The 72,089-nt window shown below is 36.3% G+C and overlaps 4 protein-coding genes across 4 annotated transcripts in view; 2 read left to right on the top strand and 2 right to left on the bottom strand.

The window, feature by feature from the left end:
* LOC121427200 (putative indole-3-acetic acid-amido synthetase GH3.10) overlaps window positions 1-6,756 on the bottom strand; it is a 10,395-nt gene extending 3,639 nt beyond the window's left edge. Inside the window, exons 1-4 of the mRNA XM_041623474.1 lie at window positions 6,555-6,756; window positions 3,981-5,006; window positions 3,280-3,418; window positions 1,696-1,863 (exon numbers count right to left, since the gene is read on the bottom strand). Of these exons, the coding sequence (XP_041479408.1) occupies window positions 1,696-1,863; window positions 3,280-3,418; window positions 3,981-5,006; window positions 6,555-6,672 (1,451 nt within the window). The 5' untranslated portion in view covers window positions 6,673-6,756. The remainder of the gene's footprint in view (window positions 1-1,695; window positions 1,864-3,279; window positions 3,419-3,980; window positions 5,007-6,554) is intronic.
* Window positions 6,757-20,549: 13,793 nt separating this feature from the next.
* Window positions 20,550-25,023, top strand: LOC121427181 (dopamine receptor 4-like). Its single transcript, XM_041623447.1, has one exon. The coding sequence runs from the start codon at window positions 20,578-20,580 to the stop codon at window positions 21,814-21,816; it is 1,239 nt and encodes a 412-aa protein (XP_041479381.1). The 5' UTR covers window positions 20,550-20,577; the 3' UTR covers window positions 21,817-25,023.
* A 2,329-nt stretch (window positions 25,024-27,352) lies between these two features.
* On the top strand, window positions 27,353-69,957 carry LOC121427682 (mesenchyme-specific cell surface glycoprotein-like). Its single transcript, XM_041624202.1, has 12 exons — window positions 27,353-27,443; window positions 43,216-43,446; window positions 45,991-46,209; window positions 47,051-47,246; window positions 48,822-48,963; window positions 49,702-49,816; window positions 50,301-50,474; window positions 66,408-66,470; window positions 67,093-67,340; window positions 67,812-68,029; window positions 68,404-68,522; window positions 69,844-69,957. The coding sequence occupies exons 2-12, from the start codon at window positions 43,248-43,250 to the stop codon at window positions 69,942-69,944; spliced, it is 1,794 nt and encodes a 597-aa protein (XP_041480136.1). The 5' UTR covers window positions 27,353-27,443; window positions 43,216-43,247; the 3' UTR covers window positions 69,945-69,957.
* On the bottom strand, window positions 50,468-58,580 carry LOC121427683 (monocarboxylate transporter 6-like). Its single transcript, XM_041624204.1, has 5 exons — window positions 58,026-58,580; window positions 55,313-55,456; window positions 53,383-53,745; window positions 52,238-52,750; window positions 50,468-51,286 (listed from the first exon to the last, which is right to left on the bottom strand). Exons 1-5 carry the CDS (start codon window positions 58,219-58,221, stop codon window positions 51,159-51,161), a joined length of 1,344 nt encoding a protein of 447 aa, XP_041480138.1. The 5' UTR covers window positions 58,222-58,580; the 3' UTR covers window positions 50,468-51,158.
* Window positions 69,958-72,089: the final 2,132 nt, after the last annotated feature.

Here is a 72,089-nt window from a genome sequence, read left to right as displayed (position 1 = left end):
TAAATTCGGCGCCCCCTAGGTCGAATGTCAACTCGGCGCCTCTGAGTAAAACATATATTCGGCGCCCCCATGTTGAACTTCAAATCGGCGCCCCTAGATAGAACATCAATTCGGCGCCTCATAGGGTCGTGTGGTCCAGTGGTTAGAGCATTGAACTCATAATCGTAAGGATGTGAGTTCGAATCCCCACTCTGCCATTATCTCCACTTTGGTAAAAAAGTCCTGAGAGTGATATCTATCATCCATGCGGTCAGCCACTGTGAATGATTATCTTCGACGTAAAATGTTTCCTAGGTAATTGGTTGTAAACTAATTATGTGGCTAGGAGTATATCAGGAAAACGCTGTCCTGCCGAGTTCCTACGGGAGTTACCCTAAACAGAAACAGACCGAAGATGAAATCGGCGCCCCTATGTCGAACTTCTATTTGGCGCCCCCTACGTCGAACATCAAGTCGGCGCCCCAAGGGCAAACGTCCATTCGCTGCCCCCTTTGGCGAACATCACGTCGGCGCCCCTAGGTAGAACATCAGTCCCACGCCCCCTAGGTTGAAGATCAAGTCGGCGACCCTATGTCCAACTACAATGCGACTCCCCCCATGTGGAACATAAATTCGGCGCCCCTCTAATAACTCAAATTCAGCGCCCTTAGATAGAAAATTAATTAAGCGCCCCTCTATGTCGGACTTAACTTCGGCGCCCCTAAGTAAAACATCAATTTGGCGCCCACTTTGTAGAATAGGAAGTCGGCCCCCTAGGTCGAACATCATATCAGTGCCCCCAGGTCGAATGTCAACTCTGCGCCTCTGAGTAAACATAAATTCGGCGCCCCCATGTTGAACACCAAATCGGCGCTCCTAGATAGAACATCAAGTCGGCGCCTCATAGGATCGTGTGGTCCAGTGGTTAGAGCATTGTACTTATAACCGTAAGGTTGTGCGTTCGAATCCCCACTCGGCCAAAAGGCCCGAGAGTGATATCTGTCATTTATAACTCAGCCACTGTGACTGATTAACCTAGACGTAAAAGGTTTCCTATAGGTATGGATTGTATACCAGCTCGGCGTCTATCAGCAAAACGCTGTCCTGCCGAGTTCCTACGAAAATTACCATAACAGGAACAGAAGATTAATTCGGCGTCCCTAAATAGAACGTCAATCCCGCGCCCACGAGGTTGAAGATCAACTATGAACTTTGTGTCAACATGTAGAGCTTATAATTTGTGTTTACATTTGCTGCAATTATTATCATTATCATATACAAATACGTTTTTTGGGGAAGGTCATCTAATAAAGAGTTTTCATTATAATATGATTTACTTGATAAGAGAAGGTACTTATTTAATACACGTAAGTAAAAAGGGTAATCAGTAATACGTTTATGCAACAATAAAATATGACATATTAGTATCATTGCAAGGCCTCTAAAAAGGAAGAAGATAGCAAGTGCTAGCGTTAAGAATTTTATGAGTTGTCAGTGTATTTATTTTGTTAAGAGATGACATCGAATTCGCTGAATGTATATACTTCATTATGTTCATTGATGTTATTGACAATAACCCCCCACTAAATAAAAGACAGATTCTCTCCATTGAAACGGTGATACCCAACAATAATAACCATAACTAGTTGAAACAAACTCATTTCATCAAAATATGGAAACAAATAATAATTGCCCCCCCTACCTACCCATGCCTACCTGTACATGAACTTGAAGTAGGGGCAATTCTCATAGAACCCGGTAATTTTGATGACGTCACCAAGTCGGTAACGGTATAGACACGACTGCGCCTGCGTGAGTACAATCTCATAGCATCCTCCTTCCACGACTTCATCAAGCAGATAAGTCTTTGGCTGACTTTGACCACTGTAGAATAAACAGAGGTTATCACCCTCATCTTGATAAGAGTGGAAATTACAGATCTAAAGTAAACTTTTGTGGTCGTGATTTAATTGGGATCAGAGGTTCTAGAAGAGGATATTGATATGAACCATTATTAAAGCACTATATACATGCAGGGACCAAGGAAGAAATAAAATATTGCAAGTCACTCTCGGTAGACTATATTGGGTTCATGTACGTCAATTATAGACAATAGGCGATCGAAAAAAAACTCGATAATATGCACATATGTTTTCAAGAGCGATGCAAGAGTGTAAACTGTAAAAATATATGAATCAGTATTTAACGCTTAATGTTTATAAGTATAATTTATTATTTGTAATTATTTCTCGATTTTTTTAGTAGATTTAACTTGTCTTGTTATTTTGGTTTAATATTCAAATTCACTTATTGCTAGCTTGCTTCGATTAGGTAAGTCTAACTCTAATTATGTATAGGCAAAATACTTATTACTTATAAAATCACGTTGAGTGTAGAGTTATATTTTTCAATTAACGTCTTAATAATACGTGAACATTCATGATAAAATTGGTAAATTATTGTCATATCTATTTGTGTGTGAAATTGTTTTGGATTAGGGTGTGCAGAATATTCTATTCTTTTGTTGAATCATAGAAAGAGCAGCATAAAATAGTTACTTATCAGAAAATTTTAGATTTCTTTTTAGGTTTTCGGAAAATGTTAATATATTTCTCACTGTTTTATTTGTTAAGATGAACCGATCGCGTATAAATATAAATGTCAAAACTTATCATGTACGGGTAAGTGAAAATGCCCAAAGTATAATATTTGGATAAAAGATGCCTAAGATAAAAATGATGCCACTGAAAGTGGAACGATGGGGGAGCGGAATTTCGAATCACTAAATCAACTCCCCCATTAAACAAATATTTCTGTGATTGTTTTACATAATTGAATTAAATTCTTGTAACGTAATTTACTTGAGTAAAATGGATGCAAGAGAAAATAAGTTAATTTTACTTAAAACTGACAAACTTAAAAATTCTTTAAAAATTAAGATAATTTTTGCCTCAATTTTATTGACTAATTTCAAATAACCCTTTTTTTTACAGTGTAGGGGAAGCTCCTATAAGTGATCTATTTTTCCTCTTGATGAAATAAATGTAGCCAAAATATGAAAAATAAAGAGGCTAATGTATAACTTCGGACCTAGCCATCTAGACCTCTCCTTTTCGGTAATCTTCTATGTTCCACCCTTTAAGATCATCTTTCTTTACATCCTCTCTTTGCATTTTTATGATCACTAAAAGTTTGATTAATAAAATGTACTTTTCCTAGATAACAGTCGAAACTCACAATTTGTAATCGAAAATTTGCCAACCAAAGTTGTTTGAAATGAAGGACATTTTTGTTACTCACATGTCCTCTTCCTTGATGAATTCTGCGACCGTGTCGGTGGGAAGGGGAAGATAAGCAATCTCCTTCATTCTCGATGGTCCTAAACACACACCAAAGAATCCCTCGGAACAGACGTAGCCTCCGCTAAGGAACGTCACTCCTAGAAAAAATGCCATATCGATGAGGGGAAATTATTAAGATATGAAAATGATTAAGACAGCATAAATATCGAGAAGAACCTGAAGATTACATGCTTGCTGATAGCATAAAGCTGAAGCAAAATTAAGAAGCTGACACCAAAACATCGAAAAGCAAATAATTCACTAGCGCTTCACGTAAAACTTTAGCAAATGCTTGACGATGCATAATGAATAAATCAAATGAATGGCAAGGACAATTCAAATAGAAAAGCAATCGCTTAACAAACAAAAGCAAAATGATAAAAACCCACAGAACCAATTCCTTGAGAAATAAAAATATAATAAAAATGATAATTGCAACAGCTGACTCTTACATCTTGCAGTTGTTAATTAGTTTGTTTTAAGATTATACTACGAATAAATGCATTCCTATTCATTACAAATATTACTCGCAGGTCAACCCATTAGAATAGATATAACATTCTTGCGGTTTTTGCAATTTTCTATGTGTGACGATTTTGATAATTTCCCTCATTTCTTCATAGCATGATTCAATATTTGCTTGGAAATGGGCCCCCTCACCTTGACCGTACTTTGTTTCAATTTTGGACCACATGTTCGTCCGATCAATTCCAATTACGACCTGGAGACGAGGCCAGATCCTCCTAAGAATACCAGAGAATCCTTTCTCAAATTCCCTTTTCAGTTCCTTTGCCCTCCCAGGGTCTCCTCTACCCAAATCAATCAGTAGTCGCTTGCGGTTGTCGATGGGTAGTTTAAGATCCGGGTTGATAGTTCCATTCTCCAGGTCTAGAAGGAGCTCTCTCCAACTGTTCTTTAATTGCTCGATTGCGTTCTCCAAGAAGGTTAGGAAGGTCATCTGAATCGCGCCAAGATCCTTTTCCCGCAAAGCAAAAAGCAGGTGAATGTAGTTTGCCTCGTAGATGGTTTGCAGCTTGAGACCAGGTCCTGGTGTGGTGAACATCCCGTAGAACACATCTGGTATATCCATGAGGGAGGCTATTGTTTCTATCGTAGCTCCGCTGTTGGCCTTGCTCACATGGGGGTGAACGTAGAGAAAGAGTCGTCTCTGGAAAGGTCCCAATGCTGGAACATTCTCCTGAAGAGATCTCTCGGAAACAGCTCCGATGGTCCTAAAAGCAGCTATTCTACTTACATACGGGATATGCTTTGATTTTCCAGTTGTTCCTGTTGTCCGCGCGTAGGATGTTGGTGCTTTCTTGGTAATGACGTTATTTTGTCCATCCATCATCCCTTCAACGTAAGGCCGATAGTGTTCATAGGTTGTCAACGGATGGACCTTGCGGAAGTCTTCAAGGGAACAGATGGCACGAAGGTTGAACTGCTTTCCATATTCTGTGTCGCCGTTCTCACCGATGATCTTCTGAAGCAGGTCTTCTTGAAACTTACGCGGTTTCTTCCATGACTCCAAGGCGTGCTTGAACACTGAGGGCCCGGTCAGCTTGAGTAATATCACAATAAAGAGAGAACAATTGAAGACCAGGAATGATAAGTGAGGGGATGGCCGGTGACTTAGAGCCCAAAAGTAGAGCAATGAGACGCTCATGGATAAGAGGCCACCGGTACCTTGACAGAAATAAAGCCAGAAAGATAAGTTTATGAAGAACGTACTGAAATTTGACAACATTACATTACGGTCACCATGGTGACGATAAGGATGATGATGAATTGTGTTTTTGCTATTGTACAAACTAGGGGAGCCTTTTTCATGAATACGTAAACCTCACCAGTGATTTTCATTCATCACAAGCTCCTGAAATCCTTGCATCTGATTGGCTCAGAGCAAATTAGTCAATGAAAAATATCTGAAGAGATGCTTCATGAAAAACATCCCCATGTCCATGCTTTACAAGGAGCTTGATTATTTTAATCCACACTCAACATTGGAAACCTAGAAGGGATATGCACGGACCAAAGCAAAGACAATATGCTGCACGTGTGTTTCTCATATTCACAGCACGTGGCATATGCACATAGTGCCGAAGACTTTCTATAGTTTTATGGATTTAACGGGTTAATCAAATCCTTTTCAACGCTACTGATTTTTCTTTCGCGGACGAAATGTCCTTATTTTTTTTAAAATGTGCCCCCATTTTGGAAAATCCTGGATCCGCCCCTGGGTTTGGAAATGCATGTTTCACACTGGTAGGTCTTTTACAGGTGCAATGTTGCACGATGGTGCTATGGAAATTTCAAAGTTGAACCTATCAAAATTGTAAAGGGTGCAAAGTTGAACCTGTCAAGGTGTATTCAGCGTGAAATGGTGCAAAGTTAACCCTGTCAAGGCATATCCAGTGCAGTGGCGTAATGAGCCACAAATTTTGAGGGGGCACGATAATTATGGCCCATCGCTTAAAATTAATAAGACATTGCGATTGAGCAAAGCGAGCAAGCAGAAGTTTCGACACTTTTATTGCAAAATTCCAAGTTTGTGATAGATTTTGACAAATAATAGAAAAATAATAGCAAATTTCACCCTTACCCCTTTCCTTTTCTCTTTTTTTTCTGGGTCGTGCAAATTTTTTGGGGTAGGTGGGGTGTGGGGGGAGTGGAGGCAAGAGCCCCCTTGCCCCCTACCTGTACGCCCATGACCCAGTGTGAAAAGGTGCAGAACTACCTTTCAAGGCACCTCCAGGGTAAAAAGCAATACACTTTGAAGGTAAAAGCATGCATGGAACCAGCTGTCTTACCAACAAATGTGTCATTACATTTGCCACAATCAAAATGACAATCAGTAAAGTCAAATTGAGTAAGGGTAGATTTTTTTTGCGAGAGTTGTACAAAGAACAAACAACACGAGTGATTCTAGACTCAATTAACAGCGCTATCTACTTTGGACAGTGTTGTACATTTTGTGATGTTTCAAGTTTCCGGAGTATTATACTCGTTAAGTTGATGTTCAGTCACGGTATTCAGGCTAACTGATTCTATCGATATTGCTCTTTCTCTAGTATTAAATTTCAAATCTGTATTGATGTGTTTTCAACGGAAGAAAATTAAGAAATTGCATATCATAATCATTTTAATCAGCACATTACATAAACTAGCGTGTACACAATTTCACCGCGATTATAGAATTGATTATCATTTCCAAATTGGTTGTTCAGCCCTTACCGAAAATAAGACATTTCCATACACCACTGGACAAAGCTGAAGTCAAAAGATACCAAGCAGTTGCATGGAGACATAGAGCTACCACTAAAATTTGCAGGTAAAGACTCCTAGATGCCATTTTCCTCTTTCAAAATTCCAATCATGTAGCGAATGTTTCATGTGTGAACTACAAATGCAACCGGGAGGTCAGGCAACCAGTAATACGAACCGTGTAAGGTTTACCTGTTGTCAGACATGAACAAACGTAAGGAGATCAGAGTTCACCATGCCTCGATCTCAACAAACGCTTTGAAAGATAGTAATCACGAAAACAAATATCACTATACGACACGATTAAGTGTTCAGGAAGATATTATTTGATTGATTTCAAGGTAAAATCACAATTATTGCATGGGTGGGGACAGTCATAAGCACAAAGGCTTGAAAGAGGAAAGCGCTCAAGAGAGAGTACTGCCCTGAATATACATCCATATAAGTCCATATTTGAAAATTATAGTAAGAGCAAGGCCAAAAAGAAAACACATCAAGCATGTCAAGAAACATTAGAAATACTAATCAAATGATAATAACACGCCCGTCATGTATCGATTAAGATTTTTTTGTTTTACATAGATACGTATAAATACAAAAACCTGTGGAAGTAGGCCTACATACATGCAGCATAATAATTTAAATGAGAATGAAAAAGAGACCCATATTCACAACATAATAGCAATTACATGAATTAGGAAAAATGATAGATTCAAATGATGAAATAATGAAATAAAAATATCTTAAATCGAAAGGTGCTAATGATGGAATGCTGTAACTCAAACTTAAATATATTCAATATAGAAGCATAACCTATGGTTAGGGGTATATCATTCCAGGTATCTGGACCAGTATGTCTTATTGACCTATAGGCGATCAACACAGATATTGATTATGTTTATTGATTATTGTCTTTCAATATCAATGAAGAAAAATTATGTGGAATACAGGATGCGTGTAAATTTCTACACACATACACATCCCCACACACCATCGTACGCACACACACATATCCCACCCTCACACACACCCACATTCACACACGCAGTGTATGTAGATACACCAATGCTTACCAAAAAACCCATCCTAAGACACCCACACACAACCAGCGTGCGTTTATCTTCATCACTTTAAAGCATCACTCACATTGGACATGTTGGAAGACGAAGGAAAAGGGGAAAGCCCCCCAAAATAAGTTTTATTTAGGCCAGTCGTGCTCATTAATTTACCATCATCTTATGTCAATACGTATGGACTATCCGAGATACTCATTGAAAAAAAAACAGATGCATAATATGCTTCGAGGGAAACTCTAATGAAGATAAATTCGAATATGTTTTATCAGGGCCCCGTAACACAAATGTTAGCGATTAATCGCTAAATGAAATGACCAATCAAGATCCTCGTTACATGCGCATTTAGCTAAGTAGACTGACTATGAACCAATCAGAATTCTTCTTTTAAATTAGCGATCAATCGCTAACCTATGTGTGACGGAACCCTGTTGACACTTTGTGAAATATTGATGTGACTTGGACCAAAATGCAGACTGATTCCCAATAACCTCTATCCAGTTATCTGTAATCTTGAAGTTGGCTTTTCAAATCCTCATCCTTAAAAACAATTTGGCGTACGATTACAAAGTTGTGTCTTATCGGGAAATGCAAAATATTAAATTATGATCACGATTGAAATATGGAGTTTTATTTAGGTATACTCACGGAAATGTAGGCTTTCTATATCTCAAGGAATTTTCAAGATTGCATAAAAACGCCTTAATTTTTATCCATACTTCGTAATCGTGTGTGGAGCACTTTAAAACAGAGGCGATACCAAGATATTTGATGTTTTTGTTCGATGGTGACGATGTGTGGGTGTGTGTGTGTGTGGGGGGGCGATGACCCCGCAGCGAATGTTTTAAATAAAGATATGGGTATTGCTTGGTGGCATTGAAAATTCAAAGGAGCAAACCATTTCATCTTCATTTTCTCACCTGTCCCCCACTCTTTTCCCACTCCTTAGAAAATGAGAAGTGTTGGGGTAGCAGTCCGGCCCTCTGTAACGCCGCTCATGTCTTTGAATGATCATCTACACGATAAGTGCAAACGTTGCTTTTATCCTAACATTTAAAATACCTAGTTAGACAACCATTTACCGGTTCATTTACACAGTGTCTATTTGAACAAGTATTTCTTTTAAAGGAGGTACGTTGAATGGATATTTTTTTAGCTAGGTTTTCAATCATTAGGAAAACACTTTCTTTCTGCTTCCTTTTTTAAGGTGGGGGGGGGGGGGTGGTGGTTGGCATCAGCTGCATAAACGAAACTTATGTCATTTTATCATGAGCCGTGGAAGAGTCGTGGTGGCTCCAAATATCGCCTTGTAAGCAGAGGGTCGTGCGTTCGAATCCCACCGCGATCTAGCGTCCTTTGGCAAGGCTTTAATCCACACTTTGACCCTCTAGACCGAAGACCATAAATGGGTTCCCGGTAGAATGCGAAATTTATTGTATGTTTAAATTTGCCGGCGCCATTAAGAAGCTGCGATGAATGTAAGGAATGCTCTTAAGGGAATGGACATTGCGGACTTTAAAGCGCTTTGAGCCATTATGGGGAAAAACACTACATAAAAACTAATATTATTATGATTACTGTTATTATTATTGTTCTAAACTGAGAATAACCCATGCTCTTTTATTTCAATCAAGAACCTTAGTTAATCTGAAAACCAAGACGTGTGCACGTAAAACATGTTCCGCTGATAAGCCTATACTCAACGTCTAGACTATGTTTATTCAGTTTCAACCGCCACTCAAATTTTTCAATGATTCTCGCTGGGGGCAAACATTTCTTATCAATCATGTCAATGAAACCACGAGCGGTGAAACGTACTTTCGTGGGGGGGGGGGGGGGCAAAGCAGAAAAAAGAAGTGCTTATTGGTCAAAATTGACATTTTGGTGAAAGGGATGAGATTATAATCTGTGTGAAGAAGCCGTATGTGTTGGAGTAATATGATTTATGATTGAAAAGATAAGATAGATATTTCGGTTTTACATTTCCGCGAGAAATTTTCAAATCTGAAGTTGTAAAACTCGCTTTTTGGTCAGTTATGGCGCTGATTACTGTTAAAAGGGCATTCTTGTAAGCAGTACGTAACTACGGGGGGGGGGGGGAGGGCCATGGAGGGGTACGCGCCCCCATATCGGGAGAGAAACACAGGGGAAAGAAGACATTATTGTTCATTATAAGGTTATGTTATATTATAATTATGCCATGTTATATGACATAAAAACTTTTTTTTCATAACTTGCTCAGGGCCTATGTCTTCATTGTTCCTGTTGCTCGCATAGTCTGTTTAACGAGATAATACTCCTGTTGTACTATAATCTCTCGTTTTCAAGTCAATATATACCAAATATATCTCCTCGCACTTCGAGTTATTATTGTTTTATGTAGTGACATATGCTTCTTTTTCATGACTACTTAAAGTGATTGCCCCATTTTAAGGTCTTAATATAAAAATTTCATGTCCGTACTTACATTTGTATTAGTAGATTGGTGAGATATGTCTCCTCTTTATGGATTTCTAAAATCAGTCCTTAAAATGTCCTCTTTTCTGATCTGAATATAAAAAATTATGAGCTCGCGCTTCGCGCTCGCATCATTTGGTTGGTGAAATATGCATGGTCTTAGGGAATTTCTACAAGCAAGTCTTAGAATACCCCTCTTTAGGTTTGAATTTCCTAAATTTTCAGTTCGCGCTCGCAATATTTGATTAGTGGGATGCCTTAAACCTTAAACTTTTGGACATCCCATGTCATAAGCATTGAAAAGTAAACATTACGAACAGTTTTTGTAATCATGAAAACGATGTGTATCTATCTAAAGAATTAACCCAAGGAACATAACGAGTAACTTAATATTGATGCGAATGCGAACCTGAAAACTGAACATTTACGCGTTTTTTTTTGTAACCAGGAACAGAATGAGCTCCTTAACAAAGAAAATTGATGCACGCACGAAATACGAGCCAAAAAATGGGTGATATTCCAACCTGAAAGCTATATAGACACTGATGCATTTTTGTAACCATGAACATGAATTGATGCGAGCACGAAGCACGAGGCGAAAAATTTGTGATTTTCAAACCTAAAGTGCATTATGTTTTACTTCTAAATGGGTATTTCTTTTTGAAAAAAAGGGTACGTTTCATTTTTGAGAAAATAGCATTTTCTATTTAAAAAAATGGGCATTTTTTCTTACGCGATTTTTAAAGCATTATTATTATTTTATTTATTCATTATTATTATTATCATTATTATTATTATTTTTTTTGGGGGGGGAGGGGCAAGTGCCCCCCTGCCCCCAGCGGTTCCGTCGCCCCTGAATGAGACGGTACATGGTCATGCTTCTGTAATTTTATCGAATATGATCATAACTATTCGCTTATAGATTTTTTTTAAACGTCGTGCGAAACCCTCTCTTACTAAGGCGCCATACGAACGTCGCTTGAACAAGAACAACTCAAGATTCTATAGATTTTTATGATGATCGTAGGAACGATTTGAGTTGTTCATAAAAGCATCTTATGGCGTTCGATAGAACGTCTTACAGGTTCGGCGCTCTTACGAACGACTCTTGACGTTTGCAAGGCAATCACACGACACTTTTAATGCGATACACAACATTTTATGCAGCTGCAGTAGAGTAAAATATTTTTACAAATGACTTTTTAGGAGTGCTTTGAGTTGCACGTACGTCCATCTTGCGAAAACAGAAAAAGTAAGATGGCCGTTTGCCGGAAAAAATAATACAATTTCGCGAGTTGCGTGACGTGAGTATAATAATGGACCGTAGCTTCCATGAGTATATCAACCCAGTGTACTATGTGTGAGTTAATGTGCAAGATAAAAACTGTCCATTGACAAAAAATATGTGCTGAGGAGCAGCGTCACCAGGGGGGGGGGCAGGGGCAACTGCCCCTGGGTAGTGAATTAAGTGGGAATATGGGAAAGGGGAAAAGGACAGGTTAAGAGCACGCATGATTTACTTTGATACAAATTGAATTGTAAATCACATCAAAGAATATCTCCTGATTATCTTATCGTTGCTATATACCGCATAAAAAAGAATTTGTATACTAATAATAACTTCTTCATGTGTAATGACCTTGGCGTGTTTTTATATTAAATCGACGATCTTTAAGGTGTAAAGGTTTTCTGACTAAGGCCAGGGTTACACCAAAACTTAATTCTTCCGAACAAATTCGGACCGATTCTAGCCGAATTGGACCTAATTCGGATGGTTTCGGTGGATTCGAATCCTTCCTGAATTTTCTCGCATGAATTCGCGGAGGGAAAACGGAATACTCCCGAAACCACCTGAATACGTGTATTATTTGGATGGATTCTCAGCTAATTCGGTTTCGGTGTAGCCAGTGGCAGGGGGCAGTGTCGGACCGCGACCCGGAGGAGACAAAGCATTGGGGGGGGGGGGGCACTGCATTGTCTGTGAACAATGCTGTGCCCCCCCCCCAATGCTTTGTCTCCTCCGGGTCGATCACGGTCCGTTAATGCCAGTGCATAAATACGGGGGACATGGGGGAGGGGGCATGGGGCACGTGCACCCCCACCCATCGGCGGACAAAAAAAAAACGGGGAAAAGGAGAAAAATAGGAAGAAAGGAAAAGAAGGAAGGAATTATCATTAATTAAAACGTTATATTTTATTATGATTATGTTATGTTTTATTGCATGAGAAGCATTTTTATCATAACGTTATGAAACGTAATTTGCTCAGGGCCTATGTCTTCATTGTTCCTATAGTGCTCGCATTGTCTGTTTTACGAGATATATAATCCTGTTGTACTAAAACCTCCCGTTTTCAAGTCAATATACACCAAATATTTTTTTTCTCGCACTTCGAGTTATTATTGTTTTGTAATGTTTATATAGTGACATATGCTTCTTTTTCATGACTACTTAAAGTGATTGCCCCATTTTAAGGTCTTAATAAAAAACATTTCCTGTCCGTGATTACGTTCGCATTAGTGGATTGGTGCGTTATGTCTGCTCTCCATGAATTCCTAAAATAAGTCCTTAAAATGTCCCTTTTTCTGATCTGAATATTAAAAAATTTCAGCTTGCGCTTCGCGCTCGCATCATTTGGTTAGTGGAATACGTAAGGTCTTAGTGAATTCCTACAAACAGACCTAATAATGCCCCTCTTCGGTTCTGAATTATCTAGATTTCCAGCTCGCGCTTCGTGCTCACAATACTTGATTAGTGAGATGCGTACATGATAATCATGATTAAAGTGACTACAAAAAAATGTTTCATGTGTTCAGATGTAATTCTAACAAAATCAGCAAGCGCTTGGCACTCGCATTGCATGACTGTGGTGAGATATGTATACTCTTAATGGATTCCTAAAATACAGTCCTTAAAATCTCCCTGTTTGGGGTCAGTATATACAAATATTTCAGCTCGCGCTTCGCGCTCGCATTAGGTGATCAGTGAGATACATATCCGATTAATGGCATTGTCCTTAAAATGTCTCTATTATGTCAGCATACCTGGCAACTGAGCGCGCGAAAGCCCTCACTAAGTGACTCAACATTTTTGCTGGTGCCCCCCATGCCGTGACCCATGGTACTCCACTGGGTATTAATAGCCCTAACTTTACTCGGATTGCTCAAGTTCTTATAGTGAATGTCATGACAGAGTGAATCCGGTCACTGGTCGATATAAGGCATACCACAATTACAAGGGCGGATACAGGATTTTCCAAGGGGGTGGTGGAACTTTGTTCAGAAAAGGTCTTCACTCCCGAATTATTTACGGAAAAAAATTGACAAGCAAAAAAAAAGGTCTTCAGTTTTACGCTAAAAAATATATTTTTCATGGCTCTCAAAGGAAGGGGAAGGGGAGGGGGCGGACTGGCAGGTGGGTATGCTTCTATCCGAATCCATTAATGCACTGTCGTTTTCGTTTTTTAACTGATGATCATCATCTCAATGACAGGATGTTCATTGAAAATTCCTCTCGAATCACCCACACTTCCTCCCTGTTCTGTCGGATGAAGATATTTCTTAAAATTCTAAGATTCTCATCTTTTTAACTGCGGGGACTTGCGCAGACAATGAAGACAAAAAATATCGAATTTCCCGTTTTATAATAGCTAGAATTTCTGTCAGGAAATAAAAAAAGATAAAGATAATATCAAGAGTATTCCATGGGCATGACTGGTGTGAAGATCGTCGCGATGTATTTGAAAAGCAGTGAAAGTGATAGTGATAAGAAAGACTCCCTCCTAAGAAGGCATTTGAATAGATAAGGTTCTTTTTAAAAAATGTCTCAAATATACCTAATATTTTGCCTTACTTTAGTAAAGCAAAGATCACACGCGAGTCAGAAAAGTGCAATTGCTTTTTAAGCGGAGATTTAAGTTCACACCACCCTTTATCATTTTTGTTCTGTTGAAGCAAGTTTGAAGAAACCATTCCTTTTGGCAATAAAAAACGCAATCGCCTTCTTGATAAATTGAAATGAAAAAGAAAGCCCACATATAGCTATAAAATAACAATAAATAAATTACTTTCACTTCAGCAGTTTGTGATTTTTTCCATTAATTACTAATGATACAGTAACAACAGTGAAACCGACCCTAAACCCGACCAATTCTGCGGCATTGGAAATAACGTATTATATACCTTTAAACAATCTGGAGTCGGTTCCACCGATAATATTAGTGCATTTTAGCAATTACTTCGCAGACTCCTTCCATAACGCTGATAATCTTTTGTTAAAAGCCCTTCATACCGAAGCAGCTTTTGTCGAAAATCGGTGAATCGAAACAGTATTTTCGCCGTCCTGGGCTTTGGACAACGTATTTGCAATCTTTTTGTCCGGTCCGAATCTTAAGACAATGTGTTGTCCCGGTCCATTAACTTAAAAAAGGACCTATTATCTGTCCTTTGTGACTCGCATTTTTCAAGGAAATAATGATAATAATATACAGTTCTTATATAGCGCAAATCACATTACGAATAACATGAATAATGTCTCTAAACGCTTCCAAAGGATTTGGATATTATTACCATCATTACCCCAGCTGGAACTTGGCAGCCGTAATTACTCAGATTACAGCGCACATGCATACATTTCAAGGAATAAATTCCTGCCAGGTACACATTTACCTCACCGTCTTGGTTGAGTGCAGCACGATGTGGATGAATTACTTGCTAAATGAAACTACGCCATGGATTTGAACCAACAACCATCTGTTTCAAATTCCTGAGAATAATCCACTAGGCCACAACGCCCCAAGCTCCAAGGAAGTGGTGCTTTGTAGACAGACTTTGCGAAGTTGATGGTAAAGGCATTTTGGACGACCCTTTCAACGGATTTAGAGGACGAGGAGTGGAGAGACAGTCATTTTTTTCAATGGTATTTTCACGAGATAAACTTTTGAACAAATCACGGCCACCCCCGCTCCGTGAACGCGGACTGTCGTCTCATGCCGACAGTAGCAATTGTCATTATTATTAACGTCATATTGATTAAGACTAAAGATCACATTAGAATCATCATTTATCTTCGATAGGAATTCTGCATTTTACAATCTTTGCTATTCAGTAGACCCTTCACCTTTCTTCATGTTGTTAAAATCAGTATATTCCATGCAGATGATGTACTTTTTAAAATTGAAATGATTTATTATAAATGCTATTTAATGTTTTTTTAATATTAATATGAATAATTGGATGAATGGATCTGGGGGGGGGGGGGGGGTTCATGAAAGGACTTGTCGGACGTTTTATCCGACAAGTCCCATTTTATCCGACAGTTACCATAGTAACAGTACTTCTCAGCCAATCATCATCAGAGAAAGATGTCAGATCTGACAACTTGTCGGATGAAAGTGTTAATGAAACACTCCCCCGACCTGAAGATAAGGTTGTGTAACTCTAATAAACACGACGTTTAAACCATGCGCATGCGCAATACATTACATAACATGTACGCAAAGGCGTGTCACAAATATAAACACCGTGTTTTAAAGATTTAGACAGCATTGAAGACTAGCAGTCAGTGAGATCTGTTCCGGGGATCAGTTGGCTCTCATCTGATGGGGAAGAGTCCGTCTTGAAGAGAGAGTAGTTTGAGAGCTTTATCAACATTTCAAAAATCGCACAGTGCCCGCTATCATCCGCTATATCATCAACTTCCACAGTCGTCTTAACGAAACAGAGAACTATCACTCAACATCATCGTCGTCACCGTCACCGCCGTCATCGTCGTCATCGCCATCATAATCGCATATTTGCCGTCTGTGTTCGGCATCACATTTTTTTGCAAAAGATATTTGTCACCACGAGAGGTAGGTTATTATCTTTGTGCTTTGTCTCCCTCATTTCATTACTTAATAGATATTAATTTCCTCCGCCACTCCTTGTCTATGCCTTTAATTTCCAACAAGATCAATTTGTTATATTTATATGTATTAACCCCTTTTTGTTAGTTCAGATATAGTAGGGGAAAGGGGAAGTTCACTCTGACAAAAATTTTATTGGCAAAAATGCAGGAAATATAATAAAAAAAAATACTGCCGAAGGTTTGAGAAAAATCCATAAAAGAATTAAAAAAATCATTAGAATTTCAATCATTTCATTTGTGACGTCATATGCAAACAGCTTTCCTACATATCGTATGGTAAAACAATTAAATAAAATGTCATTTTCTCAGAAATTGAAAAAGGTTTGTAGTGTAGCTTCACTGTGAGTTTGTAACAATAGACAAATCAATTCACACTCGTTCCTAAAAAAAGAAAACAAAAATAGGTCATCACGAACAGTTGAAAAATTAGAATTTCTGCATACCTTATCGGAGAGCTGCTCGTTTATGACGTCAAAATAGAAATCTTTAAATTCTAATAATGACTTTTTTCTTCAATGGATTTTCGTAAAACCTTCACCAATATCTAAAAAACATTTTTCTGGTATTTTTACAACAATCTTTTCTTCAGTTTGAACTCCCCTTTAAATTATTTAATTTTTAACTTGTATTAACTTGTGTATTGTCGCGCATGTCTCATAGTTTTGATGATCCCTTTGTTTTTTGTACTTAGTACAGCACTTAGGGACTGTTTCGTGTAAGTACATGACTTGTATGGTTACTCTCAACCTGACGAATAACTTTAATGTGGAAAGCGAAGTATTGAATCTGGATGTCCATACAAAATTTTTCTGCATAGACACAGGCAAAAAATCTTTTTATTTAGGCTCCGATCTTGATGAAAATTTCAGAGGTTTACTGGTCTTATTTTTTCTCTATCAATTTGCTGTTTGGGTAGACGATGTCTTTAAAGTGGTCAGGCTGAAATTTTGGATCGTCCTGTACTTGTTTCTGTGGTATGTAGCTCAATAAAGCTTTACTTTATTAAACAACTTCCAAGAAGAAATTGTGATATAGGTTTTCCCGGCCAAATTCGACAGGATATCATTCCATTGAATTATTTAGCATCCAAATTCCAGCAGATTGTGCTCCATCGTTTTTTCCCGTGCTTCCATTTCACAATTTTTGTATTTTTTTCTTAATCTTTGGAAAAAAATAAATTATCATTCAAATTAACTTTAATTTGATTCGGTTTGGCAATACATGTATGACTACCGCCATTCAGTTTCGCAAAGTATGAGTCGGAGAAGGAATTCTGTGTTGAATCACGGTTTCATTTTCACCTATAGGCAATCAACTTCGTTATAAAACAACGTATAAAGCAGCTTGTAAACACGGTTATAAATAAATACTAACTTCGACGCTAGGGAATGGGTGGGGGGGGGGGTAAAACATTAAGAAGATCGAAAAACGCTGTTCATTACATTTCAGCTCACATGCAGCTTGAATACCGAAATCAATGCATGTTCCTTGGATCACTTCGTATTTCCCATATTTGGACACCCTCTCCCTTTAAAAGAAATTTATAATGCTAAAGGAAAAATGACATCATATTTACCCAGTTCAAACACATCACCTGTAATAAACATGGAAATTAGAAGACACAAGCACATTGCATACGAGGTGAAAAACTTCTTAAAAAGTATGAAAGCGAATTTCAATTCGTGAAATTGAATACACATAGCTTCCTTCCGCGACACGTCTTAATTAGACTGATGTTTCGATGAATTTGAATGCTGGTACGAGGGTAATTAAATTGGAAAAAAAAATTACTTTTTATTTCAATTATAGTTTATCGCATGCTAAAGAAATCAGATTGAACAGAAAACCCCATATAATCCCCTAGTTACAACGAGAAGATATATTTTTAATATTTTCGACGTTTACTATGTAATTTTGAAATGTATCCCTTTATGCAAACCACAGGGGTCTGGAAACGATTTTTTTAACGAGAGAGTGCTGATTTTGAAAAAAAACGAGAAGCATAAAACACAAAATGGTTATCCCTAAAAATGTTGTTTTTGAAAAAAAATGACAAGCGAAAAAAGGAGGAAAAAATGAAGGAATTTTTTTCAAATTCATATTAATTTGAATTATTGTTACAAATACCCTGGTTTAGATGTGTGATGAGATTTTGAAGAGAATAAGAGAACCCCAAGCCGCATGCACCAACGCTAGGTTCGAGTTCTGGTATGGAAATCTAATTTTGATAGGAAATAATTGGAAGCAATCATAGAGTGTTTATCATACACTATTTCGTACAATTTTTTAATTGAAAATCAGGCTTGCTTGAAATTATATTCATGTCACTTTCCTGGTGTAGCTAACGCAAGAAACAGCGGCCCACACTATAGACGGACGGGCATTTTTATTAATTTTTTTTCAGATTCTGATTTTCGCATCACTCTACTTTCCTAAAAAAAATCGACATATACACAGCAAAACTGTTGTGTTAACCGGTGTACATAGAGGACCACACCAGTTATTTTACACCGGTGTTAAATTGGTGGTGTTAGTCTTAACACCTATAGGTGTTATTACAACACCTATAGGTGTTATTACAACACCTTCGGTTGTTACATTTACACTCTTTGGTGTTATGTTCAATCTTTAGGGTGTAATTTTAACACCTCAGGGTGTGGTCCTCTATTAACACCAATTGGTGTCCGTTTTAACACCACAGTTTTTACAGTGTATGTCGATTCACGGCGGTTTGCCCCGTAAGTTGGATGCCATTAGTGCCATTTATGATATTTTTTTTTCCAACTCTTAATCAGTGCATGTGTCATTTATTTTATTTATATACTTTATTTCATTTCCAGGAACAATGAAGATAGGCGATTGATTATGATGGATTTTGCAAAATTTTCCTTCAGTGTGTTTCTTTTGAATTTTGCTTTCTAAGCGTCAACACGCACCGCACCCATCGAAATCGAAATGACCAAACTTTGTAATAAAGATCTTTGATTGCATCCGAAACCACTGTGAATTGCCATTTAAACTGTGTTAATGCTTCTTTAAGGCCTGGTTACACCGCCCGAGCGTTGTTGGAACGGTCGTGGAGCGGTGGGGAGAGAGGGTCGAATTTCGCTCACAAAATTTTGGAAAAAATCGAAAACTTCAATCGAACCCCCCCAAAAAAAAACAATCGAAATGGTGAACGGTAGCGAGCGGTGATGATTTTTTTTTCTCTCCGCTCCACGACCGCTCCAACAACACTCGGGCGGTGTGACCAGGCCTTTACACAGGACTTTGAAGAGACAATTACAGATATATCAAAATAGAAATTTGAATAGGGAGATAGACAAATCAAACGATAGACATAATTATAGATAAATTTATAGATATAGGCCAATATATGAACAGTTAAAATGCCGTTTAAAATTGAATATATACATGTAGTAACGCTATTTCCTATGTGAACAGATAGATACACAGAAAAATAGATAAACAAATAGATGGATAGATAAGTAGACAGATATATACATAGATAAACAATCAGACAAAGACAGATACATATACAGATAGAAAGAAAGATATATATCATAAAAGATAGATAACCACGTCACAAATGAAGGAGTGAAGGCAAATGAAGGCGAGTGAAAGGGGATGATTTCAATACCCCTCCGAACAATATTTTAATGACAGAGTATTTCTAAAGCGCCAAATTCACATTGCTCAAGGCATGTTCATATGATGTTCACAAACTCGTTATCCAAACATGATGGTAGCGTTTCACGAAAAAAAAATTGTCAACGATTTTCACTGATAGATGTTATAAGCTACTACAAACCATTACACGTGATTGCCCGAGGGTCAATCTTTTCATGAGATGCTTCCAATGTGCATACGGTAACACCTCCATAATTTCCCTTAATTAAAGGTCAAGACCACCCCAGAAAAACACTGATTTGAATAAATAGAGAAAAAAATAAAGTGAGCATAGCGCAGAAAAGTTCATCAAAATCGGATGCTGAATAAGAAAGTTATTACATTTTAAAGTTTCGCTTATTTTTCACAAAACAGTGATATGCACAACTCGGTTACTCAGTTGATGTCCATCACTCACCATTTCTTTTGTTTTTTATTATTTGAATTATATAATTTTTCAGTTCTTACAGATATGACAACAATGCTTTTGATGATGAAACTGATGATGACTTGTAATGATTGAAAAAAACAAAAGATAAAGATTAAAAGTGATGATAATTTCAACGAAAAAGGAATGATAAAATATAACGGCTCCTAGCCAAAGGCTCGGAAATAAAGGTGATGTATACAGTTACATCCTGATCTGTGTATCTTAATTCATTTGTACAAATTAATCACAAGACAACCTATATCATGTTCATGTGGTTTTTTTTTCATCAAGATGTGTTCGACTTCATATAAATGATATTAAAATCAACGTTAGGGAAAATATTCAGGTGACTCTTCCATTATGCAAGGAGACTCAGGAATTCAGTTTCACTTTCATTTTTTTTTAAATAAAAACATTAATTTGCAGGATAGCCTCCGATGTGAAGGGAATACGTCAATATGAGGCACATCATGTGGATACCCGGGCTCATCCTTCTGAGCGGAATTAGTTCATTCGAGGCCAGTGGAAGAGACACCTTCACAACATTCAACGATTCCACACAAGGTGCAACAATGTTTCCCTCAACTGATGGCAACGTCTACCAATATGATCACAGTATACCCTCAGATTCTACCTTGTCGGATGGAACACTGACCTTAATAACAGAGATGATGACTACCATGGAAGCAGAATCTGCACTGATCGATACCATGGGCGATCGGGCCATTGGTTGGTCCTGGTACCCTGTCACGTGGTCATGGTGGACCATAATGCAGCTGGTTTCCGCCATTGCCGGTATCCTCGGTAACGGCCTTGTGATACTGGTCCTCTTCCAGCGGAGAAAGAAGAGTCGTTCAACGGATACCTTGGTGAGTGCACTGGCCGTAGCTGACTTCCTGACATCCGTTGTGATTCTCCCGGTTCCTCAAGCGGCCACATTTCCCTCTACATTCCTTGGCGAGTTCTACTGCAGGGTTCTGTCTTTGAACGGCCTGATGTGGTTCTTCGTCCTTGGTTCAATCTACACGTTAGTGGCCATTTCCATCGAACGATACATAGCTATTATCTATCCTATATATTTCAAACGTGCCGTCACTCGCCGCAGGATTTCCGTAGCCATTGTTCTCATCTGGGTCGTCACAATCCTCTGCAGCATATTTGTATATTTCATCTTCAAGGTGGATGGCACTTCCGGTCGTTGCGTCCTGAACCATCCCATCCCCGAGGGCTTCTACATATCGGGTGCCTTCTTGTTTGTAATCCGCCTGGTCTTTCCGACAACCACCATGTTGGTGACCCAGGTCATTATTGCCAGAAAGCTTTACCACCAATCGCTTCTCTTTAGGAAAGATGATGAATCGACGTTCCACACCAAAGCCAGACGTCGCGTCGTCAAAACCATGGCAATTGTCATTACGATCTACATCATCTGCTGGAGTCCAAGCCAAACAGCGTTTATTTTATTCAGTTTTGGCGTGTTACCACGGTCATTTCGAGGTACCAGTTGGTACTACATAACCAATACCATGGGGTTCTTTAACTCCTGTTTGAATCCTATTATCTATGCGGCACGCTTTAAAGAGTTTCGTGTGGCTGTGAAGCAGATGATAACCTGCCAGTCGGCCAACAGAGCCCCGATATTTGATCAGGAAACTCCGAGCACGCCCGGAAAGACTGACACGGCTCAACAAGCTTAGAGAAGTGGAAGAATACGCATCCGGACGATTTTAGCAGCGTATGTTGATACCAAAATACCCACTTGATATATACCCACTTTTTATTATATTACCTAACAAATTAATACACCGATGCGTATAATCTTTGAATCACATGTAATAAATTATATCACATTAATGAAATTATGGACTAACAAAAATAACAATTTTAATGCGATTTTTTTCAAATGACTTTTATTAGTATCAGTGTTAATTGTTTAAAATATACATGACATAAGCAATCTGTTTACTAATATGTTTACTAATCTAGACCTGTTAATGAACAAATTAACATTTTCATGGGGATGGAAGTGAAATCTAAAGTAACATCAAAATGTTATATTTTACCTCGTTGGCATGATTTTGTTTTTATAGTAGGCCAAATGCTTAATCGTTTTTCCTCGCATTTTGAAGAACTATTGCTGAAATCGATAACCACTGAAATAAGCAGATGCTTGATAAAAGTGTTCATCAGGTTTAACTTTCACACATGTTTTCGGTTAAGATCGCATTAACGTGACTACCAACGAACATAGAGGACGTCAACACTTTGTGCAGCCAGAGTTATTAATAGATAATGTTTTAATGTTTATTATTTCACTAATCTAATCTGTTTGCAGCTTTGCAGCTTGTGTTGCTGCCACGAACCTAATTAAAACAGGAAGGCAAAAGATATTCGTTCGACCCAATACATTCGATTTTTTTTCAATTTAAAATTGCTGATTGACAAAAGTGTATAAATATGATTGGAAATCTAACACTGATTCTACAAGTTCTAGGGATGGTAACTACTGAAATTCCTGTGCCCAAATTGGGAAGATATATCAATGACTTTGGAAATATTTTTTGACTGGTGGAAGAATTAAGGCTATTTTACTATTTCAGTAAATAAATTTGATCCCGTCATAGTTATCTTCTTAAATGGTGATTTGTTTTTAAAACGAACTGGCTACAATACCATTTTCTGGTCAGATATGGAATGTCAGATATATATCCTATCCAATGGTAGTAAACATTCAACCCTCTAATTTCACGCTTATTTTACCACACGAGTCTATGGAGAAATTTTTGCGCGCGTGGCACCTTGATATCAAAAGGAAATGCGAGCTCAAACAAAGGCAAACGTTAAGCAAACTGCAAATACGGTTTTCTTCAGTTGGATAAAAACCTTGCTCCTACTTTCTACTTGTCTAGCATTCGCCTTTGGATTCAACAATAACAGGCGCCCGCCATTGTTGGCTAAGAAATAGGTTTTGTTCTCAATTAATGTATTAAGTTGTGGAATGGAAAAAAAACCCTCTTATGCACAATGCTAGCTTAATTTTCTTAAGTGCAATAAAGTACAGTACAGTAAAGTATTTAAAATATTTCAACAGTCTTCTGTGTAATGATTTTGTGCGTGATAGAAAATATTATTTGAAGCATGAAAATAAGATTTATGATCTTATGTTTACATAATGTCTTTACAAAGTATACAAAAACATATACGGCAAAGCTTTCACTGTATGTATAATTTTTCACATATGAGCTTGCTTATCTAATGTATATATTGACAATTAAATTTAACACGTTTCTTATTATTCTTATGTAAATACATATTCTATTCTATATACAACATTTAATAAGCAAAAATAAATTTGTTTAGGAAATGAATTAGATTTTTTTAACAAGTTTTCTCAAATTCTACAAAAAAGTAGTATGTTTACGCTTATATTATGTCAATAGTGAAAAATGCGTGATAAAGTGAGTAATACAGAACATCGAAATATACAGTATATGATCTAATATTACAAAAGGAATTCGGTGTGTACATAAAATCATTATTGGGTAATATTTTTACAAAGCGTCCTTATATATATTAAGATTTTATACATGTACATATTATATTAAGACGTTAAAAATAGAAAAACACCTTACTTGTTGTGACGTTTCGCTAATTATCAACATGACCAACGCTCACTGCTTCAGTATTTTATCTATGTTATCTATAATGTATTATTTATCGAATTATCGATGTTCATTAACAATTTTTACTGGTTCAGTGATTTGTCTATCGTATGATTATTCGTCGAATTAACAGTGTTTACTCCTTCAGTAATTTGTCTATAATTTATGTGATCTTTATATCGCATTATTATTCGTCGAATTAAAAATGTTCACTGCTTCATTGATTTGTCTATATATATGATCTTTATATCGTATTATTATTCGTCGAATTAGTACTGCTTCAGTAGTTTGTCTATATATGATCTTTATATTATTCGTCGAATAAAAAATGTTTACTGCTTCAGTGATTTGTCTATATATGATCTTTATATCGAATTATTATTCGTCGAATTAACAAAGTTCATTGCTTCAGTGACTTGTCAATATAATGATCTATATATCGCATTATTATTATTAGTCGAATTAACGAATGTTTACTGCTTCAGTAATTTGTTTATATGATCTTTATATCGTATTATTCGTGGAATTAACAATGTTTACCGCTTCAATAATTAGTCTATACTTATATCGTATTGTTATTGGTCACATTAACAATGTTCACTGCTTCAGTGATTTGTCTATATATTATGATCTTTATATCGTATTATTCGTCAAATTAACAATTCTTATTGCTTCAGTGATTTCTTTATATCGTATCATTATTTGTCGAATTAACAATGTACTGCTTCAACAATTTGTCTATATATGATTTTTATATCCATGATATCGTAGTATTATTCGTAGAATCACCTGTTGATTACTTCAGTGATTTGTCTTTATATGACCTTTATATCGTATTATTATTCGTCGAATTATCATTTGTCTATATTATAAACTTTATATCGTATTTTCATTCATCGAGTTGTCAGATCTGATAACTTGTCAAACGAAAAGGATGATGAAATGCTCCCCTGATTTCTCATCCATTAAGTCATGGACATGGAGTATTCTCATTTCGGAAAATTAGCCTTACTGCGCATGAATAAGGGGAAGAGCGCAGCGCTAAGGGAGGAGAGAAGATCTCTTCCTGAGCGCTGCGCATCCGTTGTGAAATCTTTGGCTCCCTGTTTTCAGGTCCATGCTGTGTTCAATTCTTTAAAGCATACTGGACGTTCTTAGCATTTTTGTAACCAGAAACAGGATGAGTACCTTAAGGCCTGGTCACACCGCCCGAGCGTTATTGGAGCGGTCGTGGAGCGGTAGGGAGAGAGGGTCGAATTTCGCTCACACAATTTGGGGAAAAAAAATCGAAAACAAAATAAAAACAATCGAAATCGAAAATGGTGAACGGTAGCGAGCGGTGATAATTTGTTCTCTCCGCTCCACGACCGCTCCAACAACGCTCGGGCTGTGTTAAGTAAACGATAATTGATGCGAGCGCAAAGCGTGAACCAAAATTTTGTCATTTTCTAACCTGGAATGTATTATGTTTTACTTTCAAAAGGGTATATCATTTTGAAAAAAGTTTTATTTTTTTTTTTTGGGGGGGGGAGGGGGGGGGGTGTAAAGGCCCCTGCCCCTGTTTTCGCCGCCCCTGGAATGGATCCAATGATACATTATCGTCTGGGTAATTTGAAACAGACATACTTTATCAAATTTACTATGTTAATAAACTCGATGTATTGAGCATTTTTAGTATCTGACATAAAATAATAAACTAGGTATAACTGTTTTCATAACGGTATTGTCAAAGTTTCTAAATTTTAGAGTCTTCTCAATGAATTAGAGATTTATACGGGGCTTAGAAATTGTTTATTTATGTCATCAATACGGTTTTCCAAAACTTTCCTCTACGTTGTGCACGATACGCTGACAAAACGGCATTATATGACAGGTTTTTTTTATGGAACAACCGAGTAAAAACCTATTCTGGAAGTCGCCCTCTACGGTACCATAAGATACATTCAACTACAATGTTGAAGACCATACACATATTCATGCTATGTTTCCAGAAATAAAAAAAAAGAAATTGAATATACAGAAAACTACTAGAATCATCAGGAGGGTCTATTTATGCACTCTCAAACCCCCCAAAAAACTATGGTGCGAATTGAAACCTTTTTGTCCTAAACTTGGAACCCTCGATAAAAAGGGTCCCCTAAAAGGTTCTTTACGCGATCAAGAGTCTTAGTCTATACAGAACCTAAAAAGCTTTCAAAGAGGTTGTTTAAGGTAAATTAGAGGCTTTTATGGATTCTTGAAGGTTCCAAATACGGGGCAAGCATAGAACCCCCTAAGAACCCCCTTTCTAAGAGTGTGGCGTAACATTAGCATGGCCACGATTCACTGTAACCCAAGCCCCCAGGATTAAGATAATCATCATGGTTCAAAATCGTTAAATACCTTTTTAACGACGCAAGATGACATGATTATGGTTATAAAAATTATTTTTCAATTAATGTATTTCATTAATTTCATCAAAAATATGTTATTTTCCAATAAATGTGTTTCATTCAATTCATAGAAAATATTCACCTAGCAAAATATTGAAAATAATCACATCACAAACGAGTAAAGGAAGATCGAAAAGGCTTAGTCACTTACCCTGGTGTGCGCCCTGACTCGGCAAAACTGGAGAACTGCAAATATCTTAATGAAAATGACATCTACCTTTAAATAAGTTATTTCAAGAACATCATATAGGTCTAAAGGACGGAAATCTTGAGATGCTAAAAGGAAATGAACATTCATTGGAGGAAGGAGCGAAAGAAGTGAAAGAATCGTAGACATAATTTGGAATGAAACCCTTAAAGATAAAAGAAAGTAGTTGCAGTAAACACTGATTTCACGAGAAAGTGTGCGAAACCAAGCTTAATTGTTACTATATCATCGAGGATATAGATCTGGTACAGTTACATAAACTGACATTTGTGAAATCTTGAAATCTACGCTGAAAAATGTTCACACTGAAGATCACCAACACAGATAATCGCACCTAGGACAGTGTATTATGTCGGTTCGACGCTTGACCGAATCCTGTGCTTATTTGCTAATTTCTCAGCAAATTATTACACAATTTCTTCCAGAACCCTTTGGCACATATTTTTCATTCGTACAAACAGACACTTTGGTGGTCATTTCATTGGATTCTGTACGAACTCATTTTAAAATCGTTACCACAACTGGAATTTATCTTTAAAATCAGTTTTGTATATAGCCTGCATGGAATCATGTGTTTATGTCCTTCTCTTCAGTTCTCTTTATTCTTTCTTTCTTTCTTTCTTTCTTTCTTTCTTTCTCAATTTCGCTTCCACCCTTGATAATTGGCTGTGTGCCTTACTCCTCTGCCCCCCGTATGCATATTCCACTGTCACTTTGAATTTTCGTCTACAGCCTTTGCTACTTGTTCGCCCAGTTTCTTCTGTTTGCTATTTTTATTCGAATTCATTTGTGCCAAATTCCCCGTACTTCCCCCGTAAAATGTTCCTTAAATTTCGAATAAACATCAGTCCGGCACGAATGCATCAGCGGCGCATGCGCGGACAGAGTTTCGATAATGACGTCGATCGGTACCGGTTACTAACAGCCGAAGTTCCGGTCCGTCCATTAGATGCCATCTGAACATGCATGCAAAGAAGTCAACTGTAGTGTGAGGACATAAGCCATCGGTCAAGTGATTATAGGTAAGTTAGTTAATAACATTGCCACTATCAAATAACTACATAATATTATTTATCATGTTCATAGAAAGATTATGCTATTTTCAGCAATTCTTATAGGTTAACAAGAAATACAGTACATGTTGGATGTAGACCGTACTATAAATCATTTCAACCGATGTCATCTGTGCGTTTAAAAGAGTCCTTATAAAATCTGAATGGGTCTTTGTACTCGTTTTTAATCATGTTTCGGAAGTTTCGGAACGATTGTGTGGATTCTTTCATGACTATACACGAGAACTATTATTTGAATTTAACAATATAAAGTTGTAGCAGTGTACAATTTAATGACTCCTAGCCCCCTTTGCCACTTTCACCATGCAATTGCTGTTTATAAAAGACAATACGGGCCCGAGCATCGATCCTTTAGGTACACCGTGGTTAATGATTAGTGGACTGGAATGGGATTGTCTTATTGCTACATTTTGTTTTCTACTTAACAAGACAATTTTTTTTTAAATTCAGTGATAGCATGTTTGTCAACGCATAATGTTACAGTATTGAATAAAAACCAGATGTACAAAGTTGTATCAAAGAAAAATCGATCTCTCCATGTATCCATATGTTTTGCTAAGAGTCGCTCAAATATCCGGCGCTGAAGGATGATTTTACTAACATTGCTGTTAATAATAAGGTTTTGAACGCTTAATAGAGAAAGAAGGTATGCAATCATCTCTTCGGGATATTTCTTAGAATCTCTCCTTAATCAACTGGTTGATCCTATTTTATTTTGGCTTGTTAAGTTCTCCACCTCCCTTTATTTTCCCGCCTCTTTTCTGGCATGGAATTTGTGTCACAGTCACACCGGCAAACCGGCTCCAGACCGATCAAAGCTATTACGTTATATCCGATCACACACCATCGGTCGGTTTGGAGTGGGTCATGGTGATGTGACCGAGCACACTGATCATATTCAAACACGATAATACAGACACATCCGCCTTACACGCACGTATACAGCTTCAAGCTCTTCTTACGACATTTTACCTGGATTATGTAATGCATATGTCAATGTAAACACTCAATGATAAGTTATCAAGTCAGGGATACCTAAGGAAAGCCGAGCCTTATGGACAAAAGTTTATATAATAAGACATGCGCGAATCCAGCATGTCCAGAGTCAGACTGCTTTTTATGGGGCACAAATCTGAAAATGTTGACAGGCGAAAAATAAAATAAATGAATAAAAAAATAACATGAAAAATAAATTAAAAAAGGTCATGGGTTCAAAACGGTGACCATTTCATTTCGCCCTCTGGAAATTTTGAAAAGTAGAAATAAAGAGACCCACAAACATTCCTCTCTCATTTCATGCGGTGTTCAGTTAATGTGCAATTTACCTACTGCTCAATTAGATTTTCATATTTTTCACATTCTGTCCCCTAAATGAATGAACACAAGATTCACGTTTATAGGGCATTGCTAGAGAGTAGAGACTGACTTCATGTACTTCCAATTCTAAAATAAGTACGAAATTCTAACACAAATCATTTGATTAGATGCAAATTTAAAGTTGATTTGAGTTCAATTACAATTCAACTTTCTTGCAACGCCAAATTAAGCGTGATGGGGAGGGGTTCAACCTGATAGGCTATATCAACTTCTGCTCATCATGCACCTCACACATATGAAAAAAAAATCATTGTTTGAAATAATAATTCTGAACCTATCGATCTAATCTGCTTAAATGACCGAGGAAAGACAAAACTGTTTCAAGCAATGCTTACATTTCAATTATTTCGCGAATCCAAGAAGTTTTCAGGGCAGGAGAGCTTGCCTCATAACTTTCAGTTTGTTTCAACACTCTGTAATCATTGGTAATGTTTTTATTTTCAGGCTTCTGTTTTCTTTGTCCATTTCTGGGATCCCTCCACATACAGCCCCTTTAGATTTATGATCCTTTTGCCACATTCGAAAGAAACCAGTGAAAACGAATTCGTTTCATGAATTACAGAGTCATAATAAAGGGCATAAATGGACTTAGTATTTTTGAACCTTTTAAACTCTGCATGATCGTGATAACTATTTCTTGTACCGTAAAGTCAAATCGTTCTTGCTCAATCACTTGTGATTTTTTTTATTTTGTAGGTTATACACAGCAAAAACTGTGGTGTTAACCGGTGTACTTAGAGGATCACACCAGTAATTTTACACTGGTGTTAAATTGGTGGTGTTAGTTTTACACCTATAGGTGTTATTACAACACCTTTTGTTGTTACAATTGCACTCTGGTGTTATCTTTAATCTCTAGGGTGTAATTTTAACACATCAGGTGTGGTCCTCTATTAACACCAATTGGTGTCAGTTTTAACACCGCAGTTTTTACAGTGTATCAGACTGGAGGGAAGAAGTAAAGCTTCTTAAAAATATCACTTATGTAGTCTTTTAATCAGTTTCAGTTTTCAGTTTTATTTTTTTCTCATTTCCAACAAAACAGTAGACAAAATCTATCTTCAATACAGTTATAATAATTGAAATGTAATAAAGAAACATATAACACAATATATATATTCATCTAAATTATACATTTGAAACTTTATATGGAATATGGAATATTTGTGGCTGAAAAATAACATGCTGGAAATGGAGAGGTCCACTGTAAAGCTGCGCTTGTAAATCGTGGACCCCTCAAAACAAATTAGTCATTAATATTAAATTACATGATTAAAATAATGATAGTGGCCAAAAGAGGGAAGAAAAATGTGAAATATTATTTAGGCATCGTATGTACTATATATATCAACAGGTTTATGATAAACTGGTAATTGCAACTATCTTCGAAATTTCATTGTTTGAACGATTTGTACTTTGAAGCCCATTTATTATGATCGTAATTTATTTGTTAACTGCAAATTGTCTCAAAGAAAGAATAATGGATTGTAAAAAGTTTAAAAATGATTTATCACCCGAATATAACAAACAAAAGAAATATCATAAATAAACAGATCGTCTTTATCCTTTGAATGAACCCAAGTGGAATTCACCATTGGGGCCTAGATATCGTGTCATTAAAACTTAATAAAATTATTCAGTAAAACTAATACTGCGCAACGATGTAACGTTGCTAATTCGTCATGTAGACACATGGAGAAAAATGATGATAGAAATGTGCGGGGCCAGGTTAAAACGACAGAGGTAAAAATGGCAGAGAAAATAATGGCAGAGGTAAAAGTAGCAGAGGTAGTAAAGGCAAAAGCAAAATGTCAGAGGTGAAAAATATAACCGAGATTTGTGTCAAATCTCTACATTTGAGCATGACAACCTAATCTCCAGGGGTGCTGCTTATGGTGTAAAAAAATACCAAAAACCACCCCCGCTTCCAAGGGTTATTATGATCATCAAGGCGTTTATATTAAATATCATATTCGATGCAGTGGTAAAGGTCCAGGGTCTTCTTTTATTGAAACAATCTGAACCAGACTCTCGATCGACCCCAAATGGGTTTACAAGGCAAAACACGATCATTGTTGAGTTTTCATAAGTTACAAATCTATATAGTGCCCGGGAATCAATGCTTATTGACGACATACAAATAAGGAAAAAATAATTATCTAGTGTTGTGGCCCAGCATAGGCGGCGGAAGCGGGGGGGGGGGGGACGTTTCCCCTCTAAATTTGAGGAGGGGGGGACGTTCCCCCCTTAATTTGTTGTCGATGACCTTTTTTTTTTTTTTGATTGTCAATTTATTTTCCTACGTCCCCCCTAAAATTTTTGGGTTGAGAACTTTTTTTTTTTTTTTTTTTTTTGCATGTCAAAAATTTTTGGCTGTCCCCTCCTAAAATTTTTGTCTTCCGCCGCCAATGTGGCCCAGTGGATTGGTTTTTGGACTTTGATACAGAGGGTCGTGGGTTCGAATCCCATCCATGGCGTAATTTCATTCAGCAAGAAATTTATCCACATTGTGCTGCACTCTACCCAGGTGAGGTGAATGGGTACCCGGTAGGAAGAAATTCCTCAAAAGCTCGAGCGCCCGATCTAGGTAGCCGTGCTATAAAAGCCGGGGTAATAGTAGCAGGCCTCGCTGGGAGAACAGTCTTCGGAACTGAAGTGGCTACCCTGAGTAAATATGCCGCTATTATTATTAATATTATTAAGAATTTGATGCTTATATTGAGACATGGAATATCTTACTGTGTAATGTTCGAAATCATCGTACGAATACTTGTGTTCAAATCTGTGATAATGCTATCATCCTTCTTAGAAATAAAAGCAAATTAATATCTAGTCGTAATGACGTCATAGCAGTCGTACGATTAGCTACAATTTGAATCTAATTTTGCATTTACTCCACAATAAAGGCGTGCAATCTTACAAAATGGTTATATTAGTATACTTTCAATTAATTTTAACCTCAAATAAAATGATATGTTCCATTCACATTTTCAGAAAATGAGCAAAATGCGCGGCGATTTGTTCCAAAATCGGATCGCGAACAGTCGTAAGATGTGGGGAGCCTTTAGCTTTCACATCTTTATTATTGTGGAAGAGCCGTGGTGTAGTGGTTCTGACTCTCGCCTTGTAAACAGAGGGTCGTGTGTTCGAATCCCACCGCGGTCGAGCGTCCTTTGGAAAGGCGTTAATCCACACTTTGCCACTCTCGACCCAGGTGCTAAATGGGTACCCGGTAGGATGCAAAAGATATTGTATGTTTGATTTTGCCAGCGCCATAATGTGGCGGCGATGAATGCAATTAATGCTCCCCAGGGAGTGGAAATTGTGCACTTTTCGTGCTTGATTGAAATGAATCCAATGACCGGGGTAATAATATGCTGTAACGCGCTTTGGGCCATTCTGGGAAAAGCGCTTTATAAAAATTGGCTATTATTCTCTATGTATTTTCCCCTCCCCAAACCCCCTTTGTCCCCCACCTCTCTCATGTCTAACCTTCCTCCTTTTTTTAGTCCAGTAAAAACCTTCATACCTGGTAAAGTTATTTACGAATTCGTTGGAGGTGTACCGTGAGTGCTTTTAGAATTAAACCAACTAATTTATCAAACGATATATGTGTTTTTCATTCAATTCGTCAGACGCAAAATGAAGCTACACCGTTCTCATACATGTTTTTTCTGTCTGGCTGGTTCTTTTGATCCAAAACTTTGCCAGTTTTACCGATACAGTTCAGTAGACAGCTCCATATCCCATGTGCATGACCTGGAAAAATTGTTGAGGGCAAGGTTTTTTTTTCGTTGATTTGTGTTCTAGATGGTTTTGAAGGAAATTTAACTTGGTTGCCACCTTGGGCATTTTTTTTGAATTAGCATAATCATTAGTTACTTTACTTTTATATAATATGCTAAAAATCTTAAACCAAAATGACTAAAAACACAAATAATACCATTTTTCTTAAGTTTCTTGTGACGAGGAATTCAATCATAATCTTAGTTTTTATTTCAAGTAAAGCAGTCATTGTAATCACGTAATTAGCACAATGAGCATAAGCATAAGTGTATACCCTTTTGTAAATGGATATACAGAAAAGACCTTAACATAGATAATACAGCCCTATGGTTTTCTAGGACGAGGAATTTATTTATGGCAATGATTAACCAATTAACAAAATTATATGCATGTGCAATATATATATTTCTTTGTAATTATACAGTGCGTATCAAAAAAAAGTTTACACTTACAAAAAATCCTGTAAAATTATTCATTTGTAATATCTTGAAGATTTTTCCATATTTTAACATTGGTACAGGACCATTTAAGCAAGTAGACCTTAATCATGAAAAACACGTTGAACTTAGCTAATAAAATTGATTTGAAGATATCTTTATCTTTTTTAACTTGTTACATGGCCCAAAACACTTCGAAGAGTGCATTGCCCCCACCCCTCCCCCTCACACCAAGACCATCGTGATGGTATTTGCTTTGCAGTGGGCTGTGATCCACATGAAATGGCTTAGGCTTGATTTCCATTTTGTTTATCACTGTCAAGGCTGGGAAAAGTCTGGAGAAGCAAGTATTAAATGAAAAATGAAATATAAACCCACATTAAATGATACAAACTTAGTGAAACTAATGCTGGAGATGTCTGATATAAACTTTTGGTCAGATTTAGTTATGCCCTCAGATCCAGCTGGCACAAAAAGGGTAAAGGTTGTGCTTAATAAGTGTTGAAATTTCAATTTTGGTGGCAAAATTGTTCTAAAATGCTTTAATGTATACGTTTTATTTCAATTGACTAATAGTGCAAGGGAAATGTATGAGAAATGTTTCGCAGGATAAGTTTGATTTCGCCCTTTCCCCTCGACACAGCGTGAAAACGGGCATTTCTGCGCAAACAGATTTCTGCGAGCTTTACAAAAATGGACAGTACTTACTCAAGTGTAACATTCTGTCAAAACGTTTACTTTCATATGATAGATGAGACCCAATCCCAGGAATATATGTGCAAAAAATTACCTACATGTTGTATATTTTTTCATTCTCAGGGCTTTTTCAAAGTGTAAACTTTTTTTGATACGCACTGTATATTCACAAAACCTTTAAACATTTATTATACAGGTATTATAAGATTTAATATGACAATGACTTCATTTATAACACTGGTTTTCCTTTTCAGTTAACTCAACCACCGTAATTGATATAATTACCATCATGCACTAATTAATATTTTTGTGTGTGCAATACGCTGAAGCAGATTTCTTTGTCACTGTATTATCCGGAAAGCCAGAAAACATTAATGATACAGTTCTTCTAAAGTTTTCCATGACGAGGAATTCACTTATGACACTTATCTTGCATTGTAATCCATGTATTCATCATAATAAACATAATTACCACAATATAACGCGCCAATTAGGCATATGAAAATCCATACTATCTGAAAATCCATAATTTATTGTTCGAAATAGACATGAAATGAAATACTCCGAAAATTTGCTTTGCCCAATTGATCGTGGGCCCGGCAGCCACTGTGCAGCGCCAGATCGACGAGGCTCTATCCCTTTAATCGTTGAACGCCAAACAGGGTAGCAGCAACTCCCATCTTTTAACGTCTTTTGGTCTGACGCGGCCGGTGTTGAACCCCCGACCTCCCGGTTGTGAGACGGACGCTGTACCAACTGAGCCAACACACCGGAAATAAAATTGCACACATATGTGTGCAATATCAAGATTTCTTTGTCACTATTTTACTGAGTAAACCCAAGAAAATGAATAATAGATTTTCTGTGGTAAAGAATTAATTTATCACACCAATTTTACTGTCTAATCTAATTCATTATCGTAATTGACATAATATATAATAAATATGTTTACATTATATACACAACAAAAAAAGTAAGTCCCCCCTTAAACAAACATCAATAATTTCCAAACCAATGCGAGTTTTTAATATATTTTTACATGAGCATGTAGGTAATTTTATAAGCTACCCTATGAGTAAATGTTATGGACGTATCTTACGTCATGCTTGAGTGAGCACCGTCAGAAGGCAAAAATGTCACTTTTCAAAAGTCACGAGCCAAATATCATGACTTTGATTCCATTTCATTGGAACTTATTCCACATTCTCATCACAAAAAATAGTCAGAAGGCTTATAAAAGGTACTTTCTAAAGGACGACACAACTTTTTTGGCTAAATTTCATGGTTGAATAAACACAAGTCAAAATTTGCTATAATTGGTTATTTTACACGTTTCTATCAATAAAAATGATCGAATATGATGACAGTTATTTTTGGGAAGAGTTTCTGCAACAGTATTCATCGTTTCACGGTTCAATGAACATTTATTAAAAATAAAAAATACGATTTTCAAATATCATAGGCAAGTATTGTTTCATTTTGGTACCTGAAAATGATCTTTTCTCAACTTTTTCGTTGTGTTTATGACCAATTAACATGCTTCAATGATTCAAAGGCATTTAATTAAACATTCACGCTTGAATGAACATGCGGAATGTGATAAGCTCTTTTTTACGTTATTGGAAAAAATGCAATTTGTAACTACGGATATCTGTCACAAACCTACTTGCATAGTTCATTTGATCTGATTTTTGTGAAAATCCCGATGTTTAATGCATCAGTGAACACACAATACTCGAAAATTATGCAAATGAGAAGAAAGTTCAAGGCCTTGGCCCCACTCTGTGCCCTATCGAATTGTTATTTTGGTGTGCGCACCTTTTGGATAGTGCTACTCTGAAGCCATGTGCGAAGTTTCATGAAATAACTGTTAGCAGAAGTAACAAAAACCGTCCATGAAACAAACCCTCATTTCAAAATTTTGACTTCTTCTCTCATTTATTTGTGTACATTATGGGTGCATATGTTTACGAATAAGTAACCCCTTATTCAATATGGTGGAACTTTTTTTCAAGGCTGTCTTTAGCAATGTCGTTTGGCAGTAATGTTTATCAACCTATGGGCAAAATTGTGTGCAAAAATAAAATCGATTTGTTCATTTATGGATGAGTGAGCACGCATCAAAGTGGGAAAATTGGTATCTTCAATGTCACAGACACATTTTAAAGGATAATAAAGTGATTATTTGGGGCAAATTCGGTTTCAAATGTGACTTTAATTGCTGTTGTTTTTATCAACCATCATTTCTATCACCACACACTTTCCGAATTTTAAACATTTTCACGGTTGAGCGAGCACAATCGAAAACTTAGGAATAAATACTCTTTATACTGCATAAATGTAATCTTTTCCTCACAATTTCTCAGGATCAGTTGAATTTATGGACAAATCAGTGGTGGATCCAGAATTTTAAAATGGGGGAGGGGCCTATAATAGGGGGAGCCACTAAAATTTTCAAATTTTAACATGATCTAACAAGTTGTAGAGGATACTACCGTAAACCCCTATGATGATACGTCACAATTCAGGGGCCGCGGAACGGTTTTCAAAGTGGGAGACTGAGCCAAAAGTGAGGGGGGGGGGGGCTGATCATGCAAAAAAAATCAAAACCGCATGGTCATTTTTACATTTTTGTACATTCTTTTGGAAAAAAGTTGGGGCTGAAGCCCACCCCCCCCCCGCTTCCGCAGCCCCTGCAATACATTTTGCTCACTCAACCATGAACATATGATATCAAAATCTGGTCTGAAGTGGTTGAATGATGGACAGTAAAACAGCATAACACCAAAAAATTCACATGAAAAACAACTTTTTCCCAACTTTGTATTTGAACAAACTGAAAAACGACTCTTGTGACTTTTAAAAATGGTCATTTTTAATTCAATCTTTAATCACTCATGCATGACTCCACCGATCGATCTCATTTTCCCCCAGGAGTTGCTTAATGAGTTCAGAAAATGTCAAATGAAATGTCATATCTCAAACTAATTCCGTTCAAAAGTTACAGCAATTTGATTTAGGGGGGACTTACTTCTTATGTTGTATATAGATTTATTTGTCACAGTATTATCTAGGAAGCCTGAAAACCTGGATAATACAGCTCTTGTAATGTTTCCTGTGATAATTGAAATTATGACACTACCTTTCCTTTTAACCATTTTTTAAAATGCCCTAATTACATTTGTTACAGTTAATTTTCAATTAGATATTTTCGTTGTATCATATAGAAAGCATAGAAAAATCAATGATGCAGCATTTTTAAAGGTTTTTTACGAGGTGTTCATCTGTAAAACTTATTACCTTTTAACCAATGTAATCAGAAGAACTTTATGTTCATGCTTTTAGAATTTCTAGACAATACAGGGATGAAGAAACTTATATTTTGCGCACAATAATTATAGGCCCATATTAATTGACACATTACGCAAATTATGTTTATTGTGGTGATTACTATCATTTGCTTAAAAGGAAAATCTCGACGTTTCGACAAGTGTGTTCTTATCGTCTTCTACTACACTATTCTTTTCGCCATGGAAACCTTAAGAAGTTGGCATCATTTTATGTTTTCTGTCTTTCAGGTTTAAGATGTAGTAGCATGCTACATTATGCTAATTAAAAAAAATTGCCCAAGGTTGCCAATGTGGCAAGCAGGTTAAATTTACTTCAAAACCATCTAGAACAAAAATCAACCAAATGACTTTGCCCTTAACAACTTTTCTAGGTCGCATATGGGGTATGTGGCTGTTTACCGGATTATATCTGTAAACCTGGCAAACTAGCTTTAGATCAAAAGAGCCAGCCAGACAGAAAGGAATGCTATAATAAAACATGAATGAGAACGGTGCAGTTTAATTTTGCTTCTGATAAATTGAATGAAAAAAATCGGTCCTTTGATTTATTTGTAGCATCCAACACGGTACACCTCCAACGAATTCATAAAAATCATTGTTAGGCCGATGAAGAAATATTATGATGAAATGCCTAACCGTGACATGCACTTCAGGCAAATAATGAATGTTACGATAATCGGTAAACCGAACAAGTAACAGAGAAACTTTTGGTATTTTTTTTGCCCTTTTTTGATTTTCAGGTAAACTGATCACACATTAAAAACTAAAATTATCTTACATATATTGAAGAGTCGGTTCTGAGCATTCCCAAATTATTTCCTGTATCAAATACGTATATAAGTCCGAAATGCTGGCGATGATGAAATTGATGTTGAAACGCAATGAATTACAGTCACTGTAGTGAGTTGAAATGTCCGTGAAGACGAAGTTGATGATGAAAAACAGTTAATTTAAGAAATCCATGGGTTGAAAAACGTTCTTTATAGAACAGGTTGATGATCTTGAGGATCAACCGGACATGGTGCATCGGTGGTAAAGCGCCCGCCTCATGGACGGGAGGTCATGGGTTCGATCCGGCCGAGTCATACCAAAGACTTTAAAAATGGGACCTTCTGCCTTCTTGTCAGGCGTTCGACGTATGAGAACACAGAAGGGTAATACCAATATATGCAGGGCCCGCTGGAAGAACAGCTTACATCTGAGAGTGGCTACCCTGGGTAAATAAGTGTTGTTTTTATTATAACTGAGAATTCCTTTCTCAAAATTACTGCAAACAGTCAATTTACGGTGTGCTAATAATTCCACAGAAGTTAATCTTTATCTTTAGAAGAAAACAATGCTCTGACTCGAAGACTATCATGAAACTTTGAGTTCTGATCTGATGTATTATCGATGATTTAGTGTTTTGACTGTTTTCTGTATATACATTCAGCAAAGGGTCTATACAGTGCGTCCCACAACAAAAAACGAAACCAAGATTTATCCATGATTTATCATAACTTAATCACAAATACAATAGAAAAAATGACCTACCATTGTAAAGCTTAGATTATTTCTCATTCACACATGAGTGAGCAAAAACAATTTGTAGAGGGGATACCAAAAGTCATTTGGTGGGCTGTATATTGGTTTCAAAAAGAAAACCACACTTTCAAAAAGTTCAATATCTGCTCTTTAATTTGATACCTCAATTACAGAAAATGGTCAAGAAATAACAAAGTTCTGGTTATTTGAAATTAGGCTTTAATTTCAATAATTTCATAAAATGAAGAGGTTTCACAGGCTATTGTTTAAACTCACTCGACACTCCGTTTTGTTGACGATCAGCCATGCATTTAGTCTTTTGTTAACCATGCGATAGCTTCTGTGGGAAACCGGTGAAAACATGCATTGTTTCGAGGGAACATAACTTTTTTACTTCTTGACCATTTTTTGTAATAAGCCAGTTCGTAGTTCCTTTCTGCGCATGATCAAAAGATTCTACGCATGATTAGAAGAAGGTCATTTGTACTAAAGTGACATGATGCTTTAAAATCTAATGAGATAAGCACCAACTTTGATGTCTTGATTATTCATATATTCTTTTGAATTGTCGTTTTCATTTACATCCACAAAAAACAACAATGCTTCCAGGAACGACTGGTATTTCACAGTTTGTCAAGTACATTGTGCAACATGCTAAGATATGCATTCAAAGTAGGAATGCAACAAATACCTTCATTAAGTGTTCATTGGTGTGCTATTCTAGTCACCTGGTCTATTCAATTTCTTCATCCTGCTTTGTAAGGCAAGCTTACGTAATATCTTGCTTTGAAATCTGCCTATCATGATGAAAGAAATGAAAGGTAATTTGACCAAAATTGCCCATGAAGTAACTACGAACTGGTCTATTAAGGTTAAAAGAATTTATATTGAACTTTTTAGGCATGTGATTTTCTTTTTGAAATTCAGATACTCCCGCCAATTGAGTTTTTGGTATCCTTTCTACAAATTATTTTTCCTCACTTATGCGTGAATGAGGTATAATCTAAGTAATATCAGATAAAAGAAGAGATTCTAAGCTTTACATCGGTAGGTCATTTGTCTTTTGTTTTTGTGATTAAATTATGATAAATTATCCCTCAATCTCGGTTTCGTTTTTCTGGGACGCACTGTATACTGTATAATGATTAACTCATTAAGCCAATTACGCATCATTTATGTTTTCAATCTTTCATGATTAAGATCTAGTAGCATATTACATAAAAGACGTATTCTAATTACTAGATCATGCTAATTATGCTAATGAAAAATGCCCAAGTTTGCCAAAAAAGCAACCCAGCTAAATTTACTTCAAAACTATCAAGAACACAAATCAACCAAAATAATTTGCCCTTAACAATTTTTCTGGGTCACATTTGGGCTATGTGTCTGTCTACTTGATTATATCGGTAAATCTTGCAAATATTTGGATAAAAAGAACCAGCCAGACAAAAAGGAATGTTATAATAATACAAAAAAAAATGAATGCAAACGGTGCAGTTTAATATTGCTTCTGATAAATTGAATAGAAGAATAACATCTGTCCCTTTTTTTAAATATCCCTCACGGTACACCTCCACCGAATTCGTAAAAGCATTGTTAGGCCGATGAAGAAATAATGATAATAATGATGAAATGCGTAACCGTGACATGCACTTCAGGCAAATAATGAATTTTACGATATTGAATTCCGAACAAATAAACGAGAAAATTTAGTTGAGTTATTTTTTGCTTTTTTATTAAAAGGTAAACTTTTTTTTTTTCAATTTGTTTCCCCTCCACAGGGAAACTTGTCATACACTAAAAAAAATAAATTATCTTCCATATCTTGAAGAGTCGGTTCTGGGTATTTTCACATAATGTCCTGCATTAAATCCGTATAGTATACGGATTTACATACACAACAAATGAAGTAAGTCCCCCCTTAAACAAACATCCATAATTTCCGAACCACTGGAAGTTTTTAATATATTTTTACATGAGCAAGTTGGTAATTTTATAAGCTCCCCTATTAGGGAATGTTACGGACATATTGTAATTTTACACATTTCTTTCGATGAAAATGATCGAGGGGACGAGTCGTAAAGTAACGTGTATCAAATATCCATAGGTACGGTACTCGAAATAGTAATTTCAATTTTATATTGCCAAAACGTGAAGGACATATAGGGAACACTTTTTATTTTAATGGCATCCAATCTTGGAATGCTCTTCCCAATAAAGTAAAAGCAGTTAAAATATTTTCTCAGTTTAAGAGTGCATTAAAGAAGCACCTAAAACTGGAAGCTACTCGGGAGCAATATTACCATTAAAAATCACACATTTTGTACTGTTGGTTTCTACTATTTTAGATAATGTATACATTAGGGCATGTTAAAATATAATCTTGTTTCACACACTGGCGGCGGAAGCCAATAAATTTAGGGGGTGTCCACCTGAAATTTTGGGATGGACACATGTAAAAAAATATGACAAGCGACCCAAAAATTTTTGAGAAGCAAAAAAAAAAAAAAAAAAAAAAAAAAAAAAAAAGTTATCAAAAAAAAATTTAGGGGGGGACCGTCCCCCCACCTAAAATTTAGGGGGGGAAACGTCCCCCCCGCTTCCGCCGCCTATGGTTTCACATATTAGGAGGATTGTTGTTTGCTTCAGATGTTTTCATATTATTTGACTGATGTAACATGTATGTATTTTATTATCTTTTTTACATATTCCAGTTTTGTTACAATATGTTATGTTTTATACTAACTATAGGACCCCATTGGGAATAAGCCTTTCGGCTTTCATGGGCTATCCTGTCAAGGTATTCTTCAATTTCATTGTAATCTCTTGTGATATTCTTGACGAATAAAATCAATCAATTAACAATATTCATTATTTTATGGCTCAATGAACATTCAATGAAAACAAAAAAATCAGATTTTTAAATAACATTGGCAAGTATAACATGTATGTTTTAATTTGGTAACTGAAGTTATCCTTTCTCAACCTTTTTCGTGATGTTCATGACTAATTAACATGTTTCAATGATTCAAAGGCGTTTAATTAAATATCCACGCTTGAATAAACATGTGGAATGTAACTGGCTCTTTTTTACGTTATTGGAAAAAATGCAATTGCTAATTGTGGATATCTGTCATAAACCTCCTTGCATAGTTAATTTGATGTGATTTTTTATGAAAATCCCGATGTTTAATGCTTCAGTGAGCACACAATATTAGAATATTGTGTAAATGAGATGAAAGTTAGACCTTAGCCACACTCTATGCCATATCGAATTATTATTTTGGTGTGAGCGCCTTTTGGATAGTGTGACTCTGAATCCATTTGCGAAGTTTCATGAGAAAACTATTGGCAGAAATAACAAAAACCGTCTATGAAACAAATATTTCAATTTTGTTAAAATGTTGAATTCCTTTCTCATACACATTGTGTGCACTGTGGGAGTATGGGTGCATATGTTTGAGAATAAGTAACCCCTCATTCAATATGGTGAAACTTTTTTCAAAGCTGTTTTAAACAGTATCATTTTATCAACCAATGTGTAGAATTCTATGCATAATGAAATCGATTGTTTATCTATGGATCAGTGAGCACGCCTCAAAGAGAGGAAAGGGCCATTTTCAAATGTCACAGACTCATTTTGAGGGGTTATAATGTGGACAATGGGGGCAAATTCGGTTTTAAATGTAACTTATATTTGGTGATGTTCTTATCACCCATCATTTTTATCATCACACACTTTCATGGTTGAGCGAGCACACTCGAAAACTTAGGAATTAATACTCTTTCTACTGTCAAACAGTCAATTTACCTCTGCCATCATTACCTCTGCCATTTTTATCTCTGCCTTTTTTACCTCTACCATTTTTACCTCCGTCATTATGACCTCTGCCATTTTAGCTCTGCCATTTTTGACCCTGTCATTTTTACCTCTGTCATTTTTACCTCTGCCGTTTTTACCTCTGCCATTATTAACTCCGACATTATTACCTCTGCCATTTTTACACCGAACCGAATATACGAAGTGCATAAAATCCCTGAAAAATTTAGAAAAACATAATGAGCCGTAAATCTTTTTAAGACCATCGTGATTAGGTATTTGATACGCTCCACAAACATGACAAATGTCATAGCCCATCATAGTACTGTATCAAGCTCTTCGTTTTTTTTTAATATCTTATTATTATCCAACCAGTTTGTTTAGCGAGTACGTTGTAGATCAAACGCTTTAATGAAAAAAAAACGACTAATCACAATCCGTTGTATAAATTCTGTCTCATCAATATTCAGGTATTAGACTCACATGGCCTCCACATGCATTTTTATGGGCAGTGTCGTGCTAGCAAACAAACTATCTTCCCCGCTCTCTCATTCTGATGTTCAATCTTTGCTCCATCTTTATGCAATTTGGCGTTAATGTGGACTGAACTTAATAATGCCGGCTCTAGTTGTACGCACATGCTATTACTGAAATATATCAATAATCATTATATTTAGCCAATCCTAAAAAGTGAACAATTGTTCTTCTATATTGTTCATCGCATGGTTTAGAGTAACATCAGTTAGAAACTACCATCACCAAAATGTTGCGAAGAGTATGTGCGTGTGTCGCCGCTTTGATAGTCTTCCTTCCAGTTGTTTCTGCTGTGGTGACCATTCGACCAATCTCCAACATCTACTTGCCATACAATTACAATGGCGATCAAGGCCTCTTCGGTATTGATGTTGCTGCAGTGGAGCAGACTGGATATGATACTAACAACAAAATTGCTTATTCAGCAGGTAAAATATTTTCACAATAATATTCTTCTTCCCCATCGCATTTCATTCCAATGCTTCTTCCGGCTCCGTTAAAGGTCAAGTCCACCTCAGAAAATGTTGATTTAAATCGATAGAGAAAAATCAGACAAGCACATGCTGAAAATTTCATCAAAATCGGATGTAAAATAAGAAAGTTATGACATTTCAAAGTTTCGCTTATTTTCAACATAATTATATAAACGAGCCAGTTACATCCAAATGAGAGACGATGACGTCACTCACTCACTATTTCTTTGTTTTTTGTTTGAATTATACAATATTTCAATTTTTACGAATTTGATGATTGAGACATCATTGCCTGAAGCACATAATGTTAAAATAATGGAATTCAACGTGTTCAGGGAGGAATGAAACTTCATTTCACATGACAATGATGAGAAAATGAAAATATTTCATATTTCATATAATAAAATACAAAAGAAATAGTGAGTGAGTGATGTCATCAACTCTCTCATTTGGATGTAACTGGCTCGTTCATATAACTATTTTGTTGAAAATAAGCGAAACTTTAAAATGCAATAACTTTCTTATTTTACATCCGATTTTGATGAAATTTTCAGTGTTATGCTTGCTTAATTTTTCTCTTTTTATTCAAATCAAGTTTTTGTTGGGGTGGACTTGTCCTTTAATAATAACGGAAAGGCCACAAAGTTGGTTTAACTGAAAAGAGAGAGATAACAAAAATCGAGCTGAAATCACGCTGAAAATTTCTTCTAAATTTAACGAATAATAAGAAAGTTATGACACTTGAATTTTTCGCTAATTCACAAAACGGTTATTTGTGCATCCCGGTAGATACATGTATGATGTCATTAAAGGAAGCCATGCTGTTACCTTCTCATTCTTTCGTATTTTATTGTTAGGAATATAAAGTTTTTGAGCCTTTCGGTGAGTTGATATTTGATATTGCTATTACGCTCTACAACTAATCGTACTTCGGATTCCATTCTCAGGTTAATGTTCGAAATGTATTGGAAAAAAGAGATAAAATATTATTGATCAATGCATTAAGCAAGTCAGAAAACGATAAAAGAAAGACCAATTGACCTTTGACTGTTCCAGAATTTTCTGCGCATAAGTACCTTAAAGAAATAATTATGAATTTATGGGGTCTTGTTTAGCTACACTCTCGTCTAGATATTATTGACATTGTGTCTGTATATTCAACCAAGTCACCCTCGTCAGTTTAAGAGTTCAAATATAGACACTGCTTTCTGTTAATCTTATACTTAAAGTTCAATTAGTATGTCCTTTACATTGGCCCGCATTCTAAAGTCGGGTTTAACGTAGACAATGGTCTAAATCTGTGCTAAAATCATGCAGTCCAAAATATCAAAATTGTGATTTTATTCCATGTTTCTCTTGTTTACTGTGCTTTCTTTTATAATATGGCGAAGAAAATTGATTTATTATTTCCAGACAATCATGAATGAGTAATGAGCTTATCAATAGAACCTGTACTGATAAATACTTGTGTCACAATTAGCTATCCATAACTTTGAAACAGTTGTCTAAATACCACCTGAAATTCAGACCAATGTAAGAGAGGATTAATTTATTTTTGTTGTAGTTTTAAGCGTTTGACTATTAACTGTGTCTAATGCAGATATGTCATCTATATTCACCCCCACATCACAACTGTGTTCAGGCATTGTAGTTATTTATAGACATAGATTTAAAGGAAAATAAACCCTAATCATTAGTCGTCAAAACAAAACAAACAATTACTTTTCTACACATGTATGTTCATGGTCATTCTTCCGGTTTGGGAATGACTCTACAAGATCAAGGGCAGATGACTTCCGATTAAAATTACGGTAATTATTGCGCATTTAGGTCAGTGTTCAAGGGGAGGTTCATCCTGGGTGATTGATTCGAATAAAAAGAAACAACGCCGTCAGTCGTAGCATTTTAAAGTTGGTATCGTTACACTTCATAAAAAGACAAAACTGATGCCGTACAAAGTTTCGTCAGTGATTTTACGTACCGGCTCAAACCCAATTTTCGGTCAAATTTTCGAAATTTCAGATCAAAATTCGTATCATTTAAAGAATAAAAGAGCATATTCATATAATAATAATGTATATAATAATAATAATACATTTGATTTATAGAGCGTCTCTTTGATTAAATGCTCAAGGCGCTTAGAAGAGAGCAAAACAGAAAAGTAAAGAGAACTAAGAGAGGTATACAAGAAAGGGTATATTAAAAATGAGGAAAACCTAGTACCTGCTGGGGAACTATGCAATTTTAGGTTGCCCTTAATACATGTTTTATGTATCTAATATAAAAGAACATCAGATATTTTTTTTTATATTTTAAAGATTCTTTAAAATCGTTTTAAATAGTAAAAAAGTTTTAATAATAAAAATTTCTATTGTAATGTATATCATTTAATAACATGTATGTAATATTTATGATTAGAATAGTCATTTTGCGAGTCAGACCTTTTGCTCTTATCTAAAAGTTGGTTTCAAATATACAATTTTTCCTCGAACATGATAGGCGATAGCTATATCCACATCACTGATTGGTCGGATGTGACCACGCCCACTATACTAGACCGTATTGCTGTGCAGACGACTTGCAACGATATCGAGACTTGTGGTGATTATGTGGCGTTCGTCCTCCAGGGAACGCAGTCGACAGACAACGGAACTCTGCATATTTACCCCCTCTACGACAAAGCTCATGGAAACTGGACGCAACTTCATGAAATCTCACGTAAGATTACATGTAGGCCTACTAAGAATGTAATATAATCGAATTAGAAACCGGAAGGACCGACCCTCTTAAGATGTCAAAACACATAACATTTATTTTGATTTATGATTTGTTTTTCATAACATCCATTAAAGGAAAAAAATACAGTCAATCAATCAGTCTTATAATTTGTATTATATAACTATGTAGCTGGTTTACAGTTGCTGTAAATTCACCTCTCCTACCCCAAACATAATTTAAATCTAAACAAAAATCAACAAAAAGTATAATATCAAACTCGGTCATTTCACTGCCTCAGTTTTATATAGCCCATTCGTAAAGAATTTTTGACCCGATTGAAACCGAAGTACCAAAGTAATTATTTTCTCCTATACCTGGTACTATCTTTGCAAAGATTTTTTTCTTCCGTCCATTCCTCCCGCCCCATCTCCGTTTTCAAATTCTGTCATTTAATGGGGGGGGGGGTCTTCCTCTGCACCATGCATGGTACCCTTAAGGTAATTTAAAAATTTAAAAGACAATCGCTTGTGAAAAATTCGAGGAAAGAAAGATGATCAAGTAATACATTGAGAGCACATTTACACCTCTCTGAAAGGTGCAAAATAACACCTAAAGGGTGCGAAATTATTGCACCCACAAAAGTGCTTCATTTTGAACCTTCAGGAGAGGTGCAAGATTGCATCTTTCCAGAAGGTCGAGTGATAGGTGTAACTATGCTCGATCACCTTATAGGAATAGCTCTGCACCTTTTCCGAAAACCTGCACCCTTGTTGGACCCCTATTCTAAGTGGGTGTCGAGGGATCTCTGCTTACCACCATCTCTCATCTTCTCTATACGCAGTCGGTAGCAAACCTGATATGCTCCATTTCTCTCACGATTGTCGTACGATTGTCGTCGCAAACGAAGGAGAAGCCGACCAGAATGCCGACATGACAGAATTCATCAACCGTGAAGGGTCCATCTCCATCGTCCGATTATCCGCCGATGGCTCCACGTTTAGTTCATCTTTGCTCAACTTCACTCAGTTTAATGACAGGTAAGATAATGTGAGGGGCTATGATTACGATAGATAAATCTTAAACATGCAAAAAACTTGGTGCATTACTGCAAGCACATGCATTTTGTGAAATTGTAATAAAATTTGATATCCTGAAGTGATAATGGGTGATTTCAAGAACGGTGTTGGTGTTGAAAGCGTATGTACATAAACAATACAACTTAGTGATAACTTTTCTGCAAATAGGTAGATAACCCTTAGAATTCATAATTCGAAATTCACAAATTATAAGAAATAGGTGGTGAGATGTCTGCATGCTGCTAACCCCACACGCCCCCATCGTAGTATGCAGTATATGATCATATGATCATCATAAATTGACACTTACAAGATATCCGTTCAATAGAGAGTGAAAGATGTAAAGGAAAATATGAAAGGAAGCTGGAGGGATCGAAAGGTATTGTGTAATAGAAGATTGGGATGAATATGGACATGATGGAGGAGGATATTGTAGAACCGCGCTTCTCAACCCTTTTTTTTTTACTCGAGGACCACTTTGACTCTCAGATTCTTTTCGAGGATCACCTATCAACATTTTAAGAAAGCGGTATTACTACTTGTCTCCACTCAAAGATAAGATACACAATGATTATAATGAGCAAAGAGCGTATATTTCAGTAGCTTCCAAACATACAACCATGGCAACATAACAAGAATGCTTAAAGTGATTGGTTAACATTGGTTTCACTTTTGAAAAATATGAGCTAGAAGGTCACACTTGTCATCTGTGTCTGTGATTTGTTACAAAAATGAAGCCCAGAAAAATTGCGTTCGAAAATAATTATTAAGTGCTTCAAAAATTGAAATAAACAGTGACCGGAAACACCATCTTAATTTCATCCCAAACACTTATGTGTACTATTTACATATGTATTTACAAAATTGGGGTTTCCCTTGTAGTTTTAGCTTTTCATTCTCAATAATGGTTGTTTTCAGGGTTTATTAGTTCTAATACATGCACTTGTACACATGTTTCATCTTGGTTTGAGATTTTTTTTTGAATCGGCTGCTCACAAAGTTAAACAATACCTTTAATACCTTCAACGTTCGACACACTGTCTTTGGATCACTGCCAGTCACAATGAATCAAAATTTGTGAAATTTGAACACAAAGCTCATAACTACATTGGGAACAAGAACACTTTGAGAAGTAACTGCATTCGCAAAGGTCTGGTAAATAGGCGACAATTGACTACATACACATTATGCATGCATTTGATGAGTTTCACATCAAAGTTAGATCGAAACCATCATACTGTAATGCATATTGCAACATGCATGATACATTGGCGTGCTTTTGCTTTGTTTGACCCACCTTGACCGGTCGAACGTAACATCTGATGAGGTCTATGATATACACCATAGTTTCCCCCCTATTTCTTTTCTTCCTCTGGAGCTTCTCGCGGCCCACCTGAGAGAGCTTTGCGGCCCACAAGTGGGCCGCGGACCATTGTTTCAGAAGCGCTGCTGTAGATGATGACGATGAATAGGCGTAATGTTGACGTTAAAATGTGGCGTTTCTGGCGTCTGATTTTCTTTTCTTTTTCTTATTAGAGCGGATGAATACGTCGCAAGAGGAGTGCGTTACCCATACCGCGGGGAGTTAGATGGTGCCAATGATACATTCGCCCAAAACATAGAGCCTGAATACATCACATATAATTATGATGATACGAAAGCATTCGTTGCCTTACAGGTAAGACATTGCTCATTTAAGTTCGCTCTTGATGATAATAGTTCTTTATAATAGTGCACTCCAAAAAGAATTGGGTAAAATGCTCCATGAGGGTAAACATTTTGTGTCCAACCATCATTGGACATTTCTTTGGGGCATTTTTATTTATCCATTATGATGAAATTTTGCCAATTCTAAAGTAATTGCTGCTTACTTTTTTTTTTTACCTTATTGGACAATTGCTTCCCGCATTGGGTAAAATACTGCACAAAATTGGTTGGACACATACATAACCCTCTTGCTGGTTAAATTTTTACCTAATATTTTTAGATTGTGTATGAAGTAGGTGTATTTCAAAAAGCTGTTCGTTAGTTACGAATAACTTTATGAACGACTTTTCGAAGGACTGGTGACTCTATCTTATGAAATAAATTAACACCAATGAAAATTCAGTGTATATCATTTACCACAAGAAAGGTTCACCAGTCATTAGTAAACCTGTTCCATGGAGCTATACGGCTTAAGGAAACACCCACTACTTTGTCACCTATGAATCTTTTCTATTTTCTTCCTTTGTCCTATTTTTAATGTCATTGTTATTCTTCACATGTGGGTTATCTCCATAATTATTTTTTTAAAACAACTTCAGCATTGTCTTGTTAGATGAATGAATATTAAAACAATTCAGAACAAATAACGATAAGATGATCCTAACACCATGTCCGATATGTTCCCTTTACGTTAAATTCCACCTTGTAGGAAAACAATGCTATTGCCGTGGTGGATCTGGTTGCTGATGAGATAGAGGATATTTATCCCCTTGGTGAAAAGAATTGGATTGACTTTGATCTAGATGCAAGCGACAAAGATGATGGTAAGGAGAAAAAAAGAATCAAAATCTATGTTTTATTTAATTGTTATTCATATTTTATTCAGAATTTCAAAACATAGATAATATCAAAGGTACATAATATTAACAAAACAATGAGAACAATATGAGCAACACAACGTACGTGATCCTTGGAGAAGATGGGGGGGGGGGGTATAGAATAGGGTCAACTTAATTACCATAACCCGCGGGTCCCCCCAAAAACAATGGTCCAATGTTAGACTATTCAAGCAAACCCCAACAATACCTTCTCCATTTATTTTAGATTTTGTTTAAATATGGTTTCATTATAACTACATTTTTTCCTCTTGATACATTGAGCTTTGTATCTTTTTTTAGTGAAAATGGGCTATAGAAATCTTCTTCATATTCTTCTCCTTTACCTTCTTCCTCCTCCTACTCCTCTTCGCTTTTATACGATTATCATTAGAATCATTATTGATTGAGCTCTTACAATTCTTTGCATCAGCTATCATTTTTAGGAGAAACAATATTTCCAGCTTCTACCAACCTGACGGGATCAAGTATTTCGAAGTGGAAGGGGTCGGCTATATCATCACGGCCAATGAGGGCGATAATTTTGAATACACGCTGGGTACCGAGGAATGGACAGAGGAGCAGAGAGGAAACGACTTCAAAGCAGGTACAGTGTATATGATATATTTCACAAACAGTTTACTGATCGTAGTTTAACACAACTCGACGCTGGGCTGGTAGGCATGCAATATGAATGTAAGAAAGGCGGCACTTAGGGGAGAGTTTCATGGAATGATTTGTCGGACGCTTCATAACACAAAACCTGTTTTATCCGATAGTTACCATAGTAACGGTGCTTCTCAGCCAATCAAAATAAAGGAAAGTTGTCAGATCTGACAACTTGCCGGATGGAAATGATGAATTTTACCGGACGCATGACAAATATCATGCAGCTGGTATCACTTAACTTAAAAAAAGAAGAAAACAACTCCTCACTCCATAAGCCCGGTCCATAAGGCAGTTGATGATAAGTTATTTTTTCGTGGGTTGGTGGAAATGAGTGCACCTTGGCCCGTGGGTTAAACCATGTCAAACATGCTTGTAGAAGGATTTGTTCAAAATGTATACTGGTATTTTATACCTTTAACAAACATAATGCTACTATAGTCATGTCCCTAAAACAATATAGAACTAAGAAAGGAGGAAGGTAGACAGACATGCCATGTCGCAGTGGGTAATATGGGTCGTGCAATGCCATCATGATTGCAAGACGAATTTGAATTATCTTTAGAGATAACACGTCACACTTCTGATATTCCCTTACGAAGTCCTTTCTCAGACACAATAAACTTCAAGAACTCTTGGAAATTTCTTTCGGATTACACCTGAGTATTAGCATGGGTATAAGAACGATGGTTTCAATCACAGGTAACATTCTAAATGTAGCCTCGAAGGATGAGAAGTGGTCGGCAATCCTGCCTGTAAAGAAGATAAGGCAAAGTTAGAAAGGACTGGCTATGTCACCATTTAAAATCTTACGCAACGATGTGTACTATGAACTCTACAGTAGTTATACGTTTTTTCTAATGCTTAATTTATTGAGCATTCAATATCAAAAATAAACTTTACTGTTTAAGAGTTTAAACATTTGTTTAGCCTTTGAAATATCTATACTGTAGAGTTCATATAGAAAACAACGATGAATACGAAATTTAAACGTTTTTAAATTTTTGTTTCTGATGTATCATTAGCGTGTTTTCTCAATCACCACGCAGACGCTCACATATTCACGTCTCGGCGCGCTATCACGTTTTGAGCACTTTCGAAAAAACGCGTCCTCTATTCAACAAAGTGTTTACAGGTATAGGTCTACACTTCGTTACTTAGCACGCCGAGAAGTCACGAAAAGTCACAGTTTTGCACATACGTGAAATGTGGCTTTATGCTCTTTACCCAAAAGTTTATCAAGATTTTTAAAATTGCAAGAGCTTGCTAGTATAGGACTAATCATGACGTCAAACACCAAAGGATATCCAACCGACATGATCGACTAGCCCAGAATGTTTGTATGCAACAAAGTCCGAAACTCTCACCCTAGACTTTCCTGTATTCATGTTAATTGTGTTATTACGCCTACATGATGATTTGTATTTTGCTGGTAGCATTTCCCCAAACTGTTTGGTCACATTAACCCAACACTTTGTAGATTATTGTGAAGTACGCAAAACGTGATTGCGCGCCTCGACGTGATTAGGTGAGTAAACGTTGCAAGCCAGCTTGACCTTATTCATTATCATTACAGTTAGCAGGTGGTGTTGTACGTTCGGATCAGACTCATGATTGGAGGGGCGATGAGTGGTGCACTGGCAATAATCAGCCCCTCCATACATTAGTCTGATGAGAACGTACCGGCTCCACTGCTTTTCTCACCTCCGAGGTAGCCACCAAGTACCGCCCCAATGCCGAAACAAAATTTGTCCACTGCCAACGCGACGTCAAACTTTTCAGGAGACGCCCTGTCCCTCATGTAAAGTATTTCCAACGCCGCCCTCCCTCCAATAGACATCGCGGAAATGCATGACGTCATCATCATGGCGACACAGTGGACGAAATACACATCGCATAGGAGAGAAACGATGTTTACCAATGTGGCGAAGATATATACATCAGTTGGATGAAAGATGTTTTTGGTTAAGATCCCGACAGCAGTTCTGCTGATGATATTCCCAATCGATGCTATGAATGTCAGGATGATAGTGTAACGGATAGAAATACCCCTCTCCAAAGCATGAGGTACAATAAAGGAATGCCAACAGGCATAAACCATAGAGAACGAAATATTAACAACATGAGCTGCGTTAAAGACAGGGTCCACGAAGAAATCCGATTGGCGGAGAATTGTGGTGATCCTACGACAGATGCCAACTTGCGCAGTGTTGTTTCCTTTACAGGAGAATTAATTAGACAGAAGAGAATTAGTGTTGATATCCAGGATTGTGTCATTACTTCCTCGATTTTGACAGAGGTTACACTTTCAGAGTGAAATTACTCGCCATTACACTTAAACTGTGTGGAAACGGATTTGATATTTTATTTCCGAGTTGGAGATAAATCGTAAAAAATACCATTCGTTAGTTTCCTGACAGAACTGTCAATGCATGGAAGCTAGCAAACCCGAATCGAGGTCGTGCTTTACTTCTGAGGTGGTGGAAATCTGATCACACGATTTTGAATTGAAGATATCATTTAACGATTATTTCCTAGACGTACGTTAGAGGCCTCAAGATTTTTTTTAAATGAGTGATCTATATCCCTACATGATCATGCACGGCAAAAACACTGGTGTTGGTTTAACACCAGCCCGTAATCTGTATATGTCCACACCAGAGAAGTGTTAAACAACACCAGTTTCCTTTTTGTATAGGTGTTTATACAACACCAATTATTTTTAAAACAACATCTGTTTGATTCCAAACTGGTTATGTTTCAATACTTCTCTGGTGTGGACATATAATAAGATTCCAGGCTGGTTTAAATCAACACCGGAGTTTTTGCAGTGTGTTACACGAACTCACCTGCTTGGTCTCTGGTCCTCCCCTGTCTATTGGTCTTTCTTTCACATCCTTCCGGGCACCCTTCCTCGCTATCGGGTATGGTTAAATAATTGCTACGGGATCCATTGAGTTGTTTGTTCGTTTTGTCTACGTTCAAATTAACTTTAGCAGCACAGGGAATGATGTGTGCCATCAGGGCACTTAAAATGAGCAGTCCGCCTCTCCAACCGTAAGCTCCACGTAGGAATTCAGCTATGAGGGGGAATGAAACCATTCCTACACCGTAGCCAGTGACACCGAGGCCGTAAAACACATTGTAATTCTCGTTGGCCACCAGATGCAACGCCATGATGCAATTTAACATCTGAATGCAGATGCCAAGACCTAATGAAAATAAATTGAAGGAATTGTACACGCTGACTTAACTTCGATTAAAAGCATAAACGAGCATTAGCTATAATTATCCATGAACATCACGCACCGGTTGGCACTCTTAAGCTTACGTCATGTTGAATTGACACCTGGGGGCATTTCATCAATAGTTTTTGTTCGACAAGTTGTCAGATCTGACAACTTTCCTTCATTTTGATTGGCTGAGAAGTACTATTACTCTGGTCACTGCAGGATAGAAATAATAGAACTTGTCGGATAGAACGTCCGACAAGTTCTTCCATGAATCGCTCCACTGGGGAGCAGTTCACGGAAAGGCTGATCGGAGGTTTTATCTGATATTTCCTTAAAGGAAAAGTCCACCCCAACAAAAACTTGATTTGAATAACAAGAGAAAATTCAACAAGCATAACACAGAATTTTTTTTATCAAAATCGGATGTAAAAAAAGAAAGATATGGCATTTTAAAGTTTCACTTCATTTCACAAAACAGTTATATATGCACATCTCGGTCGGTATGCAAATGAGGAACTGGTGACAACACTCACTATTTCTTTTGTATTTTATTATATGAAATATTTTTATTTTCTTGTCATTGTCATGTGAAATGAAGTTTCATTCCTCCCTGAACACGTGGAATTCCATTATTTTAACATTTTGTGCTTCAGGCAAGGAGGTCCTAATCGTCAAATTCGTAAAAATTGAAATATTGTATAATTCAAACAATAAAAAACAAAAGAAATAGTGAGTGACATCATCGACTCTCTCACTTGGATGTAACTGGCTCGTTCATATGACTATTTTGTTAAAAGTAAGCGAAACTTTGAAATGTCATAACTTTCTTATTTGACATCCGATTTTGATGAAATTTTCAGCATTGTGCTTGTCTGATTTTCCTCTATTGATTCAAATCAACATTTTTCTGAGGTGGACTTGACCTTTAAGTTTCAATGCTTCTCAGCCAATCAAAACCAGCGAAAGTTTTCCGATCTAACATCTTGGCGACAAAAAATGACAAAATAATGAAACGTTTCCTAGATAACACGGTGAGAATCACGCGAGCAAAGTAAGGTCTCTGCAGTAGTTGTGACTAGTTGGTGACTCTCCAATGTATAGAAAGGATTTTATATATCTGGCTGGGACAGTATAGTGAAACAGAGTTTAAAGGTGAGGCAAAGCGTTCTTTGAAGATTGACTTGGAATTTGGTCAGGACCTGGTGCTTTTACCCAACTTAAAGCTAACTAGGCAAGATTAGTTTGAGAATTGATTTTATCTCAGTCCCAACTCTCTATAAAAAGAGTCTTATAGAACTACAATTCAACACGATAGCCTGATGTGGTGGCTCAGTGGTAGAGCGACTGTGTACGAGGTCGTGGTCGAGTCATTCTAACGGATTACGAAATGGCCGGCACCTTCTTCTTTCTCGTTGTTCAGACACCCGACGTATAAATTTGAATCAAGGCATGTTATGTAGGACCCGGTGGGAAATAGTTTATAAGAGCAGAAGTGGCTAGACTGGGTTTATTAGGACAATCAGTATTTGTATTATGAATAATTTACCTGCTATCGATAGACTGATGGTGATGTGAAGATTACTGGTTGCCATGGAAATCCAAGCCATCCCAAGCGGAGGAAGGCACGCCCCAAATATGAGAAGCTTCCGACGGATAGAGCGACATCTATAGAGGGCAGCTATTATGACAGCTGGAAAGAATCACAAATAAACATAATCAGCGAAATCAGATAACAATTTTTTTTGTCATAGATGCAATAAAATAATATTGTGGATAACAGAAACAAGAATGACGACGACAAACAAAAATTGCATAAGTTTACGAGGGAAATTGTGACTTAAGTTGACTGCGAGTTCCTATGTCATGTATGTTTTCGAAATGAAAAATGAATATGAGTAAGGAGTTACATGAGCGCATGTTATTTTTTGTCGATATTTTTTCTGTCCCCTTAAGTCAGAAGATATGCATGTATCCCCCATGGTACCGACCTTGAAGAAAGCATATTCCATGAAGTAGTAGTAGTAATAATAGTAGTAGTAATAGTAGTAGTATTTATCATATAGTTATAGTAGTTGGATTAATATAGTAGTTGTATTAGTAGTAGTAGTAGTGGTGGTGGTAGTATTAGTATTAGTAGTAGTAATAGTAGTAGTAGTAGAAGACGAAGAAGAAGAAGAAACAAAAAAAGAAGTAGTAGTAGTAGTAATAATTGTAGCAGTAGTTGTAGTAGTGGTAGTAATAGTAGTAGTAGTTGTAGTATTAGTTGTAGTAGTAGTAGTAGTTGTAGTAGTAGTAGTAGTAGTGGTTGTAGTAGTTGTAGTAGTGGTTGTAGTAGTTGTAGTATAGTAGTGGTAGTAGTAGTTGTAGTAGTAGTAGTTGTTGTTGTAGTAGTAGTAGTGGTGGTGGTAGTAATAGTAGTAGTTGTAGTAGTAGTAGTAGTAGTAGTAGTAGTGGTGGTAGTTATAGTAGTAGTTGTAGTAGTAGTAGTAGTAGTTGTAGTTGTAGTAGTAGTAGTGGTAGTACTAGTAGTAGTTGTATAGTTGTAGTAGTAGTAGTAGTAATAGTAGTAGTTGTAGTAGTAGAAGTAGTAGTAGTAGTTGTAGTTGTAGTAGTTGTTGTAGTAGTAGCAGTAGTAGTAGTAGTAGTTGTAGTGGTAATAGTAGTTGTAGTAGTAGTAATAGTAGTAGTAGTAGTAGTAGTAGTAGTAGTAGTAGAGTATATCATTTGCGAGTGATGTCTTTAATGACAGTGCGATTTTAATATATTCTGACGAAGCTATAGACAATAATAGAGGGATCGGCCTACATGAGCGGACGTGACCTTCATATAGACCTACGTTGATTTGCTAATTTCAATGAAGTGTGTTAACATACCTACAGGTAAACAAAATAAAAATCTGACCTCCTTATTTTGAATGGTCTTTCTTTGAGAATTCGAAGGGGTGGATTGCTATTGTAATCTGTGTAACGCCTGAGTAAGATTGTGAACGTTCATACGTTCATGCAGTATATAGAGAAAATGAAAACACATTTTTATATATACGCGTTAACAGATTTGTGAATTATTTTGTTATGCGGGGGACACAATTTGCCTCCGAAACTTTTTACGCACGTTATTATGATTTTTAAAAATTAATATCGCTGTTCATTATCACTGTCTTCTAGTACTTTGTAACGTAGATGACATAATATTTTTGCTCTTACTAGCTAGTGGAGCGACCGACCGAAACATATCGTATTTTCACTAAAACGTACCATTCCTCATTTCAACAAAGTAAATACTTTTGAATCGTCGACATGGTCGAGACATTTCAATGTCAAAATATCAATGGGAATCGGCTGATAGTTCTTAGAAAAAAAAGTGTTTGGTGCTGTTTGGTGCCACTCTTGGGTAAGATTTCATTAGAAAGAAAAGTGAGCGTGGAAGAAATGGAAAACAATTGTGATTTTCTTTTGCAAAGACGAGCCAATTCATGACATTTCCGAAAGGTACGTATGGAGACATGTATTTTTTTCTCCTTATCATTTGTGTATTTATTTATTTATTAGTTTGTTTATTTTTTGGGTGGGGGGATGTGTCCTCTGTCCTCTTCTTGAATGGTGGCTGTAAATCAGAGAGCAGATTAATATTATTGTAATTAACATCATGTTGAATTCATGATTACTTACAATATATATTCACACCATTTCTATAAGCCTGGGTAAAACATAATTATGTGACCTAAATAATAATGCTATTGTCATTAAGGAAAAATGAGCAAGGGATCGGATTAAACACCACAATGTTGGTATATTATGTATAAAGATATAGTTATCTTTTAAACATATATCTCGCTAAAAGTGATCAAGGTGTGTATTGCTCCATGCATCTTCAAATGATATTTGTGAAAATGAAATGCTTTGATTTGTTCGAAGTAGTCAGGTGAAATATGTTACCCGAATAAATCCATACGTAAATAAATTGAAATATTCACGGTCTTTCGATCAGTTATTACAAAAATAAACCACCAAGGGGTGTCATTAAATACTGTATAAAGGCAAATATATCAATGAAATAAGAAGTTAGTGAATCGGAAAGGTTTGGGGCGCGTAGGGTACGTAGAAATTTGGTATACATTTTATTGTTTATAATCTGCAATATCAAATTATACGAAACGAATTGTGTACGTTGGAAACGGAAATAAACAAAAACGAAATGATCTGAGATGAAAAGGGATGTAGTTAATAAGAAAGGTTATGAAGCGTTTGGGGTATTCTTACTTGGAAAATTGCAAAATAAAGTGAGGAGTCCAAGTGCCAAGCCGATATCTGTGGCCGTTGTTCCAAGATCATTGCGGATGTCTTCTAGATAGACCCCAATTACCTTCATGATGCCGACGTGATAGCAGGACCACAAGAAGGTACACAACACGATAGGTAAACATGGCGATGATACCATTTCATACAGTTTCCCCATGCTTTGTTCAGAGCGATCATCAATGTATTGATCAGCAATATCTGGCGGCCATAACTGGGGGCTTCCACAGGAAGAATAAAAGCACTTTCGAAGTAAGGTTATTCATGCAAGGAGCCAGGCGCGTTCCTGGGTCCGTGCATCATCACATTTTGCTAGGTATTTGAAGTCCCCAGTTAGAAATTACCATAAGAATCAGCATCTAAATCGAATGGTTTATACTCAGAGAACTAGAGGTCCATGCGCTCGCAAAAAAAGGGTTAAACACAGCGAATACCATCTCGAACAACATAAATACAAACAAACAAAGTTGAGAAATTTCACATTTTGAAGGAAACGAAACCCAACACATGTGTTCCGATGAGAAGGTGAGTGTTGAATGTAAACCTTTCAGTTAGTGTATTTTCCCAATCGAACCATATATTATTTTGTAGGTCCATATTGTGATCGAACTAAAGAAGTCGACCCATTCAGCCGTGAGGATCACGGGAATATGCTATTATGCTTCGAAATTCATTATGTATCCTTTCTTCCCTTGTATTTATCATATCTTCTTTTTTTCTCTCCCCCCTTTTGCACCTCCATATGAGGAGGGGGGGGGGGGGGGGGGAGGGGGGGGGGGTAAGCTGCCGATTCGGCTCCCCTATAGATCCGCCTATGATCTACACTTGGGAGCATTCCGGTTGGTCAGGGGCCATTCTTGTGCACCCCTGCATGTGTATCCCCCCCTGATCTCTCCTATATATGGAGAGGGCACAACCTTGGCTTGGGCACCATCGGCTCAGGATTCGGAGCTCAAGAACCAGTGACTAAATAGATATTTCTTTATTTGGATCGAATATTTTCAAAGAATGTTTTTGATGGAATAATGCTAGTCCATGGGATCTGTTGCAGAAAGACTTGCGTTCAAAAACAACTAACGATCAAACGCAAGCCACTAACCGTGCTTCTCATTGGTTTAAAGTCATCGTTTTCTTTATTTTGTTTATTTTTTAATGTTTCATGTTTTTCAGTACCGGTAACTTATCTATCTTTTCATTTAATCATGTTAATACTTCGTTGTATTGCGTACAAGGGAACTTTTTCACAGGGTCACTTGTCCTTATTTTACTTTGCTTTTTTTTCATTTTCAACTGCTAAATTTTGTATGTGAAAAGCTTTGTAATGACACTCTTATTTCTTTAGATGTATATATTTTTATTTCTGTCATTTTGTATATAATTACATTCATTACAGGGTTGGCGGATTTAAATCACGTTGATTTAAATCGTGATTTAAATCGCGATTTAAATCACCATGATTTTTTTAAAAAAATCATTGATTTAAATCACTTCCATTGAAACATGTACAAATCATGGACAAAGTATTTGTTCAATGCAGTTTTAATTCTTCAAGTCAACTGAAAAACTTTGAATTAACTTTATATCAATAAAAGATCAACAAAGTCTTCATATCTACTTAAAACAAATTAAAATCAAATTAATAAAATCAGGTAATTCCTTAAAAACTACAGATGTATGTTGTCAATAGGTACTAATTTTTTGTAAATTATGTCGTGTTTTTCTTCTGAAATTTTACATTCTTTGTCAGTTATTATTAGTCAATTTCTTTCTTAACGTAAAGTTTTCACATAATCCAAAGACTTTTCAGAGAGCAGTTTGGAAAAAAAAAATATAATATATAAAAGTCGATGAGAAAAGGTTTGTTGGCAGTTTTCCAGTTTTGATCCTTCGCCTACACATAACTACTTCTGTCATGTAAAATAAAAAATGATACCTGCATGTAATCAACATATTTAACACGCCTCTTATTTCGTATTGTTACATTTATCATACATTTGATGTTTTGAATAACATAATTATAAAAATCACATTAACATAATGTAGTACAGTCATAATTTGACTGTTGAGAAAAGCTTATCTTATAAACCTTTTAAGTCACTGCAGCCCGTTTTATGTTCAGTGCTACAAATAATGGAAGTTTTGTATCTGCATGTAATAATGGAAAGAGCTCTAGATAACAACAATTTGCAAAACTCAGAATAAACATTTAACACTGTATTTTAACGTTAAGATGCAGGTACTTCAGTTACAATCATTGGCAGTTGTAAGCTGTGTCTCATTTAAAATAAAATACTTCTTTTTGTAATACATATGTTGTAATTTAAGCAGTTTTGCAGTTTTTATCCTTTAAGTTAAAAGTAAGTAGATTTTTTTTCATACTTCATGGATCAAACAGATTTTTTTTCTTGGATTTTTTTAAATATTTGAATGAAAAATCCCAGAGGGGAATTTTCTCTACTCACTGGGAATTCCCTATGGAATATTCCTTCATAGGCCTATGTATGATAGAATTAAGTTCAGATACATGATTCCTCAAATTTATTTTTAATTGTCCATTTTTACTGGATTTTAATTACAAAATATGTGGTTAAGAACAATATTAGGGGTGAAATGTATAACATCAATATTGATGTCATTGTAAGAGTAAGGGGGGGGGGGATAATTACCCTTTTTTTCGAAGGAACTTTAAAAAAATAAAAAAAATAAAAAAAATCTGATTTAAATAAAAAAAATCTGATTTAAATCAAATAAATCCGATTTTTTTTTTTTTAAATAAAAAAAATCGCCAACCCTGATTCATTATATTGTATTGGAATGACCTGTTTTATGTGAATGTGAAATAAGTGATCAAACAAGTTTTTATGAGTTACGATTGATTGCAAGTCTTTCAGCAACGGGCCCCGGATACTGAAGGGGTCACGTGCTTCGACATTCCACCAATCAGGAGGAAGGAGCGAGGTTGGTGAGTGAGGTAAGGGCCACGCCCATGTCGTCTGCCCATTTTCTTCTCCGTGTTTGTCACTGGTTTAATGTACTTTTACAATCTTTCCACATTCACGTAGAATGTAGCTTGTAGAATCAATCGGTTTAATATGCACCGTGGATTTTGAACGTGACACTAAATAAGGCAAGCCTATTAAAATATCAAATGGAAAGTGCTATAAAAACGCCAGTGGTGTTGACCTAATACCATGAACTTTACACTACAGCGTGTCCCACGAAAATGTTAATGGCAATCAATCAATCAATCAAGCAAGCAAGCAAGCAATTCACCCACCCAACAACCAACCAACCAATCAATCAATGGGTATTACAATTACAAGATTATATTGTTTATATTCTTTACGTCCGTAAACTCCAATGCATTTCCTAGAACTTGATTAAGCTGTATGTGATATGATTCAATCATATAACAAAGATAAAGAGATTTAGTCCATTACACATCAGGAGACCTACCCATCCTAGTTTTTGTTTTAAGTAGTGTGTGTAGTCAAATTCAACTAACAAGATCGTTATGGATTTACGCATGTTAAGTGGTGCAAATTATATTTATTCACGTTCAGCAATGGGCGTAAATCTGCAAGAATTTTTGATTATTTCAGGACTTGGGGATGACCTATTCATTCATCTCCTCTGATTATTAGTTAAAAAATTAATTTCCTTGTATTTGTCATTTAGTAATCGATTAATCAATCGATCAATCAATCAATCAATCAATCAATCAATCAATCAATCAATCAATCAATCAATCAATCAATCAGTCAGTCCCTAAATTCCCTATTTTTTTTAAAATGTTTTTGCCTTTAACTCAATTTATATAGATAGCAAAATGCCTATTTTCGGTGAGAGTATCAATTCTTACATTAATATCTACAAAATATAAATATGATCACACAAATATGATCAATTTCTTATGTATTTTATTGTTTTTAAATTATTATGTATTTCTTTGTTTTTTGTTTATTTCGATGAACTTTGTCGGGGACCCTTTTGCGATCATAAATAGCATGAAATAAATCCATTTAAACCAACAAAAGTAAAAATACTGATACATTTATGATTTTTGGCTGAAAAACACAATTTGCACTGACTTTATACACGGAATCACGTTTTTGAGCAATTTGGGGTCTGACATGCACTTACAAAATGTTGCATATTTTCGGATCCGCGTAACCGGGCGTCGCAAATTTTGTCTGAAGAGATATGCAAGATCGGAAAGTAAAAAGTCAGTGAACGGCGCGGTCAAAAAATTTCGCGCGACGGCGTAGTGACGAAATTTGTCGAGGGGGGGGGGGTTCAAATTGACCCCCAAGTTTAATAAGAATTAAGTTTCACGAGTCATGTGAGTGGGGTAGATAATTCATTTTTTTCTTTGTTTTAATATATTGCCCTTTTTGAAAGAAAATGTGCCCTTTTTCCCTGTGTCCCCCACTTTCAATATCGCTCCACCACTCCTGGAAAGAAGGCTCATAGCTCTGTGTTTAATAAATCATATCTCATAAAATTCAAGCCAGTTGTTTGAAAAAAAATTTGCATCTTTACCATTATAAAAATCATATGCCATTGGATTTCGAAATTTTCACTTTATACTCAATGAAAGTGTCAGTGTTTGCTTGGTGTTTTCGCGCTCTTTAAACACCGGCGGTGTAATACTTATAGTATGCTCATTATTGACAAGAGAAAGTGGTTGTAAACAAAGTCATAGATCATTGTGAAACCAATTAAGTTAAATCCATTAAACAATATATTAACAGTACTCAGTGGCGGATCCAGAGGGGGGCGCCCCGGGCGCGCGCCCCCCCCTATTTTCGCCGGATTTTTTTTTTTTTTGGATGGTTATATTTACTGGATTGGTACAATGTAGTCAATTTCAAGGGCTAGATCTAGTCAAAACTATATTTTAACTTACGCTCATGGCCTTTGTGTTCGCACAAATGCACCTCTGTCATACTGTATTGCAATATGTAAATTCCGGAATTCCAGGGCGCGCAAGTCGATTGGTTGGAAAGTTGCACCACTTGTAATCGGGAGTTGCAGTGCAGTGACCAGTGTGAAGATGTTGGATTGGATATCATTTTTTCCCGAAATTTTGTGTTTTTTGTAACATGCGTTTGTCCGTCTTTATGGCAAATACATGTAAATTGTAAGTAACAGATCGCGAGAGAAAGTGTCAACGATGCGAATGATAATGTCTATCCCCGAGATTATTCTTCACTCAAAGATGAAGCCCTATATCGGGCGCCACGTGCGCAGCATTATCATTCTGCCTTGGTCATGTACGTTTTCACTGAAATGTATAGGTCAGACATATTTTTATTTAATGTAAACTAACTTTTACACTTTCTGGTAGATTCAGAGGCATATTATCCAGGGCGCCCCAACTAAGTTTCGCCGAAGCAATCATTCCAACGAATTATCAAGGAGCAAAATTGTATATTCTCAATCACCAGTCGACCCCACTCCGCGTTTGCTGTGTATAGGCAGCTATATGTCATCGTAAGGAGCGAAGATTTTATGTGACGGGGGGGGGGGGAGAATAAAAATACTTTCGTGCTGGGGAAAAACGTCCCGAGGACACAATGTGTATTGTTAAAAAGTAGAAATTGTGACATTAACCCCCCCCCTTACCCCATTTTTAATGTTTGATAATCTATAGGTTTGCTGATTACAATATATCTTTAAAAAAAATTGCCAGCAAAATCGAAAACGTAAACAATAAAAATGATGAGAATCCCCTTAAGAAGCATTATATTACTTTGAGGTTGTGCAGAATGACTGGATTATTGAAGATGATTTGAAAATAACACGAGGGAAAAGGTTGATTAACAGAAGATGATGTCGTTTTTTTCTGTAGTTTGTAACAATTTACTGTGCATTTTGGGGAAAAAAGAACAAAATTTTATGCATGTTGCCATACGACTAAACAATTCTCGTTTGAAACACACAATGTAAATACACAAATGACAATAATCAGAATGGATTATTCGGAACTTATCGATTACAAGTCTCAGTTTCGTATCATTTAAATTTGACGTTTCAATCACACGATGCAAGCAAGTGAAGAGCCTTTGCCAAATGTATGTTTTGAATGACCGCTTATACGGTGTGTGACTGGAAACCAGCTCCTAAATGAGTCAGTATGTGTCTTTTATTCATGAAGTTACAGTGATTTAAGTGTGCATTTTTCTTCTAAAGGTGCTCTCAAAATACGACTTTTGGACATGATTTTTTGAAAAGGTCCTTGCCGTGGGAGGGGGGTATCCCCCTCCCACACCCTCGCCGCTGGCGCCCCCCTATTTCAAAATCCTGGATCCGCCCCTGACAATGCACCCAAGATTCAAAAGTTATGATAGCGAAATATTATATCATCATTGGTGTCTGGGTTAACAACCAAAGCAAAGAGTCGTTTTCCCTGGATTAATAATTGCGATTAAGTTTAAGTCGATATTGCTCTTGAATGAGATCAGTCTGCCTGTGATAAGAGATTGGCTAATCTCTTATAAAAGGCACACTGGTCCCATTTTAGAGCAATATCGAATAATGTATGCTGACAATATCCATGGTGTTTTGGTAAAAAGTTATTTTCCATAAAGAAATTAAAGATGGCCCTGGTTATTGCAATTTGAATGGTCATCTGCAATGAAAACGTATAAATTAATTCACTAGACACTCTAGGTAATATATATGTTTTAATGGTTAAATTCTCTCTGCAATTATACACCGGAAACCTATTTCCGACTGAACTATTTCAGAACCGTCTGTTTGCTTGTTTATACTTATAAGAACTTGGCTCTTGCAGTAGGTTGAAGATTTTACATAACCGACAAGGCCAATTTATTTGGTGGAGCAGCTAAGTTCTGTAAACCATTGGAACAATGTCCCTTTTCAGGTCTAATTGTCAAAACTCAAAGCTCTACGTACTCACATGTTTATCTTTTTATACTTCGATATTCATCATGTTCATTCTCAAAAAAACTACTTGAAATCCTCTTTTCATAAAAATTTCGGCTCGCGCTTCGCGCAGCCTAAATATATATATATATATATATATAAAGATCGCACTCTCGTTAGGCAAATTAATTAATGAGATAGATATTTTTTTTTCATGACTTCCTACGAATAGTTTTAGATCGGAACATCAAATAATTTGACGTAGCATGCACTTAGTGATCGCATCATTGAAAATGTGTGATCTATTTCCTGTTATATTGCCACCTTTTCAGATTGGAATATTAATTTTCTCAGCTCGCGCTCGCATGATTTATCTAGGAAAATACTTATCCTTTACCATGATTACGGATGGAAATGGAAAAAAAGTTTGTTTTCTGCCCCTCCCTATTGGCGATTGTATGAAAACATCAAATAATTTCAATTCCATGTAACACAAAAGGAAGGTTGGAACATGACATCATGAGCCCACCTATGTATTATGACAGCTTACGTATAACTGTTTTCAACAAAATGCCCCCCCCAAAAAAATATCCATAACTTTATTACTATCAGATTATGCCATTTTTATGACACTGCGTTTTGCAAGGTGAATTTTTATTTATTATTTTATTGACATATTTTCAGCCCGGAGTACCCCTTTAATAATAAATGTACAGTATATATGATCGGTGTCCATTGTTACGTCATAATGGTTAAACAGCATTTTAAAAGAAATAACCTCCGAGGGCGATATGGCCCTAATTGGAGGCGAGGGTGCACGTTACATAACAAAAACTGTGGTGTTAACTGGTGTACCTAGAGGACCACACCAGTTATTTTACACCGGTGTTAGATTGGTGGTGTTAGTTTTCACCTATAGGTGTTATTACAACACCTATGGTTGTTACATTTACACTCTTTGTGTTATGTTTAATCTCTAGGGTGTTATTTTAACATCTCAGGGTGTGGTCCTCTATTAACACCAATTGGTGTCAGTTTTAAAACCAGAGTTTTTACAGTGTAGGGGTGCTGCGTGTATTATTCTACATAGGCAGCACAGGCAGCACCCTTAGAATTCAGGTAGGTGTAAAAAATTTGATAAATTTAATAAAAATTATCTTCGTTTTCAATTGAAACCCTTTCTTTTTTTCGCTTGTCAAATTTCTTAGGAGCAAAATGACCTTCATTTTTCAGTTCATCTTTTTTTTAATATTTTTTTTTTGTAACGCACCTTTGTACACCTGATTATCATGGTAGAATAGTGAATAACCTATCAAATAGACATACAATTTTCTGTTATTTATGTTCTTGATTCATCATTTGATTTTGCATGATTTAGTTGGATTGACAATACAAAAGAAAAGTATGTTCATTATGAGATTCATATCCATTTCTGTTTGGTTTGTTTCTTATTAGATGATTTTGCAGACACATTTGATGACGGGCTGATAGCTAAACTAGATGATAATAACATTCTTGGTGAGCAAACATTATGTATTCTGTAATTCTGTTTATTGTATTAATTCATTTTCTGTTTAATTGTAATCTTCTCGCTTTTGTTCCTTTCTATTGCCGTGCAATGTACAAATGATATCATTTCGGATTGATTACTTCGATCAGATTCTCTAAATATTACTCCTATTCATGAGGGAGCGTCGAGTAAAGTTTGCGAAACAATAACGCAGAATCACAAAATACAATACCAACTTGGTGCAAAAGGCAGTTTTAGAGTGATATCACGGCTTTTGCTCTTTTCAACAGTCAATTTTCGATCACGCAGCTTTTTTTCTAAAATATCTTTGTTTTCCTTAATGCTTAATGTTTAAATCATTAATTTAGATATTTGAATTAACATGTGGGCATATTTTCAATACATTACGAGTCTCAATCCATAGGGTTTGAATGAAAAATTAAACATGTTCTCTATTCGTTGTTGAAGCAGGGAAAAACTTGGATACCTGAGTTACTTCATAGTTCCGTCCTTGGTAAATTCCTAATTTTAAGAACTGCTTCCTAATGAACATGATGAAAGTCAGTCCCAAGAATGCCCAGGGAAAACAAAAAATGTCATTGGCATGATGATTCCTTTGGATATTGACAGGACGTCTGCATTTCAGCACCGTCGATGGTCTGGACAGTTCGGGTAAAATTGAGAAGCTTTATTTCTTTGGAGCACGAGGGTTTTCCATTTTCAGGGCCTCCAACATGACACTCGTCTACGACAGCGGCGATGAGGTGGAGAACATGATAGCCAAGTTCTACCCTGACGTCTTCAACACGAACACTAAACCAGATGATCCTGCCACCGAGACACCGGCCGACTTGTTTGATAAACGCTCCGACAATCTGGTATATTCTAATTGACATTAGTTTTATTTTACTCATCAAAACTTTAAATTGCCGTCGGGATGCACTGTACATTTATAATTGCAACTGTCTGGGACATGATTGATTAAAAAACGTTATTATAGTAACTTTGTAAATAATTGGCAACTACTATGGTAACAATGCTCAACAGACAAGCAAAATCAAGGATTTCGTGGAAGTATCTTTTGTATAACGGACTCGGAGACCTTGTGTACTATTATTCAGAAATACCTATACATCTTATGTCTGTGGACCTACACTATATGAAATACATGTAGGCTCTATTATTCAAATTGTAATCCAGAAAGGCAGCATTTGACTAGGAAGAATAAAAAAAACTACTGTATACTCCGACCCCACCCCTGTTAATCATATAAACCAATTGCATAATATAGGTTTTAGTCATCTATCCCAATTTCATAATGGTTTTCTGAAAAAATATTCTCCTTAAAGGGTCCCGAATGTGAATCGGTGGAGATTGGCGAACTCGGTGGACGTCGTATATTTTTCGTCGGCGTGGATCGTACAGCAGCGATCCTCATCTACTCTCTCGAATCCGGCGAGGTCATACCGACGTTCGAAAGCGTGTATCGTGCGGGTGGCCGTGATGATACGTTCCAAAACCTTCTTGACAACCGCAACCTGGGCGACCTCGATCCTGAAGATCTCAAGTAAATGATGCAATATTATCTGAAGAAAATTTGGAGAAATGACCATCTGAAATAAGTTTCCTTGCTGTTATGTTTTTTTGAAATGCGATGCTTTGAAAAATTGAAATATGAAGTATTGAATCTTTCCTGATTATTTCAATACATTTCCTGAGGAAAAGGGTGTACGGCAACAATGAAACTGACATCGACCTCTGGGCCTTGGCTAAAGCCAAAGAGTCTTGTACCCTTTTAGTACTTCGATACAATTTAAATCAAGGATATTGATATTTCACAGTAACGTTATGTAAATCATTCTAGACTTTGTTCAAATCCTCAGCAAAAGGTAAATAAGATATTAAGGAGGCGTTATTCTTAATTCATCTCTGTTTTTAAAGGTTCATTCCTGCATCTGAGAGCGTCACAGGAGTGGCCATGTTGATGGTTACGAGTACAGTAAGTGGAACTATTTCTCTCTACGAGGTTTATGATGATTCGTCCACCATGTCCACGACAGGTATGTATAACCCCTTCCCCCTTCCCCCATCCACCGCACCCCTACCTACTCATACTGGTAAATTGCCATTCGGTCTAAGCAACCTGTTTCTACTTTGCGTTTGGTCTTATCCCATCATGGTCTGTCCTGAGTTACCATTCGTTCTAATTTCCATTGGCCCATTCACCATTTTGTGTAATTTCAAGATAGGCAAAACCACTTCGTGCCATGTCGCTATGTCTGCACACTACACACCACCCGACACGGTGACCCAGTGGTCGAGCGGCCGCCTCGTGAACAGCAGGCCGTGGGTTCGATCCCATTTGCCTGTTACCTTCTTGTATGCTCTCGACATATTATAAAAGAATAGGGTAAGAATATTATTACGTTGTACACTGCATGGGAGAACAGTTTATAAGACCTGAAGAGGCTATCCTGCGTATATGAGAATTATTACTATCATTCTAGTAGAACCACCGTTTACTAAATTTTCACTTGGCAAAATGCGAAAAAGTAGATCAAGTGGGTTTTGCCATGATGATGTTAGACGATTGGAGATTTAGACATCTGCTTGTACACAAAATTCAATACAAACCTGGGAGTGTTTCATGTAAGGACTTATCGGACAAAATCTGTTTTATCCGACAGTTACCATAGTAACCGTGATTCTCATCCAATCAAAATCAAGGAAAGTTATCAGATCTGACAACTTGTCGGACGAAATGTACATGTAGACCTAATGCTTTTCCGGTCACTCAAACCCATTCTGAATCCTTCATTCATTGTGTGACACTGGAATGTCATCGTCCATCTTTTATTTTTTATTCAAATGTCCTTCTATTCTTCTTCTTCATCTTTTTCTTTTTATCCTTGTTTGTTCTTCTTCCTTTTTTCTTCTTCTTTTTACTTTTAATTTTTCATCTTTTTTCTGCTTCTCCTCTTTTTTCTTCTTTTCTTCTTCTTATAAGTCTTCTTCATCCTCATCATCTTCCTCTTCTTCTTCATCATATTTTTTTTCTTTCTTTCTTTCTTTCTTTCTTTCTTTTCTTTCTTTCTTTCTTTTCTTTCTTCTTCTTCGTCTCCTTCTTTGTTGTCGTTTTTTAAAATCTTTATTCTTCTGTTTTTCGACCCATTTGTCCTCGCTCTCTTATACAAACTTTAACCTGAAATATGAAATAATGTTGACCATTCTTTGTCCTTTTGTGCAAGCACTAAGAAAAAAAATCCCTTCGAGGTAAATTTGGCAATATGAATGAAGTGAAGGGAATAGTACATCGAATTCTTAACAATCTTACTACCATCTAATAATCAGAAGTTTTAAATATTCTTCATATTTTCTCAGAACCACCGATGATGACAACAGGCAACGGCATCATTCTGACTTCATCCAAAGTTCTGTATTTTCTGTCTATAATCTTTGGTTTTCTGATTTTCCAATGGTAGGTTTAAACCCTTGCTGGAAAACTATAGTAACGTAATATCTTTTTATATAAAAACAGTGTAGTGTTTTGTCGGTATGATTTTGACATTTTTTGAACTCTCAACATCAGAAAATAGACCTGGGCCCCGTCTTACAAAGAGTTGCGATGGATTCAATCAATCCAATCTAATTGTTCCAATCAATTGCAAATATGGAAAGTCAGCAACGTAATCATCGAACAATTACATGTTTGTTCAAAATATTTTCTAGAAATGATGTATATTCAATACATTCAAAATTTCCTTGACAATTCAGTATTCTTCTCTTTGTTTTCAAAGGACATTGAGCAAATTTCCTGAAGAAAAATTATGACATTGGTAGATTTCCGTATACTTGTGATTGATCGGATCAATCGTAACCCTTGGTAAGACGAGGCCCTGTAAGGTGTTTCATGAAGCTGTTCGTAAGCTACGAACGACTGGTTACCCTTTCTCAGGAGTTAAATCCACACCAGTGAAATCGTGTGGCATAATTTACCTCAAGAAAGGATCACCAGTCATTCATTCTAAATGCCGCTCGTAACTAAACGATTAGTTTTAAATATACCAATGTAGCTGATCTAGAATCTACTTGCGTCTTGCAATATGAAAGAGTCTTAACATTTTCTTGATTTGCATTATGACTTTCCAAGATTTTAGGAACACCTATTAGAGGTATATATATATATATATATATATAAATATATAAATATATAAATGTGTGTGAAGCTATACATGTACAACAGCTTTGGCAACTCTTATTTTAAATAAATAAATAAAATCCATTTCTTTACACTATATATACATATATACATATTACATATATATATATATATATATATATATATATATATATATATATATACATATATATATATATATATATATATAATAGGTAAGCAAGTGAGTAGTGATATACTGCAATATATAATAGTGCTCGACTGTGTAGGAGCTGAGTATAAATAATTTATTGGTTGGATGCTTAACTTAAGCTGGTCGTACAGACTGTTTCACCCGAAGGATCATCAGCGACTGGTAATATGAAGAACACAATTTATTGAGACATAATAAAGTATATACAGAGCATGTGCATTAAGGTTATAACATTGGGTTGACAGAGCATGTAAATATGAATGGGGTTACTGAAGGGGTACATGTGCTTTTAGTGTTTATTACATAAGGGGTACTTAGGGTGATTACTGCATGGTTACAAGTGAGGTGGGGGGGTAGGGCTATCCATATCCAGCAAGGAGGAACCTTTTCTTATGTCTACAGGTAGATATGAGTTCAGTTCGAGAGTTCAAATTGTTGTTTTTCTTTACAGTGATGATGAAAAATTTCTCCCATAGGCAGAGGTTACAGCGTTTTGTGAGTGGAGAGTATGGTTTGCATGGCGTACGATCCTCCAGGTTATCTTGTGGGGTGTGCCCTCATCTATGAGGGCACACCCCATGTCTATGTATATCCATACTTAAACCACAACTTTAAACCAGAGTTTAAGTTTAACTCTGCTATCAGAATACAGGCCACTGAGGTTATAAAGAGTACGATGTGTATATATGAATAAGCCGATAACTGCTATTTAAGTGAATATAATATGAACATGTTTATTTTTTGTAAAGAGTATATAAACATTACTTTGTACTTAATTTCTATGAATTGTAATCCATGTACGTTTGAAAGAAATAAAGAATATGCATATAAACGAACATACTTGTCTAGAGAAATGGGTACAAAAAATTCTTTTCGTGTTTAAATAAAATAATGAGTTGTTAATTCATATATGAGGGTGACTCTTTTTGTCTCTTACCATTTCAACTTTGAATGTATTAGAAGTCTCTTAATCTCGTTAGAAAGAGTAAAACTAGTAGAACATTACCTAGCTCTACTGAACTCAGTCCATTTAAATGATGGATTTTATTCATTCAAAAATCAATCTCGATGTATCCGTTCGAAGGAATGTGTGCTTGATAGGGTTAAATGATGATTAAAAATATTCGGAAATTTAATATTTGCTCTTACCACACTGTATAATTTTACCAAGAATTTACAAAAACATCAATTTCACCCTTAGTGAACTGGATTATCGACGATGTGACTCGATCCTATCTTTGCTGACTTTGATAGACG

Source organism: Lytechinus variegatus, chromosome 14 (genome assembly GCF_018143015.1).
Source record: "Lytechinus variegatus isolate NC3 chromosome 14, Lvar_3.0, whole genome shotgun sequence".
In the NCBI taxonomy this organism is placed as follows: domain Eukaryota; kingdom Metazoa; phylum Echinodermata; class Echinoidea; order Temnopleuroida; family Toxopneustidae; genus Lytechinus; species Lytechinus variegatus.
Note: the sequence above shows the minus strand (reverse complement) of the source record. Positions and strands in the feature narration are given on the sequence as shown.

What these genes read in the sequence shown, in the direction of transcription:
- LOC121427181 (XM_041623447.1), top strand. Translation starts at nt 20,578, where the DNA reads ATGAGGCACATCATGTGGATACCCGGGCTCATCCTTCTGAGCGGAATT.
- LOC121427682 (XM_041624202.1), top strand. Translation starts at nt 43,248, where the DNA reads ATGTTGCGAAGAGTATGTGCGTGTGTCGCCGCTTTGATAGTCTTCCTT. An exon ending in TTCACTCAGTTTAATGACAG is followed by an intron (nt 47,247 to 48,821) that starts GTAAGATAATGT and finishes TTTTCTTATTAG; the next exon opens with AGCGGATGAATACGTCGCAA. An exon ending in ATAAACGCTCCGACAATCTG is followed by an intron (nt 67,341 to 67,811) that starts GTATATTCTAAT and finishes TTCTCCTTAAAG; the next exon opens with GGTCCCGAATGTGAATCGGT.
- LOC121427683 (XM_041624204.1), bottom strand. Translation starts at nt 58,221, where the DNA reads ATGGGGAAACTGTATGAAATGGTATCATCGCCATGTTTACCTATCGTG. An exon ending in GAGGACCAGAGACCAAGCAG is followed by an intron (nt 52,751 to 53,382) that starts GTGAGTTCGTGT and finishes TCTCCTGTAAAG; the next exon opens with GAAACAACACTGCGCAAGTT. An exon ending in ACTTGGTGGCTACCTCGGAG is followed by an intron (nt 51,287 to 52,237) that starts GTGAGAAAAGCA and finishes TCTTCTTTACAG; the next exon opens with GCAGGATTGCCGACCACTTC.